The sequence below is a fragment of the Notolepis coatsorum genome (assembly GCF_963971535.1).
Source record: "Notolepis coatsorum genome assembly, chromosome: 5".
Taxonomy (NCBI): domain Eukaryota; kingdom Metazoa; phylum Chordata; class Actinopteri; order Aulopiformes; family Paralepididae; genus Notolepis; species Notolepis coatsorum.
The window spans coordinates 132,500,394-132,572,482 of NC_140169.1; the positions used below are offsets into that span (position 1 = coordinate 132,500,394).

General features: G+C 44.3%; 1 protein-coding gene across 1 annotated transcript; it reads right to left on the minus strand.

The window, feature by feature from the left end:
- Positions 1-13,059: 13,059 nt before the first annotated feature.
- On the minus strand, positions 13,060-36,093 carry slc35f6 (solute carrier family 35 member F6). Its single transcript, XM_084314440.1, has 6 exons — positions 35,932-36,093; positions 32,567-32,639; positions 32,259-32,430; positions 26,893-27,108; positions 25,757-25,867; positions 13,060-14,769 (listed from the first exon to the last, which is right to left on the minus strand). Exons 1-6 carry the CDS (start codon positions 36,006-36,008, stop codon positions 14,288-14,290), a joined length of 1,131 nt encoding a protein of 376 aa, XP_084170566.1. The 5' UTR covers positions 36,009-36,093; the 3' UTR covers positions 13,060-14,287.
- Between the last annotated feature and the right edge of the window lie 35,996 nt (positions 36,094-72,089).

Sequence of the window (72,089 nt, forward strand, 5' to 3'; positions counted from 1 at the left end):
GTGTTATTAATATTGAAATGGCCTATTATGAACACTCCACGAAACGATCCTCCTAACCAACGCCCGCAGCGCGAACGACGGCTCCCTAAGTACTTAGAGGCTTACGCTGTCAGTCAACAACCTAGTCTTCTACTAACAGTAAACGCGGTAAAACTAGAAAGTAAAAGTATGTCTAACCCCAACGCCCAGACTACCCCGACCATAGAGGCCCCTACGGGCTCTAATGTAACTGACCAAGTTCACGGTGGGGACCAGTGGGAACCAGACATGACTTCACACCCCGCCAGTACTGAAGAAGTAGTCCCCGATGAGTCCCGGGAGGAATACAACGCTACCGAGAGAGAACTCGGCACGGAAGAAGACGGGGAGAGCACCGTGGAGATAGAGCTCCAAGGCTCCGCAAGGAGTACCCCGAGGGAAGGCCCCCCTATACAACCGCCTTCTCCCAGCGAGGCAGAGAGGACCCTACAGCAGGCCTTCCTCATCAGCCTGAACGCCGCTGCTGAACGCGACCGACTGCAGATCCAGCAGCGGAGCGAAGAAGAGCAGATACGTCTAGAAATAAGACGCATTCAGATGGAAGAGAATGTGGCCCGAGAACGAGCCGGTGCTCAACGGGACGCAGAGCGCGACAGACAGCAAGCGCAACTAATAGAACAGCTGATCAGACGGACAACACCCTCTCCCTCCGCCAGAGGCTCCAGGAACTCGTCTAGACACACCTCCAGGGCGGCATCCCCTAGCCGAGTAAACAACCCTGAACTTGACCAACAGACGAGGTCTATACCCCCCACAGACCACCTCCCCCCACCGGTCCAAGCGAGACCTAGCAACCGGGAAGGAGCAGCATATCCTGTGGAGAGGCTAAACCAGAGACTACAAGCACTGGATGACCTAACTGAAGATGAAGAGGAAGAGGAGGAGAACCGCGCCCGAAGACAGCACAGTACTCTACCGGACCAGGAGGTCCGGTACAGCCCAGGCTATACTCCCGCGGAGCTGCGCTACAGACCCCCGACTCTATACACGGGTGAGCAAGACGCACGACCCGCACCGAGGAACAGCACCTGGACAAGCGGGCCATGGTACACTGCCGGTACCAGCCCATACCAAGGAGCGGGAGGAGACTCGCCTAGGAGGCCTCTCCCCCAACGCTCGCCGATGTATCCACAGTCAGCGTCATACATTGGCACGCCTATGGTACCCGACTTCACCCAAGAGAACCGGGCCCAGTATACAGAACTCCGCATGTGTCTGGAGACCATGTTGGTGGATGTATTGGATGAACGCCACAAATACGCCATCCTACTGCAGCACTTAAAGGTGCCCCGCGCACATAATATAGCGCTCGCCTACGCGACTTCCACCACCCCATACACAGCAGCGCTGGTAGCATTGGACCAGAGGTATGGGCGCATATGGGATTACGTGATCCAGGAGATCCGACACATCGACCGCTTACCCCCAGCAATAGACAATCGAGCACTGGACGACCTGTCCATCAGAGTGCAGTCCCTGGTAGGGATGTTGGGAGCGCAAAGAGAGAAGGGGAGGCATGAACTTTACGCCAACTCAAATGTGGAAAGGATCCTGGAGAAGCTGCCGCCCGCTCGTCAGGAGCGCTTTAGGCGGCAGAGGGACCACAGAGACCCGAATGGCCCCGAACCGAACCTCCTCGATCTAGCAGACTTCCTGGCGAGAGAAGTCAGCAGCCTACGGCTAGATACATTCGGACGGAGCACCCCTGGCTCCAGAGAAGGAACCAGACGACTAAATGATGGAAGAAGATCGGTGACTGTGATGCACCAATCGGAGTCAGTACCGAGCAGCAGGAGCCACAGTACCCCCTCCAGAACGGAGAAGTGGAAGATAGTGTGCCCCTACTGTGAGAAAGAACACTGGCTAGCGCAATGTGACTCCTTCCCCAAGCTGAACGCGGAGGAAGCAGGTCAATGGATAAAGTCCAACAAGCGCTGTTTTCGCTGTGCGCGCTCACACATGGCAGCCGAATGCCGCTTAAAGAAAAGGTGCACCAAGTGCGATGGAGCCCATCTGGACATACTTCACGACAGTAACAGACGGCGCCCTTCACCCGCACCATCCAGCCGCAAAGCGAGCGTCATGTACATCGATCCCGCCAGCAGCAGTGGAGCCCGAGTACTCCTAAAAGTAGTGCGTGTGACACTAAGCTACCAGAATAAAGTCCTGGACACTTACGCCGTCCTCGATGACGGGTCAGAGAAGACCCTGCTGCTCGCCTCCGCTGCGGCCCAGCTAGGGCTGCGGGGAAGCGAAACCCAAATGACAATTCGGACAATAAGACGAGATTTGAAGACGATAAAGGGCGAGAATGTCTCATTCTCTATCGCAGCAAGCGGCCAGCCTGAGCGACGGTACCAGATTACAGACGCTTTCACCAGCCAAGAAATAGGACTGTCGCGGTACACATACCCCGTCGCCAAGCTGATGGAGAAATATGCACATCTGCGCAAGTTACCGATCCCGCTCATAGACAATGCTATGCCGACCCTGTTGATAGGCTCCGACCATGCAGACCTCATTGTCCCGATAGACCGGGTTCATACCGGACCCCGAGGCTGTCCTGCAGCAGTCGAGACCTGTTTGGGATGGACTCTCCAAGGCCCGCTCGCCAAATCTCTCAACCGAAGTACAGCCACTAGATGTCTCCACTCCCGAGTCAAAGAGGGAGAAACCGCACTCCTGCAACACGTAGAGCGGCTATGGACCTTGGAACAAATGCCCTTTAAGAACGGAAAGAAAGACATTCGCTCTAAAGATGACATTTACGCCATTCACCTCCTCGAGACAGGGACCAAAAGAGAGTCCCGGTCAACGGCGTGTTGAGATACGCCACGCCACTCCTGCGGCGAGAAGGAATGCCTACTTTCCACGCCAAGACAGACGCCACAGAACGGTACCTGCTGAACACGGAGCGGCGCTTAGCCAAGAACCCCGCCCAAGAGAGTGTATACCGCGCTGAGATTGAGAAGCTCATCACAGCGGGACACGTCACAAAGATGGACATTAAAGAGGCTGACCAGACCACTGAATCGTGGTACGTGCCCCACCACAAGGTCCATCACAACGGTAAAGACCGCATAGTATTTAACTGCAGCTACCAGATCGGATCCCAAAATCTAAATAAAGAGTTACTGCCCGGTCCCACACTCGGCCCCTCCCTACTCGGCGTTCTACTCCGCTTCCGCCAGGAAAAGGTGGCCATCAGCGGGGACATTAAAGGAATGTTCCTGCAGGTGAGATTAGTAGAGGCGGACAAGCCCCTGTTACGGTTCCTATGGAGAGAGAAGCCAGGAGATGAGCACCCAGCCATCTACCAATGGGAAGTCCTCCCCTTCGGAACGACGTGCAGCCCCTGCTGTGCGACATTTGCACTACAGAAACATGTAGCAGAGGACCCAGCAGCGGACGAAGAGGTCCGACACAGCGTAAAGAACAGCTTCTACGTAGACAACTGTCTACAAAGCCTTTCAACCCAGGAAGAAGCCGAGGCTCTCCTGATTAAACTCCGCGCCTCATTGATCAAAGGCGGCTTTGATCTCAGGCAGTGGGCCAGCAGCGATCCGCAAGTACTGCGCAGCCTCTCCTCCGAGGACAAGGCAGCCAGCAGCGAGACCTGGATGGCTACAATCCCGGGAGAAGCCCAGGAGATGACCCTGGGATTGGTGTGGCGATTCAAAACAGATTCGCTTCACTACAGACACAAGCCCCTGACTACGGAGCAGGGAAGGCCGGCGGCGGCGCCGACCACCAGACGGAGTGTGTACACAACACTCGCCCGACAATATGACCCGCTAGGATGTATTCTACCGTACACCACCAGGGCAAAAATGATTGTACGAGCATTGTGGGACAAGGACCAGGGCTGGGACGACCCCATTCCCGCACACCTTGCATCCACCTGGAGAGAGTGGGAGATGGAGCTCCACTCACTCCCAGGCGTTAATATGCGCCGAAGCTACTTCCCACCCACGGTGAGGCCAGAGACATGTAAAATGGACTTACACGTCTTCAGTGACGCCTCAGAGGTCGCATACGGATCAGTAGCCTACTTGCGGGCCCAAGACCAGGGGGGAGAGATCTACACAGCATTTGTCCTCGCCCGCTCGAGAATAGCCCCACGCAAGCAACAATCTATCCCACGTCTAGAGCTCTGCGCAGCCCTAGCCGGAGCGCACCTAGCCACGCTCATCCAACGTGAGCTCACCATACCGGTGTCTAGAACAATCCTGTGGTCAGATTCCACGACGGTACTCGCCTGGATCAAATCGGACTCATGCAAGTACAAAGTCTTCGTGGGAGTCAGAGTCACCGAGATTCAAGACTTAACCGAAGAGTTAACCGGAGAAACAGAGTGGCGCTACGTTGATACAAAACAGAACCCAGCTGACGTCATCACCCGGGGGATGCCCCTGGATGACCTCACCCGTCGCAATGTCTACAGTGACGGCCCCGCATTCCTAAGACTCCCGGAAGGACAGTGGCCCATGCCTATCCCGAGGGAAGCAAGTCCAGAGGAGGTGGAAAATAAGAAGTCTGTGTTCTGTGGATTGAGCACCGTAGCCTCCACCGACCCTAACATAGACGATTGCACGTCCATAGAGAGTGCACAACAAAGAACATTCCTGCGGTACCACCCGGAGTGCAAGTCCCCCGCTGATATGTCAGCAGCTAACTACGAGGAAGCAGAATTGCTTCTACTGCAGCGAGCCCAGAGAGACTCGTTCCCCGATGAATTGGCCTGTCTACAGGGAGGAAAGCCCGTCCCATCCGACAGCAGATTAATTCACCTGGCCCCCGAGAGCGACGCTCATACCCTCATCAGAGTGGGTGGTCGCCTACGCAGAGCCCCCAATCTACCGGATGACATTAAATACCCGATCGTATTGAACAGCCGACACAAGGTCACAGAGCTGATTATAAAGAAATACGATGAGGATGTACATCACGCAGGAGCAGAAAGAGTCTTCGCGGAAATCAGACGTCGTTACTGGATCCTACAAGGAAGAGAGGCGGTACGACGCTTCCAGCGAACATGTCTAGACTGCCGCAAGTGGCGCGCGCAGCCCAGCATACCAAGGATGGCTGACCTTCCTCCATGTCGCCTCCGAATCGGTGACAAGCCATTCCACTCAACGGGTATGGACTGCTTTGGCCCGCTGCACATAAAGAAAGGAAGAGGAACCGAGAAGCGGTGGGGTATTGTATTCAAATGCATGACCACCAGAGCGATACACATCGAGCTTCTCCCGACCATGAGCACAGACTCATTCCTTATGGCCTTCCGAAGATTCACATCACGGAAAGGAAGACCGTCTACCCTATTGTCCGATCATGGGACAAACTTCAAAGGCGGCGAAAGAGAGCTGAGAGAGAGCTTCCAAGCTATGGGCCCAGAACTTAAGACCCACCTCGCTCCAGCACAGGTTGATTTCCAATTCAACCCCCCAAACGCACCCCACTTCGGTGGCACTTGGGAACGAGAAGTGCGCTCCATAAAGACAGCCCTGTACGCAGTACTTGGGGCCCAGACTGTGGCGGAAGAAGTCCTAATGACAGTCCTCACGGAGATTGAGGGAGTACTTAACTCGAAGCCCCTCGGATATGTCTCCAGTGATGTGGCGGATATCGACCCAGTTACCCCCAACACACTCCTGATGGGGCGGCTAGATCCTGCATTACCCCAGACAATGTACCGGCCTGAAGAAGCGAACGGCCGACGAATGTGGAGGTACAGCCAAGTATTAGCCGACAAGTTTTGGAACAGTTTCCTACTGCACTACCTACCGTCTCTACAGACCCGCCAGAAGTGGGTAAAGGAGAGAGACAATTTGACAGAAGGAACAGTCGTCATGATTATTGATCAATCACTGCCCAGAGCTATGTGGCCGGCCGGCCGCGTAAGCAAAGTGATCACCGGTGCCGACGGCAAGGTCCGAGCAGCTGAAGTGCTCGTCCAGGGTCGCACTTACACCCGTCCCGTGGCAAGGCTCATAGAACTGCCTCGACTCCCAGACACAATCGATGATGACCATGACCCTACAACCCTATGACTTTGTGAAGTTGACTGACCCCTACAGCAAACCTTTATGTGTAAATAGACAACGCGATTAATCTGTCTCTGTTTAACTGATTAGGTCTGGGACCTATTCAGGGGGTGGCTGTTGTGAAGGGCCAGATTAAACCGAATATATATATTTATTTATATATATATATTTAATTGTATTTGTATATTCTCTAATATTCCCTGATATCCCTTGTATATTCCTTGTACAATATGCATTGAATATCCATTCTAGCCTACTGAACATCCCATAATAGTCTCCATTCTACTATTGGTCGAGACCTTGGTGCCAGGCTGCCATACCCCTCAGACCCAGTTCAAACGTACCGCTCGACATGTACGAACAAGTCCTAGTTCCGCGTAGGAATTTGGCTACCGCACCACTAATGGGACTATTTGTTCATAGTGCGTATATATACTGCGCTACTAAAGTAGGACTTTCTTTTCAGTCCAGTTTCTTACCCTCCAATAGAGTCACAGACGTAAAGCCTCCCCGCGATGCCACGTGTGGGAGTAAGGCCAAGTTCGCCTACCATCGGTATTGAGACATCGTGTATATTAATATTTGAATAGTCATATTTGGCACTATATCGTCGAGTTGGACGTAGTCTATTAAGCTAATAATAGTCTGTTAATATATAGTGCTTCGTGCGGTGAGAATACTACCGTAGTCAGTACCCCATCGTTTCGGGCAGAGAACTGGCTGCTTACCCAGGGTGGTTGACCCTATGTGAAGCTGCACCCGAGGAGCCCCAGAGCCGACGAGCGAGTGGACCTGTATACCGGATTATTCTACCGACGACAGCCCGCCTTCCCAGGCACGGATTATGCTTTGGATACTTTGATTATTCTATGGATAAAGACCCCCGACACTACCGTGTGTTGGAACCCCCCCCCCCCTGGAGAGGACACAAGGTGAGGAGACGCTCTGCAAGACGAGGTCTCTCCACATCTCTCCCCCGTGGACCGGAGAGAGCCGGCCCACAAAGAGTCCACCTGCTTTCATCTGTGGTCCAAGGATCGCCGGCGCATTGAACGGCACTACAGTGGGTTCTCCTGGGATACCCTTGGCCGGACGAGGCAGCTGGATTCTACCCCCCCCCCCCTCCTACTCCTGTCGGCTTACAAGCGACCGGATTAACCCCCTCTAGTGTATCCAGCCTATAATCATTAAAGTATCATTGCTGTTATTCCTTAACTATTCCAGGTCGTATATTTACCACCTGCGCCTTCAGAGATTGGACATTATCTATTGATATACCGACGAATACTCCTTGCCATAAAAGTGCATACTATTTCAATTCATAAATGTAATTAAGTGATTAAGTGTTTAGTCTACACACCATCGCTGTGTAGGCAATAAAGACCTGTTTCTAATTTGTACATTTGTGTTGGATCCGTTTCATCTACGTGAGAGTGTTCATGATAATATATTTATGCCGTGTACTGGGTGGCCGAATATTAAGTACAAAGGTAGTGGTAGTAAGTATCATATCTAGTAATACAGTCAGGGAATTGTACCCCTCAGTTACAACTAGGCTTGCTTAAATTGTGATGAAACAAAGGAAAATATGAATTATGATTTTTCTTTGCATCTTTGACAGTGAATAATAATGACCAAACATTAACACTTTCAGAGCCCAAGCTTAATTCCTTTTTACCTCCTTGAATGCCCAGCACCACTTCAATGTTAACGTTAATATCGCCTAATCTATGTTTTAAATTATGGCTATGTGTCTAATCTGCCCGTCGCTTATCAAAGACTCATTTTCCAGTCAACATTGTCGTAGCAAATTGTTTTTTTATCGCTTCATTTCCGTTTTCTAGCATTTTGAAAAGCACTCGTTTTCACGGAAAAAATAAGACATTCCATGATAATCGCCCTTTACTGGAATATTCTAGAACGTTGTAATTTTTCGGCCTATTTATGAATTGTTTTCAAATAAACGCTAGATTATCGATAGTATATGTGTATGCATGCACGCTCTGGCCGCGAGCTGAAAATCGATTCTCCTATTTCCTGACCGCTCGCACAGTCAATCAGCCATATCACATAATCACATAAAAGCTTATATCTCTGTGAAAACGAGTCTGATTATCCTAAGACTGGTAACATAGATTCCTTACCTGAGATCAGATGGTATCCATGGATAATTCCAATTCCTGATCGCCATTCGAAAAAATCGATCCTTTTATTGATCCACCGTGTATACTGTAAAAACACATAATCCCCGCTGCTCTGAGGCTCCAGAGTGGAGCTGATCGACCCCGGCTGCGTGAGTGAGAAGTAAAATGTGGAGTCCGGGATTTTTCACTTTCGCTTTTTTCACATCTGAGCGCCTGGAGTGGCTGAATTTCCAATGGTAGACTCAGTTGATGAAATATGATTTCAGATCGCTAATAAAAAAAAAAAAGAGAAAATACGAGAATTCTCGTGAGTGGGCATTCAACCCGCGGGAGGTAAACCCGAGAACTTGGGTTGGGCAATCAAAGTGTTAAAAACTGCCACTGATCTCGTTCAGTACCTTCTTGAGATCATGTGTACAAAACATCTAAGGAAATGAATAAAGGGAAGATGATTAAACAGAAGGTTCTGTAGATACAGTACTGAATTCTCCCATCCGGACCAATGCCATTTGAAATATTATTATAGAATAGGAGGCTTATAAATTACCTTATTATAGCCAATTCGCACATTTATATATATACATATATTATCTTTCAAATGCCCGAGTTCAATTTGGATTTAGTATCACCAGCAGTGGCGGCTCGCCACTGGTGGCGCTATGGGCGCCGACCCACCTGTTAAATGAGAGAAGAAGAAAAAAAAAAAGTTTTTGTTTTTTGTTTTATAGCCCTATAAATAATATAAACATGTTTAAAATGAATAATATTTACTCGCTTTAAGTATGTTTGTATTTCCAATGCACAATATAACGTTATTATCTAAATTAAAAAAACAGCGTTTTATTTTTTCGTATTTCTCGCCCGGGCAAGAAGCGATAGCGCTCTGACTGCGCGTCACAGTTTGATCGCTGTCTCCGTCACAGCCAATCAGTGCATACGGCGTTGTGCGTTGAAATATGACTATTATGTTGGAATCCGAGCGCTATTTGAAGCGGTCTAGCCCAGCCGCGTGAACTTCCGTGAAGAATTTTCCATAGCCGCATTTCGTGGAGACGCTCTCTGATTGGCCGACGCAATGCCAGTTTTTTTCCATAGCCGCATTTCTCGGGTTGGCTTACAGAGAGCAGTTCAGTTGACTCGTCAACAACAACAGCAAGTAACTACACCGAGGCTAAGCTTAGGCACTCTTTCAAAGTTGGTTAAGGTTAGAGTTTGTCTTAGAGCATGGCGATAGAACGCCAGGTAGTTTGCAGGCTGTTCGAGGCGGACATGGACAAAGGCACAGCTCTTCACTCACACAGCTTGCAAGCTATAATATGGATGCAGTCATGGAGGGAGATGTATGGACAATGGATGGACATCAACACAGGCTGGATGGACAATGCCATGGAGTGGATATACTTTATCAACAACAACAAGCCAACAACAAGGTAGATTAGCGATCTTAACTCTAGTTTAATACATGATACGTTGTCTACTGATGCCGCATAACGTAACGTTACAGTACTGCTAGCTGTTAGCTCCGTTAGCCGGCCACTTTTATAATTCCTGCATGGAAACGGAGTAACGTTAACGTTTAAACGTTATGTCGAGGTCATACAATACTACAGCCGACATAAGGTTAACGTTACCCCGTTTCCATGAAGTGTTTAAATAGCAGCAATCTTGTTGAAAATGTAACTTTACTAGTAAAATGCTCTCGCTCTCTCTCTCTCTCTCTCTCTCTAATTTCGCTGCATGTGGGACATAACCACTCAGACAATGAATGGTAACTTGTTTAAAATAACGAGCTTTACAAATGTGTTTATTATTGAATGGTTCTGACATCATCTGAGAGAGAGTGAGAGAGAGAGAGAGCGAGAGAGAGAGAGAGAGCGAGAGAGAGAGCGAGAGAGAGAGAGAGCTGTGCGTGTTTGTGTTGCTGCTGATGCATAATGAATGAATGGTGAGTTGTTTAAAATGACAACATACATTTAAACGTTATGTCGAGGTCATACAATACTACAGTCGACATAAGGTTAACGTTACCCCGTTTCCATGAAGTGTTTAAATAGCAGCAATCTTGTTGAAAATGTAACTACTAAAATGCTCTCTGATGCTGCTGATGCATAATGAATGAATGGTGAGTTGTTTAAAATGACAACATACATGTGTTAATTATTTGATTTGATTGATCCGAGAGACAGAGAGATCGTCTATGTTTGAATGAATGAATGAGAACTTTATTAACAGATTGCAGAATGGGTACAATACAGTACGGCTCAATACACACAATTGTTAAGGGGATGCAGACCAGAGAAAGACGTTTGTCTTGTTTACATCAGGGTCCCAGATTTTCGATTCATATCGATAGTTTAATAGCTAGCCTTGGCTCGTTTAACAATATGCAAAATATGTGTACAGCCCTGTACTCATACTGAAGTTATTCTTGGTATATAATAGGTCTGATTGTGTAACGAATCGATTCCACGTCGCGCTGTGTGTGAGAGAGAGAAGGAGAGAGGGAGAGATCTGCCTGTGTTTGTAGACGGGCGAGTTTTGTTTCTAACTTTTCTATTTATATATTGTGTTTCAAGTTGTGAATTAGAGTCTAGACTATACTTTATTTGACTGGTTGTGTGTTGTTGTAGTAACAGCTGAGCGACTCGTTCATAAGAGCCGATTCATTGCCGTGAGCGTGAGTCGAATCACGAGTGTTGCGTGGTACTGTACTGTACTGTACAAAATATTTGGTATAGCGCCCCTAGTGGCGAAAACCCACCGGCCGCCACTGATCACCAGGCGTGCATGAGAACAGATAATGAAATCTACTGTAAATATTTGTAAATTTTTGATTAGGGTGCAACTGTTTTGAAACTAATTTCAGATCTAATTGTTGCTATATGCTAACAATAGGAAGAGAAACTAACTATCAATCAATATTTGTCATAAACGTTACCTTTTGTGGTAGAATTATCCCGAATAATAGCAGTTATTGAAATAATTCATACAGAACTCTGAACCTTGAATACGTTTGAAATTAAAATCGCTAGTTTTATAGAACAGTCTTATGACCATTATGTCATTTGCGATCCGCCGACGGACTGCACGGGTGGAAGAGTTAAGAGCCATACGGATAATACATCATGGTAGATATTTAGATCACACAAAGTCAGTTTGTAAAGAGTCAAACATAAAAATTCATGGACTTAATCAAATAAAAAATCTGCACAAATGATGTTTCTGGCAATAAAAACAAATTACCAAGCAACATTGAAAAAAAATTCATGGCTAGAGAGTGTTTATAATTTTAGAGGGACATTAGCTTTAAAACAACCTACTGTAGTACAACTCTTAAAAGCATGTGCATTGCAGTTTGTGTGGGGTATCACTCTGGAATGGTCTGGATGTGAGTATAAAATTAAGCAATAATATCAACCAATTTAAAGGCAACAAGCACTTATGGACAAATATAAGAGGAGCTTGAGCAGTAATGTGTCTGCCTAATATTTTTTTTCTCATTTGGATTTGTATATATAAAAAACTGTATTTTTATTTAGTTTTTCATTATTTGTTATATAATATTTATTTGTATTATAATGTAAAATATTGTAAGGAATGGGCAGGGCTTGATACGTTTTTTCCCCCTTTTTTACTCCCCCGTTCCCTCTCGAACTGTATGGAAATAGTTTTTGACTATTTACCCTTTTTTTTTTTTTTTTATTAAACTTGTTTTGTTTTTAAGTTCGAGACAAATAAAAAATCGAATCAAATCAAATTAAGTTACTTAGGATAAAAGCGTGAGACTAAATGTAAATGTGAACTTGTTGCTTCCTTGTAATAATCAAGGTATTTCAAAAACACTCTTCAAATATAACTCAACTGCATGAAAACATACCTCTAACTCTTTGGAGATCCAAACACAATGTTGTGGAGGGTCAGATCTGGGCAGCCCTGGGCTAGAACAGGTAGCCGTTGAGGAGCTGCTCTAAAAATAACACGCCAACATTTTGGGAAATTAGCTTATCGTCTTCTCCAGAGAGAGACAAGAAGATAGATACCAGTTTCCTCTCTGTGCGTTCAGTAGAAAACTATCTGGCTGCACGTTAGCCTAGCTTAGCACAACGAATGGAAGCAGACAGTGCCGGTTAGCCTTCGGGAGAGGTGTTAGTTGGACAATGCCTATGGCTAACCGGCTTCTCTGGAGAAGACGATAAGCGAATTTCCCAAAATGTTGCCGTGTTCCTTTAACTTTAATTGTGGGAAACATGAAACAGAGACTTTTCAGATTCATTCAGAAATGTATTATTGAAAAAACCCCAAAAGGACATCTTTGTCCTCATGGAGAGACTCCATTATACTCATTCAGTGTTGTTCACGATGGCACAATACAACATCAAAGTCATTATGTCTCAATGAAATAGGCGCGGCTCTCAAAACAACAGTTCCCTTTTTAATCTAATTGAAGGCATGTTACAGCGAATTGCTCGGCTAACCAATTGCTCGGCTAATAGGACAGGCAAATGTCACAATATTAAAGGAACACGACAACATTTTGGGACATTAGCTTATCGTCTTCTCCAGAGAGAGACAAGAAGATAGATACCAGTTTCCTCTCTGTGCGTTCAGTAGAAAGCTATCTGGCTGCACATTAGCCTAGCTTAGCACAATGAATGGAAGCGGACATGACCGGTTAGCCTTCGGGAGATGTTCTAGTTGGACAATGCCTAGGCTAACCGGTCATGTCCGCTTCCATTCATTGTGCTAAGCTAGGCTAACACGCAGCCAGATAGCTTTCTACTGAACGCACAGAGAGGAAACTGGTATCTATCTTCTTGTCTCTCTCTGGAAAAGACAGTAAGCTAATTTCCCAAAATGTTGGCGTGTTCCTTTAGGCACAAATCATTCAATTGTATCATATGTACTGTTGAGCTCAGCCTCTTGGAACATGTCAACCAGCAGAAGTGGAAAACAACTCATTACATTCACTCTGGATTAAAACGGACTATCCTGCACCTATCATGCATAAAATCCTCATTCGAAAGTAACTTAATACTTTCGTTTTTTTTGTGTGTATTTCTTTTAAGTATTCTTACTCGAGTACAATCTTACAGAAGTAACAGTATTTCTACTTGAGTGATGTATTTCAGTGCTCTTTCCACCTGTTGACTGTAGCTATATAGTCAATAATTATATAAAGCACTGACAAACTCGAGCTCAAACGTACAGAAATAAAGTTCTTCAAAATCTATTTTACAGCATGTACAGTTGGTTATGTCTCTAACCAAACTAAAAGTAACAAAATGGCCTTACGATTCCAAAATCAAGATTACATACAAAACGTACCAAGCTGAAAACATTGATCAATCGACACACTGGCCTTGACATGTCAGTGTGTTGGCATTCCATATGATTTCCACACTGTCAGTCATTCTGCAAAATCTACGTAAAAAACAACAACTGACAAACTATAAACCACAAATTATAAAACTACAAATTATAAACCATTTCAATAGTGCACATTGATAAAAACAACAGTTATTGTTTTTAAAACACATTAAGTCATTTTGGCATACATCTTTTTTTCTTTTCATAAAACTAAAAGGTGTCCATGGTGGGCTGAACACCAGTTCATATACAAAGGTTAATCAGTCCAAGTCCTATTCTTTCATTATGAAACAGTAGGGAAAAAAAACAATTTCTGACTACTATGATATGACAGATAAAACATTTCATCTCTGAAATGAACCGAGCCTTTGGTAAACCTGTACGTAAAAGAAACTCGGCAAGGCATCCTCTCTACCAACAGTTTCATAATGAAAGTAAAACATTGGCCCACATATTGCAACAAGGTGTGGTAGGCTTGTCCTAAAGTAAGAACAAGTCATTTAAAATCTGAGGTGTGGAACAACGTGATTTCGAAGAGAGAGATTGTCAGTGGCAACAATTTGAAGAGGTGTGTCATCTATACAAACAGCAGAAACTACAACTCACACTCTCGCTGTGGCCTATTAGCCAGGATAGCGCAGAGAGGGCTACGGTCAGGGGTGACGAATAGGTCCGTTCTTTTCTAAAAGGTCAATTCCCGTCATTGACCTGGACACTGCCATCGGGCAGCAGTCTCTCCCTCTCTGTTCCGCTGCTCTCCTCCTCCACGACGTCCACCATCCCTGGACAGCATCTGGCCAGCAGGGGGCGGTGTAGTCCGTTGTAGAGCGCCGTGCCCAGCAGCAGGATGATGAAGCCCAGCACCTGCAGGCCGTGGAACTTCTCCCAGCCCAGGGCCAGGCTCACCACCCAGATCACCAGCGTGCGCAGGCTGTCCAGCACCATGCGCGTGGTGGCGCTGATCTCCTTGGTGACACTAATGCCGGCGAAGTTGAAGAAGGCGATGCTGACGGTGTTGCCCAGCAGCGCCAGGAGGATGAGAGGCTTGAAGCCGATCTGGCAGAAGGCGTCCAGCGCGTCCTCCAGGACCCCCCTGGGGTTGTCGGTGGTTCCCATGTGGATGAAGTACATGGGGATGAGGAGCAGTGACAAGACGAAGAACCCAAAGAACCCTGGGAACACAAACGACAAACAAAAAACACCTTGAGATTGGCAGGTCCCGTACAAGTTATTTGTTAGGCGTAGATATTGTATTACATTTAATGAGAATAAAGTAGTTGTTTTTGAGATGACTGACAATGATTTTGGCTATGTATTAGCTATGTTGGTTTGTATGTTACGGTACGTGTGGAATTGACCTCAAACTCTCTGTCCTCTTTTCCTTCAATTCTCATCCAATCACAACTGTTGCTTTCCTCTGACAAACCTTGTGGCAGAGTTTGAGATGAGTCAATTGCCCCTACAGTGCTGTACACAGTGTGTGGTGTGCGATTGTGGGGGTACAATTTAGCTGTCTGGGTGCTCAAGAAAGCGTCATCTATTAGAGCAGACAGCTCTCACCCCCTAAATCTGCAATATCAATTATTGCCTTCCAGCCAACGTTTAGAGACCCCTGCAGCTAAAAACAATAGGTAATAGGTATAAATGATCATTTATACCTACCTCCATTCGTGCCATCAATAAAGGAAGGAGGAGGTAGCTTTGAGGTGGGTGGGTGGGGGGATGGTTGTAGTTGCTTATTTAACTGTTATCATTATCTGATCTTGTGACCATGTACATGTCTGTCTATGTTCTTCTTGTTTATTTCGTTTTTTGGAGTTCTTATCATCTGCTGTAACATGAATTGCCCAGTTTGGGACATGCTAATAAACCTGACCTTGACATCGAGGACCGCATTGGAAATATAGTATTCTTAACACTTTAACACTTTGTTTGCCGTTCACGTGGAACGCCCTACCCAAAGCTGTAAAGGAATGTGAATCCCTACCCACATTCAAAACCGCTCTAAAAGAGCACCTACGGGAGGCTGCAATTCGAAACTGGCCACCGTAAATGTCCAAACCCCCCCACCCCCTCCTAATAGACAGTCTCCTCCCCACCGTATGTATATATTCTCTCCCCACCGTATGTATATTTCTCTCACACCCACCCACCCCCTCCTAATCTACAGTCTCCTCCCCACCGTATGTATATATTCTCTCCCCACCGTATGTATATTTCTCTCCCACCCACCCACCCCCTCCTAATGTACAGTCTCCTCCCCACCGTATGTATATATTCTCTCCCCACCGTATGTATATTTCTCTCACACCCGCCCACCCCCTCCTAATGTACAGTCTCCTCCCCATCATATGTATATACTCTCTGTCAGGATCTATGGGTAACAGTACTGTATATTTGCATATCATATATGTCACAAATGTAACAGTACTATATACCTGTAAATGTCACTATGAATTGAAAATGGGGGACCCTGATGTAAACAAGACAAACGTCTTTCTCTGGTCTGCATCCCCTTAACAATTGTGTGTATTGAGCCGTACTGTATTGTACCCATTCTGCAATCTGTTAAATAAAGTTTTCATTCATTCATTCACGTAGATTTACGTTTCTGTGGCCCGACCGCCTGTACGTTAATGCCAAGCAAGCAGTGCAAAAATGCTTCCGCATTCGTCACCGCACGCTAGTGCGGTAAAGCGCCCTTCTTTTCAGACAAATGCTACCGTGCGTGCACCGGCGGCGGCGTGCTCGCTCAGGTGCGTGCGTGCGCCGGCGTGCTCGCGCGAGGTGCCCGCGCATGCGCCCCTTGGTTCGACACGAGCGGAGCTCAATATATATAAGTCACCGCCCCTTATTCAGTATCTAGCAAATAGCTCAATTGGCAAGGACACATGGCTGTGGATCCTATGGCTTGTTTGCTGGCGAGTTCGAATCCCATCGAAAATATTTTTTAACGTGATTTTTTTTTAACGTGTATTCTTTCGCCGGTTAAGGTTAGGCATGGTTAAGGTTAAGGTTAAGGTTAGGCATTGTTTCGGAGTTGGTTAAGGTTAGAACGGTTAAGTTTAGGCGCTGTTAAGGAGCTGGTTAAGGTTAGAGTTTGTCAAAGAGAATGGCAATATAATTTCTATGGTTAAGGTTAGGCATGGTTAAGGTTAAGGTTAAGGTTAGGCATTGTTTCGGAGTTGGTTAAGGTTAGAACGGTTAAGTTTAGGCGTTGTTAAGGAGCTGGTTAAGGTTAGAGTTTGTCAAAGAGAATGGCAATAGACAGCCTATTTCCGCGCGACCTGGGCGCTGGGCGGCGGAAAATGAAAGGCGCATTACTGCATGCCACTACGGTAAATTTTTGCACTGCTTGCTTGGCATAAAGCTACACGCGGCCCGACCGCTGAGTGCCGGAAACGTAGATCTACGTTTCTGTTTCGTTATTTCTTTTGTTCGCTATTGTCGTTCATAATCCATCGAGGCACCTTGTGCATGCTGTACTGAATGTGTCTGAGATCGCAGACAGTCAATACCGCCGCCTAACGCCTTGCGGCCGCTATTGCAATCCATTTGAAACAATGTAGTTTGTTTTCTCTACCGAGCTGCGGCGTGGGGGCGGGTTCTAAAGACTCCGGCAAGACAAGCGGTCACCACGGTTGCCTCGACGAGTTCATCCGCCCGCCTGTCCCTCTGCAATGCTGGATAACGTGGGACAGATTACCGCGACCAGTATCTGGAATGGCGATCAGATAATTGGATTATTCTTTTCGCAGTACATTTACAAGGTAAGGACTCAATATTATCAATATTGCGTTGATCCGATAATTTCTTTCCCGCGATTGCAGCCTGTGTGTGTGTGTGTGCCGTTGGCTGCGATAGACGCACAGGGGGCCGGTTTTCGTGCATGCACGAGGAAACATAATACCAATAATCTAGCGTTGATTTCAGGATGATTCGATAATTAGGCGAAAAAAGGCAACGTTGACCGGAAGAAACCCACTGACAATCGACGGCGTTATTAGATCCATAGCTATAATATAAAATATAGGTTTAGCTCTACAAACAAGGTGAGCGCTTACAAGGGGTTAATGGGTGGCAAGGCCAGATGCACTTCCTGAAAGGGGTGTGGCACTCAATGTGTTAATGTGTTATCCTTAGAAAAGACACTTCATACTTTAATGCTGTTTTAAAACGTTCCTCAGTGAGGCTTGTTGAGTTAATGGGACGACAGTGGCTCAGGAGGTAGAGCAGTTGTCTGGTAATCCGGAGGTTCCCGGTTCAATTCCTGCTCCTCCTGGGCAGCATGTCGAAGTGTCCTTGAGCAAGACACTTAACCCCTAATTGCTCTCGATGAGCAGGTTGGCACCTTGCATGGTTGCCTCTGCCGTGAATGTGTGAGTGAATGGATAAAATGTGAGGAACAAATTGTAAAGCGCTTTGAATAAAAGCGCTATATAAATGCACCATTTACCAATTACCATTAATGATGATCTAGAGCAGCGGTTCTTAAATTACAGGTTGCGGCCCAAAGTGGGGTCGTTGGTAGGTGACAGTGGGGTCACACATTGGCAAGTACATTTATTTTTTTGTTTAATGTTCTGGCAACATATTTTGGCTATAAAATGGGGTTGTGGTATAAGTATAGACCCAATATGAGAAGAGCGATCGAGTGGTACACATTGTCAGTGTACAAAAGGCAGCTGAAATAACTACTGTAACTGTAATAACTGTAAAAGCATTGTAATGACTGAGGCCATTTGCCTCAACAAAAGAGAGCACCGGGCCCTTATTGGAGACATCTATTCTACTGAAGTGAAAGATACCTTCTCATCCTGCGTTCTAGTCCTGCGTTCCCACAACACGCCTCGTCCTTGGTCTTACAACATTGTACTTGACAAAACGTTGCTCCAGTTGAAATGTACTGGCCCTAAGGCTATACTGACTTGTACATAATACCAACGACTGCAGAACGTATAGGGCTGGCCATGGCCCTACCAGAATGCAGGTAGTTATTGACATAAAACAGCCTATTCTTTGCTTGCCTGCAATTTAAATCAGTGTTGTTTCCACCCCCTAGATAGGATGAGGCATAAAAACCAATCCAAGGGTGGATTTTGTTTTCGGCATGACACAGTGTTCCCAAGCGCGCGTGTGATCACATCCTGGGGATAGGTGAGCCAGGCAGAGCTTGGAAAAGGGTTGAACACTGGACTAGAGAGAGAGAGAGAGAGAGAGAGAGAGAGAGAGAGAGAGAGAGAGAGAGAGAGAGAGAGAGAGAGAGAGAGAGAGAGAGAGAGAGAGAGAGAGAGAGAGAGAGAGAGAGAGAGAGAGAGAGAGAGAGTATTACTGAAAGTCGGGAGGCTTTTTGTCAACATAATGCTGTAGTGCAATGAAAATAACTGCTTTCAGAGCAGCAATTTGGACAGGGTATTAAACAGCTGTCACAAGTGTTAAAACCAGGGCAGTGCACGAAAGAAATGTGGCTGAAGTTTGAATGGCAGGAGGGAAATGCTAGCGTGGAAAACGGAAATGCTAAAATGGTACATGGTGCATTTATATAGTGCTTTTATCCAAAGCGCTTTACAATTTGTTCCTCACATTCACCCATTCACCCACACATTCACACACCGACGGCGGGGGCAACCATGCAAGGTGCCGACCTACTCATCGGGAGAAATGAGGGGTTAAGTGTCTTAAGGACACTTCGACACGCTGCCAGGTGAAGCGGGAATTGAACTGGGAACCGTCTGATTACTGTTCTACCTCCTGAACCACTGTCACTGTCGCTCCCACGTAATTCCTTTGTATGTATAGCAGCGTAATCAAATCCTTCTCTCTGTTCTGAAAATCCATGTAAAAATGTCTTAATCCTTTCATTCCCTTTTGCAGTAATTTATGGATAGAATCAGGTACAGCTGGTATCTGCCTGATCTCTGCCTGATCTCTGCCAACGACGAGAGGGCCTACCTGGAAGAGGTCAAGGTCCTGGCGGGATGGTGCCAGGAAAACAACCTCTCCCTGAACGTCAGCAAAACAAAGGAGATGATTGTGGACTTCAGGAGGTCGGGGGTCAAGGACTACAGCCCCCTCAGCATCGACGGGGCACCGGTTGAGAGAGTCAACAGCTTTAAGTACCTCGGAGCCTACATATCCGAGGACTTGACATGGACCACACACATTGACAGTGTTGTGAAGAAGGCACGACAACGCCTCTACTTCCTCAGGCGCCTAAGGAAGTTCCAAGTTAGTCAGAAGATCCTTAAGAACTTCTACTCATGTACAATAGAGAGCATCTTGACCGGCAACATCACCTCCTGGTTTGGGAATAGCACTGCACAAGACCGAAGCAGACTACAAAGAGTGACACGTTCAGCCGAACGCACAATTGGAGGGGGGCTCCCCACCCTCCAGAACATTTACAACAAGCGTTGCAGGGGCAAGGCTAAGAGAATCATTAAAGACTCCAGTCACCCGAACAACTGCCTCTTTGAACTGCTGCGGTCAGGCAAGCGATACCGGAGTCTCAAGGCGAGCACAGAAAGACTCAGAAGAAGCTTCTATCCCCAGGCCATCAGGCTGCTAAACGAACAATGAATGAACACTACACAACAACAACCACCAAACGCACATAGCACACACATCCACACGCACACACTCACTTTAAACAAACACACTGTAGCACTCACTCCACACACTTTATAGCACACACCCACTTTAAACAAATACACTGTAGCACCCACTCCCCACACTTTATATTTATTGATGAAGGATTGCACTACAACTCGTACACCTTACTGTAAATTGTACCTAAAATTGTACCTCATCCCATTTCTGCTTTGCACTAGATAGTACTGTACATTAGTACACTGCATAGTATTGTATATTATATGGTAACTCAGAACATTGTACATATGTCTATACCGAACACTGTGACCTCATTTTTCTTCTTCTAAATTACATGCTATATTATGTTATTTGATACTATCTTGTCTAGCACAGTCTCTGGAGCGTAACAGTAAGAAGCATTTTGTATGAAAGTATTCTGTACTTCTGTATGACAACTATTAAAGAACTTGAACTATAAAAAAAAGAAAAAGCAGTCAAATAAAGTGAGGCTCTCAACTAAAATGAAAAGGAGCAGAAAAAGGAATAGTCTTAACCCTTTCACTACCACACGACAAAGGGTTAACCCTTTCACAACCACACTACAGAAGGCTAACCCTTTCACTACCACACTACAGACGTCTGTAGTGTGGTAGTGAAAGGTTAACCTTATGTAGTGTGGTAGTGAAAGGGTTAATATCGACTATAGGCTTCTAATGCAACAGAGCAGTCTGCCTTTAGCGTATTAATTATTGATTTAAATATTTGGGGTGGGGGGGTGAAAACAAAATGGTACTCACCACTTTGAATCACCATCCATGGTGCATACACAATACAATAAGATTAAAACGTTTACCAAGGTCTGGGCAAAACGCGTGGCTTACTGGAAAGGCACGACAAGACGTCCAATCCAAATACGATGCAATTTCTTTTGGTTGCAAAATGTATCCTGTAGCCAACTGCGGTGTAAACGATCTACAGGAACTATTGGCATCTTCCTTTAAGACTGGTAAACTGTGTTGATAATATCCTAATATTAGCTAAAGCTTTTGATATGGTAACCAGGGGTTAGGTATGGTAGGCTAGCCACAGTAGGGCACCAGACAGAAATGGTATTACTAGACATGCATTATCTTTTCTGATGATCAAGTTAATAAAAGTTTCTGATCGCCGTGAAATGTATTCCATTGTTGTTTTATAAGGTTAGTCTATAGCCTACCAACCAATGCACAATTAATAATTAGGTAAAACCCTGGCTTATGGACAACCTAGAAACATAGGAAAGCTTATTAGAAACACAATGTCAATACAGTGTTGTATTTAGTTTTGGATGATTCGGTTATTATTGAGTTATATTGGTTTGTTCATTGTTGAATGCTGCCTAGCCATATGGACTTACATCCCCTTTGCTGTCATCAAGGACCACAGTGGAGATAAGTGACACTTTATTGTGGTATTCTGAGATGTAGTCTTGTGACTGTCGTACTTTTTATTGTCAAATAAACTCAACTAAAGAGATGGTTCATAAATGTTTCATGTAAATGCTTGTTCCCATAAAATTGTGTTACATAATCTGTCAATCATCGTCAAGCAGCCTGCTGCAGTTATGACAAAGTCTGGTGGTACCAAAGTGACAGGGAGAGAGAAGGAAGGAAGAATACAGATTTTGTTCACAATATTTAATTATCATATAGACTCAATATTTTCAACTATACTGGCAACTTCTTTTTTTTTTTTTATTTGCCATGTTGAGCATTTTTATTTTACCCACCATGAGCCCTTTAAATTAGGCTTATAATCATCTATGATATTGTTAAGATACCAAGAGCAAGGAAACTATAGCACTCTGACGTAGTAAGCAAGTAGCCGTTAGACCACTCCTGTTGTCTATTATGACTAGTCTCTAACTATGTAGCCTATATGACTAGTGTCTAACTATGTTGTCTATATGACTAGTCTCTAACTATGTAGCCTATATGACTAGTCTCTAACTATGTTGTCTATATGACTAGTCTCTAACTATGTAGCCTATATGACTAGTCTCTAACTATGTAGCCTATATGACTAGTCTCTAACTATGTTGTCTATATGACTAGTTTCTAACTATGTAGCCTGTATGACTAGTCTCTAACCATGTAGTCTATATGACTAGTCTCTAACTATGTAGCCTGTATGACTAGTCTCTAACCATGTAGCCTGTATGACTAGTCTCTAACTATGTAGTCTATATTATGACTAGTTTCTAACCATGTAGTCTATATGACTAGTCTCTAACTATGTAGTCTATATTATGACTAGTTTCTAACCATGTAGTCTATATGACTAGTCTCTAACTATGTAGCCTATATGACTAGTCTCTAACTATGTAGTCTATATGACTAGTCTCTAACTATGTAGTCTATATTATGAGTAGTTTCTAACTATGTTGTCTATATGACTAGTCTCTAACTATGTTGTCTATATGACTAGTCTCTAACCATGTAGCATGTATGACTAGTCTCTAACTATGTAGCCTATATGACTAGTCTCTAACTATGTGACCTCGACAATGACCTCGTAGCTATTAGGGCTGACCCCTATTAGTCAATTAGTCGACTAATCGGTCAAAAGGAGCCGTAGTCGACTGCCAACCTCTTAGTCGAATACAAAAAATATATATATATATTTAAAAAAATATTATTTAAATTTTTATTTCTTTTTATCATTCTTTCCAACAGAAAAGAGGCCTAGAAGCGTGGCTAACGCTAATGGCACGCATACCAGAGGATAACTGCCTAAGAAAACAGGCACAGAGGCACTGAAAGAGGATTTCACCCATCTAATGAACACACTAGACTAGACAAATATCAAGATGTATCCATCAGTGGACCAATTGCATGCTTTTGCAGAGGACGAGAAGCCTTCAGTCGACTCCTTCAGACATTAACACTTTGAGCGCCACTCACAGCTTTTCTCGGGTTTACGACCCGACCGTTGAATGCCACGTCACGGCTTTTCTCTGGTATTTTTTATTTATTTTTTTATTAGCGATCTGAAATCATATTGCATCACGCGAGCCTACCGTTGGAGATCCAGGGACCGCCGGCGATGAGATGTGAAAAAAGCGCCCCCTATCGTCTCCCAGATGGTAAATCACCCTTTTTGGAATGGACTCAATGAAAGTGAATGGGAGAACGGATTTCTGACTCCACATTTTACTTCTCACTGATGCAGCCGGGGTCTACCAGAGTTCATTCTGGAGCCTCTGAGCCACGGCAAATATGGGTTATACTGTACACACGATGGATCAATACATTTATCGATTTTTTCGAATGGCGATCGGAAATTGGAATAAACCATTTGGATACCATCTGACCTCAGGTAAGGAATCTATGTTATCAGTGTTAGGATAATCAGACTCGTTTTCACAGAGATATAAGCGTTTATGTGATATGTGATATAGCTGTTTTGACTGTAAAAGCCATGAGGAAATAACAGCAGCGATTATCAGCGCACGGCACGAGCGTGCGTGCGCACACATATACTATCGATCATCTAGCGTTTATTTGAAAACGATTCATAAATAGGCCGACAAATGACAACGTTCTGGAATATTCCAGTAAAAGGCGATTATCATAGAATGGGTTGTTTTCCCCCGGAAAACGGGTGATTTTCAAAATGCTATCAAACGGAAATGAAGCGATAAAAATACAATCTGCCTTGCCAATGTTGACTGGAAAATGAGTCTTTGATAAGCGACGGGCAGATTAGACACATAGCCATAATTTAAAACATAGATTAGGCGATATTAACGTTAACATTGGCCGTGGACCGTGGCATTCAAGGGGGTAAAAAGGAAAACACGACCGGCGCTCAAAGTGTTAAGCACCCCTGCAGCCCAAATGGAATGATACATTTTTTTTTATTATTATTAATCAAAATAAAATATTATACTTTTTTTTTGCCAATCATAGTCGACTATCCAAATCCTTAGTCGGGGACAGCCCTAGTAGCTATACATTATCCCGGACCCTTACATAACTTCCCCTTGTTTATTTACGCAGTCCATAACGAATGATCATTGTCTGAGATGAGGTGGTGTGATGTTGAATTGATTCATTTGTAGATGGTTTCTTTTCTTTGTCCACACGAGGACACTGAAAGGGCTGACCTGTGTGGACTTGACCATGGAAGCTTCTCGTCCTCGGCTCACATGACACCCTGATGAAGACAGCTTAGCCCGTTGAAACTTCGCTCGAATAGATTATTTGCATCCCTATGTTTTGATACATTCTTTTTGGCAAGCATCTCACTAATCCAGGTGTGTTTCCCTACTACTGTACCTTCAGTATTCACTGTGTGTTTCCCTACTACTGTACCTTCAGTACCCAGAGTGTGTTTCCCTACTACTGTACCTTCAGTATTCACAGAGTGTGTTTCTTCTACTACTGTACCTTCAGTAACCAGTGTGTTTCCCTACTACTGTACCTTCAGTACCCAGCGTGTGTTTCCCTACTACTGTACCTTCAGTAACCAGTGTGTTTCCCTACTACTGTACCTTCAGTACCCAGAGTGTGTTTCTTCTACTACTGTACCTTCAGTATTCACAGAGTGTGTTTCCCTACTACTGTACCTTCAGTAACCAGTGTTTCCCTACTACTGTACCTTCAGTATTCACAGAGTGTTTCCCTACTACTGTACCTTCAGTACCCACAGAGTGTGTTTCCCTACTACTGTACCTTCAGTATTCAGTGTGTTTCCCTACTACTGTACCTTCAGTATCCACAGAGTGTTTCCTCTACTACTGTACCTTCAGTATTCAGTGTGTTTCCCTACTACTGTACCTTCAGTACCCAGTGTGTTTCCTTACTACTGTACCTTCAGTATTAACAGAGTGTGTTTCCCTACTACTGTACCTTCAGTATTCAGTGTGTTTCCCTACTACTGTACCTTCAGTACCCAGTGTGTTTCCTTACTACTGTACCTTCAGTATTAACAGAGTGTGTTTCCTCTACTACTGTACCTTCAGTATTCAGTGTTTCCCTACTACTGTACCTTCAGTATCCACAGAGTGTTTCCTCTACTACTGTACCTTCAGTATTCAGTGTTTCCCTACTACTGTACCTTCAGAACCCAGTGTGTTTCCTTACTACTGTACCTTCAGTATTAACAGAGTGTGTTTCCCTACTACTGTACCTTCAGTATTCAGTGTTTCCCTACTACTGTACCTTCAGTATCCAGTGTTTCCCTACTACTGTACCTTCAGTATCCACAGTGTTTCCCTACTACTGTACCTTCAGTATTCAGTGTGTTTCCCTACTACTGTACCTTCAGTATTCACAGTGTGTTTCCCTACTACTGTACCTTCAGTATTCAGTGTGTTTCCCTACTACTGTACCTTCAGTATTCACAGTGTGTTTCCCTACTACTGTACCTTCAGTATTCAGTGTGTTTCCCTACTACTGTACATTCAGTATTCAGTGTGTTTCCCTACTACTGTACATTCAGTACCCACAGCCCAGAGAGTGTGCTTCCCTACTACTGTACATTCTGTACCCACAGCCCAGAGAGTGTGCTTCCCTACTACATTACCTTCAGTACCCACAGCCCGCAGAGGGTGAACATCATGTTTGGAGACAAACTTCTCCTCCAGGACCATCTGTACAGAAACAATGACCTGAGCCATGATGATCAGAAGGTCACCTGAAGACAGAAAGAGAGAGGTTGCATGTTAAGCTGCTGAAGTAAAACACCCCCCCCCCCCAAAGAAACTACCTCAGTGTTTCCCATACATAGATTTATTTGTTAGCAGTCCACCACAAATAAGATTCCCCAAAACTGACACAATACAAACAAACAGTGCTTCTTGTGAGGTATGAACAAGTGTATCTTAACTCATCCCGGCCAGCCAACAGCACAAATAACTTTACAACCAGCGGGAAACACTTTGATACAATGATGTCATTCTCCTTGACTTATCCCAAACAATTGACCCATATAAGAACCCTGCCCCTTTTTTCTTGATCCCCTAGTCACAAATTGGAGGAGGGCAGGGTTTGAGATAGGTCAATTGTCCAATTCTACCCTGGCCTCTCACCTAAATGAATGAATGGTCATTGCATTTATATAGCACTTTTCTAGACACTCAAGGCTCTTTAGAATGTAGCGTGGACATTGCCTCCTTCACCACTGTGTAGCACCCAACCTCGGGCTACGCAGGCTCAATGGCTGCCATTCACACTACACAATGGCTGAAAGGCTCAGGAGACAGGGATTGGTATCAGCCAATTAAAGGGAAGGGATAATTAGGTAGCCTTGTTGTCAGAGACCTGATTGAAAATTTGGCCAGGAACGTCTGGGTTCTTTAATTCAGTCGGGCGTTGGTTTTAACATTTCATCCGAAGGACGGCACTCGCAACTGTATGGTGTCCCTGTGACAGGGGGCATTGTAACTGCCAGGTCCAGAGGACAGAGTGCTCCCTGCTGGACGACAACACCATCAGGTCCAGAGGACAGAGTGCTCCCTGCTGGACAACAACACCATCGGGTCCAGAGGACAGAGTGCTCCCTGCTGGACAACAACACCATCGGGTCCAGCGGACAGAGTGCTCCGTGCTGGACAACAACACCACTTTGACCGGAGCTCTACCCATGTAGCCACGCTGCCGGACAAATGTGAACCACAGAATTCAGAGAAGATCTGAGTGGAGGCTCACTCACTCCCTTACCAGTGATGACATCGCTGAGTTTGCGCCCGTCGTCCCTTTGCCCATTGAAAAAGTCGGCCATGCCTACGATCACTAGACCCAGGATGGTTGTCAGGATGCCAATCCACTGGCTGGGCATCAGGCGGCGTCTCAGGAAAGCCACAGACAGCAGGCCGGTGAAGATGATCACCGCCCCACGCAGCATCTGGAAGCTGGAGGCACTCGTCATGTTCAGGGCTGGAAAGAGAAACCATTCAATAATACAATATGAATATATTCACAGGTCTCATCTCACACCTCGAAGGTTACACCAAATACAATTCAGAGATAAACCATTTAGCAACTTTTGTCCAAACAATACCATTGGTACTTTTATTCATATGGTTTGGTGTGGTATGTTTAATATTATTGAGAGAGCCATTCCCCAAAGTGTCGGCTATTACTTAATGACTCTTTGGAGCCAACTACAAATGACTTGCTAGCTCAGGGGTGGCCAACCCGCGGCTCGCGAGCCGCATGCGGCTCTTTGCCCGTCAATGTGCGGCTCTTCCATCCATAATTTTTCTTTTTACTTTTTTTTTTTTTATGTCACTCATTCCATAAGGACGTAGAATAAACATTTTAAAAAAAATGTAAGTGGTCCATTTGCATGTTCTTGGTATCTGAATCTAGGGACATATATGGATCAGTGTCAGAAATAGTGTGTCTGTTACTAGGCTTGAGTAAATTGTAATGAACCAAAGGAGAATATCAATTCTATTTAAAAAAAAAATTATCTTTGACTGTAAATAACACCATGCTAAAATTGACCAGACCTGAAAAATCTAAGCAAATGAATAAAGGGAAGATGATTAAACAGAAGGTTTTGTAGATACAGTACTGAATTCTGCCATCTTTTTTATAATGTAAATTTCTCCACCATTCTTCATCATATTGCAACACCGTTTTTTGCAAGACGTTCACAGCAAGGTAGAGAAACTAACTGCGTTCTGTTTTATGGCAATAACGTTCAGGTTTGTGGGAGATAATCCCAAAAAATAAGAGAAATTAAAAAGTAAATCCAGAAGTCAGATGATTGACAGGGGCTGGTGTGAGCTGGGTAGGGTAGTTTTTCGAAATTTGAAAGCCCTGAGTCTCTTCCTTCAAAAGACTACACTCACTTTTGGCTGTGCCACTTCCTCCTGTCAATATGCACCGGTTTCCGACTCAATGCCCTGAGATTTCTATAATCTTATATTTCACTAATAACAGTTAAAATAATTGGTAAACAAACATAATGCTGAAAATATACACTTTTACTGTATATCTCGGGCTTAAGAGGTTAACCCTGTGAGGCCCAAATTAAAAAGAAATTAGCAACTTCAGAGGCCAGAGGGTGGGACATATAAACACATTTACTATCAAATAGCATTGTGAGGCTGAACAACAGGACCAATTGACTATACATGTGCTTAAAGGGGAACTATCTTATAAATGGCTTTTTTCAGTGTTTACCGTTGTTTCTTAGCTATGTGGACTTATATTAATAGGATATATGTCTCTAATTCTCATATTGGCGAATTCTTCCAATTCTCCTCTCACAATATTCACCCTCACTGAACTGAGTCATCTGAAAATGTGCATATCTGTGATGTCAGAGATTTATCAGCTGCATAATAATGTGGCAGTTGATGTGGCAGTTGGCACCAGGCCACACAGTGGTTGGAGCCCAGCCTCAAAACGGCTTAAGATCTTGAGGTAGAAAAATGCGGTTTTTAGTACTTGATTAGAAATACAAAACAATGCATTTTTTTTGAAAAAAACCTAGGTGTTCCATAGACTCACAGGAATTGTGTAAAAGTGCCCAAATAGTGAAAGAAATAGTAAAATAGTTCCCCTTTAACATTTTTTAAATAAACATTATTTTTTTAAATGGCTAAAAGTGATTTTGTAATTTTGCAACCGTGGGTCTCACAGGGTACTTTTAACCCTGTGAGGCCCAAATAAAAAAGACATTAGCAACTTCAGAGGCCAGAGGGCGAGACCTATAAACACATGAAGGGTGCCGTGACTGAAAAAAAAGGTTGAGAAACGCTGGTATATGGTGTGGCTCTTTGTGGTACCACAGTAATTTTTTTGTGGCTCTTAGTCTCTGACTGGTTGGCCACCCCTGTGCTAGCTGGTCTCACAGCTGCTAAAAGAATGGTAGCTTGTCGCTGGAAACCACTACATGCACCGCCGGTGAGGGAATGGCTCTCTTCTTACTGGGATATTGCACAGCTGGAGCTCTCTACAGCACATTTACATTATGCCCAAACACAAAATAGAATAGAATAGAATAGATCTTTATTGTCATTGTTACAGTTGTTACAACGAAATTTAAAAATGCAACCCTAGGTGCTAGTAAAAAAAATAAAAACAGTCCTAAACACAGTATTAAATATAAAACAGGGGTGGGGCATAAATAACATTAATAAAACAGGGGGGTATAAAATATAATTGCACTATCCCTTAATGTTGTGTGTGTGTGCGTGTGCATGGGGGGGGGGGGTGCAAGGAGACTGTTGTTTTAAAATTTAGCTGAGTTTAGTGCACATATGGCCCTGGGATAAAAACTAAACTTGATCTGTGGTTAACTGTCTCTCTTTTCCTGTTTTTGCTTGCTTGCTTGTTTAGAGTGTTGTCCGTCCCTTGGTTACTTCATATGCATATCTTGTAAACCTGCGCACACAGATAACCAGAGACATGAACATCAATGTGATGCCGGCCCCCCGAGATGGAGCGAGATTGTGAGCTGTGAGGAAGGCAAAGACAGCTTCAGCTCCAGGACCAAATTAAGTTCCAGATGTCCTGAGGTTCCTGTGGAAGAAAGGTGGCGTGGAAAGAAGCAAAACATCCCAAATGCATGGCCAAGAGCAGGGGGAGTACTAATCCCTAAGGAAAAGAATGCCTCAAACATCGACTAATTCCGGAAAATCTATCTCCTGAAATGAAGGGAAGATCTTCTTTAGCATCATTGCTCAAGGGATGACAACTTACCTGAAACGTAAACAACTTGATTGAGAAGTCGGTACAGAAAGCTCAGGTATATCAAGCTTTTCAGGATGCTTAGAACACACAAGCATGATATGGCATCAGATTTTATCTGCAAAAAAGGAAAGAAGAGATCTGCACGTCTTATCCCTGGACTTAGCCAATGTTCCGTCCCACCTATTCTCCTTTGGACAGCCATTGAGTTGTGGCATCAACCATCACAAATCTGGTCAGAAACTACTTCCAAGATCTGCAGTTCTGCCTCGCAACATCAGAGTACACCACATCATGACAATCTTTGGAAGTAGGAATAATGGCAGGGTGTACCATCTCCCCTCTAGCCTTCGCCATGGCAATGGACTTGATCATCAGAGCATCCAGGTGTAGATGGAATTGAGCCTCCTAACAGTACCATGGGAGGCTGCAGTTGCTGAAGCGTATGAATGCAAGCTGAGGTAGTTCAACAGGGTTGGAGAACGCAGGTACTCCTGGTGGAAGTCGGGTGCAGAGGCTTTGTGGCCACATCAACCACCAGGATGCTGAAAGGGATGGGAGTCTGAGGACAGGCCCTCCGACAAGCTGTCAGGTCGCTGTTGGAGGCTGCTGAGCAAAGCAGCAACTGGCTTTGGCTGAAAAGAATGGATCCCAACTGGGCTGCAAGATGACCATCAATGAAGCGATATATATAAAACTAAAAGAAGAATACCTTCAAAAGAAGGGGCCGCACACTCCTCAGGACTGGTTTTGCTTTTTTATTGCACAACGCGTTTCGCTTCTGCTTCCTCAGGTGCTAGCAGAAGCTAAACGCGTTGTGCAATAAAAAAGCAAAACCAGTCCTGAGGAGTGTGCGGCCCCTTCTTTTGAAGGTATTCTTCTTGTAGTTTTATACATCTCTCTTGCGCTGACCTGCACCTCCAGTCGGGGTCCAACTAGATGTGCACGAGTCTTATTTAGTTTAATTGTTCACACACATATATATTGTGTTACTTCATATGCATATCTCTTATGTTACTTCATATGCATATCTCTTGTTACTTTATATGCATATATATTGTGTTACTTCATATGCATATATCTTGTGTTACTTCATATACATATATCTTGTGTTACTTCATAGTTCATATGCATATATATTGTGTTTGGGCTGTTTCTGTGGATGTCATCATGGATGAGGGAGGGAAGTAGCCAATGTTCCCTCTAATTTTTTTCGGTCTGAGCAAACACTCAAACCTCCTGAGCAGACATCAGCAACTACTGAGCAACATACGTCACCTGCCGATTAACCGGTTAGTTGATAAGCGGCGGTTTGTAAAAAATCTGAGAATCTTAATTTCCCTCAATGTCTAACATAAGAATATATACATTTTGCTGATACACAGAGAAATAATACAAAAAGGCATATTATATTCCTTAATCAAATATTTATTTGACCACTAATTGACGATACAGAGCAAAGTCCTTACTTTGGTGTGAGTCGTGTCACTAACTTTTGTCTTTTTAGGAGGCTGACTCGTCATTATTTTATTAAGTGAATTATAATGCGACTTCAAGGGTGACCATATTGTGATTTTTTTTTAAAGAGGACACTCTGCCTTCAGCCTCAAGATACTTAATGATACTCAAAGTTTACTCAAAGATGCCTTATCATTATAATATATTTAAAGTATGCCTCCTCTGTATTGATATAAAATTATTGTTTATATAATTTTATAATACAAAATAATATCTCTCTATAACCAAAGTTACTCAACATGCTGTATTATGCCTAAAGTAATCTATCTGACAAATCAAGAAAATAACAAAATCAACCTATGACAAAATAATATATATTTTCAAGTCTTACTGGACAAAATAAATAACAAGAAAAATATGAAGTAATGTTCTAAATAATACCTCTTCTGTATTAGAAAATCCATCTTTAAAAAATATATCTTTGTATCTTTTCAATGTAATGTATATTATAAAACAGTAATCTCACAAAGATACTAATTTAAAAGTGCACTATGCAGTTTCAGATTTGTTGCAATTAGTGTACTAAACTAATTTATTACACACATAATCCTTAGAATGATTGTATCATAAGCATCTTATCAAACCAAAACATCATTTTGAGGTATCAAAATAGTTTTCAATTATTTTCTTTTTCTCTCTGTATAGCTGCATACTTCAATCAATTCAGTCAACTTTGCCATCAAACTCTCGCCTCGCACTGCTTTGTTTGTAATGTTGTAAAGGCTAAACATTGTTGTTGTTGCTGTTTTTTGTTGCCTTATACAGTGCCCTCCCTCCCTCCCTCCTTTTTTACATGGAGAATTATCCGCCCACTGGGAAAAGAATTGTCAGCCAAGTGGAAGGTAAAAGTTAAGGTCACTTACCAACATACATGATGGAGGTAGCGGTCATATCACACATGGCAGGGGCGAAGAAGATAAGAGGGTTGAAACTCCGGCCAGGGTTTATCTTGGGTTCAGGTCGACGCTTATCGTGGCAAAGTAAGATGTAGAAAACTGCCAGACAACAGAACTCCCCCATAAACATCCCTACTGCCTGAGAAGCGAACACAGAGGATGGAGCAGTGGGGTAGACGGACAGAAAGGGAGAAATATATCAGAATAGCACACAGATACAATTATCTAATACAAGACTTTTTGTGTTTTCTTTGGATATTACGTCAGTAACGTACCTGTACAAATGGGTGACTGAATTGGTGTACGTCAGTCCCATGGCAACCCTTTGCCGAGAACATGTCAGCCCATCTGATGCACAAGAAGACTAGATTACAATGCGATTATGGGTACTGTATGTTACAAAATCAGACAAGTCCAAGCATTCACAATAGACCTCGAGTAGAACTAGGGTTGGGTGATCATTTATTATTATTGTTAATTGTATCGGGATCATATTGTGATTATGTTATTGTGATATTGTTGCTCACACAATTCTGTGACCACCTGTATGAATGATAACAACCTACATATACATTTTGCAGTTCCATGCGATGATGAACAGTAATTTGATTCTATTTATCTTGTGATTTTGTGAATGTGTGAACAGATATCTTAATGTATCTTTTCATTCATTCATTCAATCTTTATTTAATCTTGAAGGATCATTGAGAGCAAGCTCTCATTTACAATGATGTTGAGAAATATAACACATAATACATTTAAAAAAAGAAAATAATATAGAAACAGAAAGTTAATCAATTAAACATTTAAAATAATTAACAACAACTGCAGACTGTGCTGGAGTGGTTTGCTATTAAAACTGATCAATCATATTTAAACTGACCAATAGATACTAATGAATTGAGTTTTAAAGTGCATTGCAAAACATTCCATGTTTCTGGGGCACAGAAGCTAAGCAGATTTTCCTAATTCAGTGCAAACTCTGGGCACCTTAAATGTAAGCCAGTCACCAGACCAGAGTGTGTATGAGTCCAGTAATGAAGTGATGTAGGGTGGAAGATCATCAATAATGATGCCAGTGCAAGTCACTCTTTACCAGGGAGGACCACCCAACCTTATCATAATAGGATACAATGATTGGGTACCATAACGGTCACCAGTGATAAATCTAAGGGCAGAATGATATACAAAGTCGAGAGGCTTTAGAGTGGAAGAGGCCGCATGTCTATAAACTACTACTACATAATGAGACAGAAAAACTACCTTCCTTCTAGTAAACATAGGAAAACTGGTTTTGTTTCTGTACAAAAGGCCAATCTTCTGACGCAGTATACTTGCAAGTTTATCCTGAATCAGTATCGGAAAACATTCCAGGTGATTATCGATTATTGTATAGAACACTGACTGTACTGACAGGTAGCCTATAGGTTAGAGTAGGGCTGGGGGTATGAAATGGATCGAAAAATGCTGTGGCAACGAAATTTGGTATCAAATGACACTGTGTCGACTCGATACCTAAGTCAGTTGAGCCAATAAGCAAGTTTGTTCCAAGACAGAACATTTCTTCTCTTTAACCACAATCCAAAATCATCCAAAATGTAACAAAGCCTTCAATTGGCTCACACAGCACATAAATAGTTTTGGTATAGAATCCCAGGTATTGACACACTGGTATTGAACCATTTGAAACATTACCCAGCCCTATTAATGAGTGTCGAAGTCAGCCTGCACACCCTTTGACGTTTATAGCAGATCAGAAAAGGCATGACTGGCACGTGAGTGTTTCCCGTCGGAGCTCGATATGCAAGTCAAGAGAATCTGTAGTGATGACACAGCTCTTCTCTCACACGCAGCAGCGTTTTGGGCTCAGTGATCATTCTGAAAGAGGTGATTGGGCTTGTGGATTGATCTAAGTACCCGGGGGTTGTCGCATATTTGGACTATGTTTTGGTCAGATAGCCTAATATGACTATGACATGGGAAGTTCTTCTTATCTTATAACGCTTGGTTTGTAACAACAACAACAACAACTTGTTTGGATGAAATGTGTCCTGGTCATATATCTATAGCCGAGGTCTAAATGATGTAACACCAGACCTCTGTTTTATTCTCATGAAGCAGCACAGTGGACTGGTTGGTTTCAAGTTACAATGATGGTGTCCCAGGCTGAGTGAAACCTTACCTGCGTTTTGCTACAATTTCTCATTTAATGAAAGCTAACGTTACATGACAAGCTGTGTATCGTCAGCAACACAGTTAGGCTAGGCCTTTATGTTTTATTTATTGTTAGTGAATCATACTTATAGGCGCTGGATACTGTCCTTTCGTGGACATACAGTACATAGCACTAAAGCAGACAGCAGCAGAAGTACAACTAGAAAAAACGTTTGTCCTTGGCATGCAATAGAGAAGTTGAAGTGATACAATAGGCTTATTAGGCTATATAAGTTTCGCTGAAATGGCAAGTTGCCAGTACCACCCCCACCCCCCACCCCCATCCCATTGTCATGACACATTGCAAGACCAGTTAGGCGGTGTAAGTGGAATTCCGTTGCTAGGGAAGTTTGGACCCCGATGTATTTTCTGTCTATATGCATTAAATGGTAAATGGCTGCATTTATATAGCAGCTTTTATCCAAAAAGCGCTTTACAATTTGTTCCTAACATTTTACCCATTCACTCACACATTCACACACCGATGGCGGAGGCAACCATGCAAGGAGCCAACCTGCTCATCGAGAGCAATTAGGGGTTTAGTGTCTTGCTCAAGGACACTTCGACACACTGCACGGGAGGAGCGGGAATCGAACCGGGAACCTCTGGATTACCAGATGACTGCTCTATACCTCCTGAGCCTCCACTGTTGCCCCCCACATTAGACAGTGTATTAGCACCATGTATAGATTATGAAAGATTCCCTTGGAGGCTGGGGGAGACGATATTTAAACTTGCACTGGATAGACCATGGCTTATTACAGTACTATAACCTAACTGTAACACTGCTCATTCAGGAATATATACATATAGATATGTCAGTAAATCTGGCTAGCTAGCTAACATTAACTATTGGGCTCAATGGTGGCCATCAATAGGTCAACACAACTAGGCAATCAATCCAACAAGGTTGCTTGAAACTTGAAAGCAACAGGTGCAGTTTAGACCATCAACAATCTGGGTAGATGAGGCTGTGCTGCCAAAACGATACAGTGGACAAAAAAAATAACAAAGGAACTGACGTCACAGACACGCACAGTGTTGGTGCTGGTAGAAATAAATCGTTTATTTAAATGAATGAATGAATGACACGTATTTATTTCTGGTATTCATTGTTACCACCAGCACCAACACTTCACTCTACTGCTGTTATCAGACGGCTAACGTTAGCTTAGCTCTGCTAGCCAACTAACGTTAGTCAGACATTATCCAATGAACAGGGCAATGTTGTAGGTTCTAAAGTAAAAACAGAGTGTCCCACTAAAGAACGTCAATGATATATATACTGTACATTGGATTAGGAGAGAATGTGTCCCAAATCGAAATGGTTAACGGTTACATCAATGCTAGCATGTCGTGAAGATGACTTTACGAAGACATGACAAAGAAATGTGAAGATGAACAAAGCAAAGCATTATTAACTTACTTTGCCGACAACGTGTTGAGAGAGCCAGTGGTGAGCATGAGCCCCGCCAGGAACAGTTGGTAGTTTGTCCAAGCCATGCTGGACGTGATATGTGTAATAATACGCTATAACAACCTTTACTTGGGTTTTTGTTTACTGAGGGCTCGGCTCCCGTCCTGGTTGTTTTCCTCACTCACACTGGGATCCACTCCTAACCCCCAGAACAAGAAAGACCACATGACACTTTTGCGTCAGCTGGTTTCTGGTTTAGTCATGCGCTTGAATGCCATGTGTTCCGTAAAGACGAATGCGATGTACACACAGCTTCTGTGTAATTATTATTATTATTATTATTATTATGACAACACCAGTAATATATTGTCATAAAAATAACAATAGGCTTTTATAGGCAGTTTCAAAGTGATAACATTCTAAACGGACCCACGTGTATTATTTCCTGTTGCAATGTTTGCTAATGCAATAGTTGACAGGAAATACATTTGGGTCCAAAACTGTTACCTATAGCAACATAATACCACTGTGAAACAGTTTATAATAAACGTTTGCCCTCTGAAACCCTGGAGTAATTTTAGTGTCTGGGGCTCGACCCCTTGAAATTATGCAATAAAATAATGGAAAATGCATAGAGAGCTACATTATATATCACAATAAAATGTTTATTAGTTGAGGGGCAGCAGGCCTAAATGTTGGAGCTGGCTTGTGACTGGATTGCAGAGCGGGGGGAGAGCTCACGGTGGCAGTCCTGACTCCTGCACACTGTGGGGAAAAGAGCATAGGCCTGAATGGACCCTGCAGTGAATAAGTGGGCTTTTGTTTACTGAGAATAAAGAGGCCTAAGATGTTATATCCTAATATGGAAAAAATATGTGATTTAATGTTCTATGCCTTATCTTGACTTTGTCTATTTAGCTGCTGTCTATGTTATGCTCATTTTATGCTTATATGCCTAGTTTTTTGTCCCTGATGGCATGGAGCTAGCAAGGCTCCTCCTCTCCGCCACCACCGCTAGAGAGTCCAGCTCCACCCTTACCACGTTACTGGCCTTCCTGACCAGCTTATCCAGCCTGTTCACTTTGAATCTTGCCCATTTTCCACTGCATGGTACCTACTCGACTCTACTCTACTCTACTCGGCCTTTTCGGTTTTCCATTGCCGAAATTTGCGTTTGGTACCTGGTACCGGTACTTTTTTAGTACCTGTTTTCTCGAGGTTCCAAGCAGGGTATAAAGTGGTACCAAAAAAGTGACGTGAAACAATGCAGACCACTGATTGGTCATAAGAGAGAAGCGTCACACGTTGGAGCGTCCTGAACAAAAACAGAAATCTGCCATCTTACACTTTAAGTGCCAGCGACGTCATATCTTGTTTTATTAGCCCCCCCATTGAGTACCGACGACGACAATTAGCGTTTTATTTTTTTAATTGAATTAACTGAATTCATATTTCATCAACCGAGTCTCCCGTTGGTACAGCAGCTCCTCCAGGAGCTCAGATGGGAAAAAAGCGCCCCCTATCGTCTATCCCTGTGTAACTGCAGGTCAGTCCATTAGACTGACCTGGGATCTGTAGATCTGTAGAGGTGGAGCCAACTGGCTCCATTGTGCTGGCGAGACGTCTGATCAAGAGGGATCTGATCGCGAGACGGAAATCAGCCTGGAATATATATTTACAGCAGCCAATAATCAATCAATAAGCGTGATCGATATTTGGAATGGCGATCAGGAATTGGAATAATCTTTTTGGATAACATCTGATCTCAGGTAAGGAATCTATTTTACCAGTCTTAGGATAATCAGGACCTGTTTTCACAGAGATTTCAGCGTTTGCCCTATGTGTGATGTGGCTGTTTGGCTGTGATTGCTGATGAGGAAATAAGATAATAGATTTTTCAGATTGCCTCTATAGCGTGCATACGTACACATATACTATCGATAATCTAGCATTTATTTGAAAACGATTCATAAATAGGCCGAAAAATGACAACGTTTTTGTGTATTCTAGAATATTCCAGTAAATGTCTTTTATCACGGAGTCTTTATATTTTCCTTGAAAACGAGGGCTTTTCAAAAAGCTATAAAACGAAAATGAACCGATAAAAAAACTATCCGTTTCGACAATGTTGACTGCAAACGAGTCATTGATAAGCGACGGGCAGATTAGACACATAGCCATAATTTAAAACATAGATTAGGCGTTTTTAACGCTAACATTGAAGTGGGTGGCGGCATTCAAGGAGGTTCCGGGGCACCGAGCTCCGGCACGGAAAGTGTTAAACTACCTCGCGTAGCATTTATTATTTGTTTGCAGCAGGAACAAAGTGCATTTATTGATGAAACAAAACCAACATGAACACAATTTACCACCAAGAGCGGATACTTTAGTCTCACAAAAAGATCGCTGAGTTTGTTAGCTTATACGTGCTAATGTGGTTGGGATTTACCATTATAATAGTTAGCATTGCGGCCAGCGTACATAGCGTGTAAAGAACGCTGATTTATAGCAGTCTGGTTAATGTTGTTATATCGTTTGTTCTAGTAACGTTAACGTTAGCAGAATAGACACAACGAGAGTCTGGTTAATGTTGTTATTGATTGATTGAAAACTTTATTAACAGATTGCAGAATGTAGACCAGAAAAAGACTAATAGGTCTAATATCTGGACGATACGTTTCGAACAAAAGTTTGTTACAATCATTTCATATAACGCTACTTAGCTACCGAACATTACAAGATGTTATTTGTAACAAACTGATTGTTCATGCGTTGCTGATTAAATATATAAGCTAGCTACCGTATTTTAGTTTAACAGCTTAATGTTAGAAAAATCTTTGTGGACGTTTCATCGGGCACCTTTCATGTTATAAGCTCCGTTCCATTCCGACAGCAGCAAACCATTAATCTTTTCGTCAATAAAAGGAGTCCTTTTAAAAACAATTCAATTTTTTTATTCCTCCAAATCTCCACTTGTGTTTACTCTGGCTGGCTTGCTCCAATCCCTCACGGACATAGCTATGCTCACAGAGCTCTCATGCTGTACGCCAGCGGCCCCCGCCTCCCCACACGGAGACAAACGGAGTACTATCTGCAGTGGAAAACGAACGAAGTGGTACCAAAAGCGAGTAGAGTAGAATAGAGTAGAGTCGAGTAGGTACTATGCAATGGAAAAGAGGCAAAAGTGAACCAACAAGGTAGTGGGAGGGCAGGAACAGCCAAACAGATAATTTCTGGGTTCAGACAGGGTTCCAGCGATCCAGTCTTTCTCTTGTGACCAGTGGCGGCTGGTGCTACATATAGTAGGAAGGGCGCGGGGGGTGGGCGGGTGGGTGAAGGGGGGGGTCTCTCCCCTTTGTAGATAAAAAAAAATCAGTTGTGCAATAGTCAATTTTGGTGAGTTTGCGCCGTACGTACTGCGTTGTGTGAGAGAGAGAGAGATGGAGAGAGAGAGAGAGAGAGAGAGTGTATGTGACAAATAAACCTCTTGAATCTTGCCATATTCAATCAGTTTCAGTAACTACAGAACAGTACATATTGTAATAGACTCACTTGTTGTTGTTTTGTGGTCCGGGCTTGAACTTTCCATGATAAATGTAACTGAGGGGTACAATTCCCTGACTGTATTGTTAGATATGATACTTACTACCACTACCTCTTGTACTTTAGACTCTGGCCACCCAGTACTAGGTATAAATAATTATGATAAACACTCCCACCTGATGAAACGGATCCAACACAAATGTACCAAGTCGAAAGTCTGCGTTTAATAATAATACATAGCAAAAGGTATGTACAACGATCACTTAATTACATTTATGATTTGAAATAGTATGCACTTTTATGGCAAATGAGTATTCGTAGGTAGATCAATATCGAATGTCCAATCTCTGATTGCGCAGGAAGCAAATATACAACCTGGAATATTTAGGGAACAATAGCAATGATACTTGAATGATTATATAGCTGGATACACTAGGGGAAGGTTCCGACTGCTTGTAGGACAGCTGGAGGGGGGGGGGGTAGAGTCTGGCTGTATCCCGTCTGGCCGAGGGTATCCTGGGAGAGCCCACAGTCGTGCGACCCGGTGCCCAGCGATCCTCGATCCACAGATGAAAGCAGTTGGACTCTCTGTGGCCGGCGTCCTCCGGTCCACGATGGAGAGACGTGAGGCGACCTCGTCGTGTAGAGCGTCTTCTCACCTGTCGTCCTCTCCGGGGGGGGTATTCCAACACACCGCAGTGTTGGCCTTTATCCATAGAATAATCAAAGTACTCAAAGCATAATCCAAGCCGGGGAAGGCTAGCCGTCGTCGGTAGAATAATCCAATATACAAGTCCACTCGCTCTTTGGCCTGGAGCTCCTCGGGTGCAGCTTCACGTGGGGTCAACCACCCTGGATAAGCGTCCAGCTGATGCCCGAAACGATGGGGGTGCTGATTACTATAGAACTCTTACCGCACGAGGCACTACATATGAATAGACTATTATTAGCTTAATAGAATACGTCCAACTCGACGATATAGTGCCAAATATGACTATTCAAATATTAATATACACGATGTCTCAATGCCGATACTGGGCCGAATTGGCCTTACTGCCCACACGTGGTTCGCGGGGAGGCTTTTGCGTCTGTCACTCTGTTGGAGGGTAAGGAACTGGACTAAAAGAAAGCTCTACTTTAGTAGCGCAGTATATATACGCACTATGAACAAATAGTACCATTAGTGGTGCGGTAGACATATTCCTACGCGGAACTAGGACTTGTCCATACATGTTGAGCGGTACGATTGAACTTGGTCTGAGGGGTATGGCGACCTGGCACCAAGGTCTCGTCCAATGGTAGAATGGAGACTATTATGGGATGTTCAGTAGACTAGAAGGGATATTCAATGCATATTGTACAAGGAATATACAAGGGATATCAGGGGATATACAAATACAATTAAATATATATATATAAATAAATGTATATATTCGGTTTAATCTGATCCTTCAGAACAATAAAGATTGTCCATATAAATCCATTTTGTTAGATCCAACACTGCTAGCACAAGCTAAGCTAACTCACAATCTGAAAATACTCCTGGCTCCTCCTCCAAGCATTATTTTCTGACGACTGAGTACAGTGGCGCACTGAGCTTGCTTCGAGCGCTAGAAAACGCCCCCCCCCCCCCCCCCCCCCCACCCAGACATCATATTTGAAGACCCTAATAGACTATACATTTATTTGCTTGATCCATTTACATTGGCTGCGACGATACATTGGCTGCAGTGACGCCCACCACTGTGCGCATTAAGTGTATGCGCCCAGGCTTGGAGGTAGATGTCACGTCATCAGGAGAGAGTGACGTGAATCACGCACAAAACAATGATTTATATTTGATATATTAACGTTATTGTGCATTTTAAACACAAACATACTTAAAATGAGTAATTATTATTTTAGTTTATTGTATTTTTAGAGTCCAAAATCTAAATCCAAACAAATAAATGTCCTCCTTCGCCCAAGCGCCCTCTATGTACGAGCCGCCACTGCTTGTGACATGTTACTGTATATAGTATCACACTATATTTTTACTTTTCAAAGGTTGTAGTACCCCTCCCCCCATCCCCGGCCCAAAACTACACTGTACAGCTTTAAAATATGTTTTTACAGAAGTACAATTTCAGCTTCACATGTGGAGGTGAACTGAAAATGAAATTTTTTTATTGAAGTCATGAAAGGTGCAAAGAGGGCTTTATAGCCAGACAAGAGCATTAACATCTGTATGAACAATAGGGGGCGTCAAAGACCAATGTGTTGTTTCTCCAATTCTCTGACACTCTAGTCTAGTCTGTCTAGTTTTTTTTAAAGTTTTTTAGTTTAACTATTTTCCTTTTCAAATAGCGATCTCAACTCTCAGAATATTGTCCCCACATAATCGAGCCAATTCATGAATCCGGATGGATCGGTGAAAGATACATCACCATGATAAGTCATCATTAACTAAATGTATACAATGTCTGTGTTGTAATTGGTTTAGTGGGGCCTGGCTGCCTTGGGACTGATGCCTGCTGTGTCTTTTACAGACCATCCTAAAAGAGAACTAAATAGATTCTGACAAGTTCCCAGCCAGAAAACCTAATAATAATAATAATAATAATAATAATAATAATAATAATAATAATAATAATAATAATAATAATAATAATAATAATAATAATAATAATAATAATAATAATAATAATAATAATAATAATAATAATAATAATAAATAATAATAATAACAATAATAATAATAATAATAATGATAATAATAATAATAATAATAATAATAATAATAATAATAATAATAATAATAATAATAATAATAATAATAATAATAATAAACTTTATTTGTATAGCACTTTACATACATAAATTGCTGTTCAAAGTGCTTCACAGCAGTAAAAAATACAGGCATAAGCGAGCATAAAAAAAAGATAGAGAGGAGAGAGGTAGCAAGGTAAGGTAAATCACAGTTTTTTACATTAGGATCTAACATCCCAATAGGCCTCTCTGTTTACGGTTTCATTCAGTAATAAAATTATAAAGTAGAATAGACAGAGTAAAAAAAATGGGAATGGGAAATCCTTAGCTCTGTCTCTCAAACCCGATGTCTCTCCCCTCCTTGCAGACTGCAGTCTGACTATTCACTCCAATTAAAACTCTCCTCAAGTGAACTCACACAGGCCGTCTGAAAGTGGATTTATGTAGATCTGTTTTGAGGCAGACCGTTTCATCTTAACATCCCCCCCCCCCAATAATAATCTGAGTAAACAGAGCATTTTAAAATGATAGTTGTGATTTTTGGAACCCTAGCCCAATTTTCTATACTTACCAATGATGTTCTCAACTGGATCTGAGTGGTTCTCCTGCCCCCTGGGGATAGTGACCTTGGGCCATCATCATATTCTATCATACCAGTATGCTTTATTGCTCCTATTTCTATTTATTATTTAAACTTGATTTTGTCTTTTAACACTTTAGTATTTAAGACAAATTATACATATACATACCAATGTTTTGCTTCTATCAGCCATAGCAACACATATATCACCGACACCCTGATGGGGGATCCCCATTGAATTCCCCATTGAGGTTTCTTCCTTTTTTTTTTTTATTATTATCTTTTATTCGCTTTTTGTGGTCGCGCAGGACCGACACCATTTTCTTGGCCACGCAGGACCGACAGAGGAGAGAGGGAGAAACGGGAGGAGGAGAGGGGAAGACATGCGGCATATGGCCACCGGGTCTGGGAAACGAACCCGGGGCAACCGCTTCGCGACTCAGCGTGCTATGTGGTGTGCTACTGGAGCGCCCGAGGTTTCTTCCTTTAAAAAAAAAAATAAAAGTGTATTGCTATATTTCAGGGAGTTGTTCCTTATCTTCATTGGGGAAAGTCTGGGGGGTGTTGTAAAACTGTGGATTTTATGGTGTTTTTTATTGTGGATCTATGTTACTTGTTGGTCTGTGAAGCCCGGCGTCGAGGCAACTTGTTGTGATTTTGGGCTATACAAATACATTTGACTTGACTTGACTTGTTAGAATCCTTTCCCAGCACAGTCCATGCTCATAATTAGCTCTGGCTAGTTAGTCACAAACTAATGCAAAGTCATTGGCGTCAAGCTCCTGTCTGTACAAACTGACCGAGGACCACTGAAACTTACTCCATAGTGCAGCACAACGTAGATTTCAGTGAGTTTGTGGCCAACTATCCAGAGCTAGTATGAGGAACAGCATGGACTGTGCTGGGAAAGGAACCTATAAGCTTGCTCAAAGTGAACAGGATTTAACACTATAATACATTTGCAAAGGGAGTTGATGTCACCTACGGTAAAAAGAGCAAAGGCATCTTGAGGCAGCGATACGATAAATAAGATACATTTGAAAACATAAATTCCCACCTAACTCACCTAAAATAGGGATTGTAACTCACGAATCTGGCAATAACATGGTGGCCGTCATTTAATAATAAATAACGTGTGTATGTTTATACTGTAGGCTACATAATAAACTAACTACACGCACACAGTGAAGCTGCTCCTTTACATGTGCCCTTGAAGAGCTACAACACGGAAGGCATGAAAAAAATATGAGTGGCCAGAAGCCGTTTGAGTTCATACCAATGGCCTGGGAACATTTGATTGACAGCTTCCTCCAGTAATGTGAAGGAAAGGAATGAATGCGTTGGAAAAAATGTACAGCATGTTTGATATGAGAGGATGGAAAGGTTATTTTCATACTGGTCCAACCAAGTCCTATTAAGGATACAGTGTGGATTCTGTTCACCTTTCAGTATATACTGAATAATCCAAACAGAATAGTTCAGAGAATTATTCATGGCCCGGTGCGAAGCATGCATGGCTCAGCTATGCATATGATAGAAATCACCAGTGATTATATGAGCTATTGCCTAATGTTGCTGAACTGAGTTATGTGTTAATGGTCTATATATAGGTCAGTAGTTAGGTGTGAACAACAACATTTAAAGGTGCTATATATAACATTCCACCACTAGATAGATAGATAAATAGATAGATAGATAGATAGATAGATAGATAGATAGATAGATAGATAGATAGATAGATAGATAGATAGATAGATAGATAGATAGATAGATAGATAGATAGATAGATAGATAGATAGATAGATAGATAGATAGATAGATAGATAGATAGATAGATAGATAGATAGATAGATAGATAGATAGATAGATAGATAGATAGATAGATAGATAGATAGATAGATAGATAGATAGATAGATAGATAGATAGATAGATAGATAGATAGATAGATAGATAGATAGATAGATAGATAGATAGATAGATAGATAGATAGATAGATAGATAGATAGATAGATAGATAGATAGATAGATAGATAGATAGATAGATAGATAGATAGATAGATAGATAGATAGATAGATAGATAGATAGATAGATAGATAGATAGATAGATAGATAGATAGATAGATAGATAGATAGATAGATAGATAGATAGATAGATAGATAGATAGATAGATAGATAGATAGATAGATAGATAGATAGATAGATAGATAGATAGATAGATAGATAGATAGATAGATAGATAGATAGATAGATAGATAGATAGATAGATAGATAGATAGATAGATAGATAGATAGATAGATAGATAGATAGATAGATAGATAGATAGATAGATAGATAGATAGATAGATAGATAGATAGATAGATAGATAGATAGATAGATAGATAGATAGATAGATAGATAGATAGATAGATAGATAGATAGATAGATAGATAGATAGATAGATAGATAGATAGATAGATAGATAGATAGATAGATAGATAGATAGATAGATAGATAGATAGATAGATAGATAGATAGATAGATAGATAGATAGATAGATAGATAGATAGATAGATAGATAGATAGATAGATAGATAGATAGATAGATAGATAGATAGATAGATAGATAGATAGATAGATAGATAGATAGATAGATAGATAGATAGATAGATAGATAGATAGATAGATAGATAGATAGATAGATAGATAGATAGATAGATAGATAGATAGATAGATAGATAGATAGATAGATAGATAGATAGATAGATAGATAGATAGATAGATAGATAGATAGATAGATAGATAGATAGATAGATAGATAGATAGATAGATAGATAGATAGATAGATAGATAGATAGATAGATAGATAGATAGATAGATAGATAGATAGATAGATAGATAGATAGATAGATAGATAGATAGATAGATAGATAGATAGATAGATAGATAGATAGATAGATAGATAGATAGATAGATAGATAGATAGATAGATAGATAGATAGATAGATAGATAGATAGATAGATAGATAGATAGATAGATAGATAGATAGATAGATAGATAGATAGATAGATAGATAGATAGATAGATAGATAGATAGATAGATAGATAGATAGATAGATAGATAGATAGATAGATAGATAGATAGATAGATAGATAGATAGATAGATAGATAGATAGATAGATAGATAGATAGATAGATAGATAGATAGATAGATAGATAGATAGATAGATAGATAGATAGATAGATAGATAGATAGATAGATAGATAGATAGATAGTGAGGAAATGGGAAGTAGGGAGGGGATACATGCACACAACATGTAAACAATAACATTCATTTTGGACCAACTACTTTTACATTTATGAATTAATTAATCAATAATTATCTGGGGCGATACACAATCATTATTTTTATTCCATACCTTTCTAAAAGCTCTGACTCTACATAAAATGTTTTGCTTTAAAAAAATGTATGTATCTCTGATGAACAAATTATAGTGTTTGTTTGATTGTGAGATAAAATACTGGATATTTTGCTTCGTAGCCTAATATCCATTAAATAGCTGTGATGGGGAATCAACGAGAGGCAGAGTTTCAGTTACCAACATACCAACTTTTAACTCAAAAAGTACCTGCACAAAAGTGTAACACAAACCTCACGGTACTCACTGAGCAGTCCGTGAACCGACTGTAAACTCAAAAAGAAACCCTAATTGAAGGGGAATGAAACAACCTCCCCTTTGATGAGGTCACCAGGGACACCTCCTCTTTGAAGAGGTCACCAGGGACACCTCTTCTTTTATGAGGTGATGCCTGCCAATTGATGAGACAAGTGGCTCTCTCTCACTAGCTATGTAGGCAATATGAGTTCAAGTGGAATAAACAAGATACTTTAAAGGTACTGTAAAGGTTTCTTTTAACCTTATATCCTGTAACGTCCATTGGATAAACTTTTTCAGATTGAGAGTTTTTTTTATTTGCCATTTGGAAGTAATATAAATCATACAGTTCTCATACAAACACATAAATCCAGTTCCCCATGGGCAAAAAGGAGCAGGAAGGAGAACATTACCTGCCCCCATCGTTCAATATGTGAACTAGAATAAATGTTTTCATGTATATGTTCGCGTGTTATACCGTGGTGAATATAAGTATAGTTTCAGAGTGATCTGGTTAATTCCAGAAAACGGCGCTATGGAGCAAAACGTGAATTTTACTAAAAGCGTTGGTGTTGCTCGCCTGGACATGCTACTATTTCCAAATCAAATGTATATAATAGGTATTATGTTTCATCATGAATGCATGAAAGGGGGGGGGGGTTGTTTTTTGATGCTTTGATCGTCACCAACGGCATACGTTCTGGAGTACGTTACACATGGTCGTTGCAATCGATGGAAGGATTGATGTCATATAGTCCTTACCATCACTAGGAGGTACCCCAAAAAGAATATTCCAATTGTCTGATCGCGATTTCCAGTATTGGTGTCCATCGTGTCGCCAACATAATCCACCACAACACATACATCAAGGGCATTGGACGCGTTTCAATGTCATTGAGTGAACCACTAGACTCGCCTGACCAAAAAAACTGGGCCCGGAGTGAATTAAACGTAACACCGGGTGTGGAAAAAAAGGTTTCGAAGGGTGGGCGATACTGCCACATACCCGGATGCGGCCGGTATTGCACTCTAGCGATCTCAGAGTGGTTCCCTATCGTAACCCCGAGGTCCGTGTGAGAGAAATGAATAAAAATATCGAATAAAAGAAATAACGATGAAAACCCGACTATACTTGGGTCTGGCGCTGAACGGTTGGCGAGTTAACCCGACTATCCTCGGGTCTGGCACTGATTGAGTTAAACAACCAACGTTTCGACAAACACACCCTCATCAGGGTCAATGAAGATGAGGAGAACATAAACAGCAACAACAGGTGAATATCAGTTTGTATTTGTAGTATTTTGTGCTTGTAAAAGTTATTATTATTCAAGTTATTTATTTAATCTTATTATAATTTTTTTTTTGTAAACTAACTTTTTCTGTATTTTTGCTCCCATCCCAATTTAGTCGTTATGCCAATTCCCATCCTGGTCGTTGCGTGCATTGCCCCACTGTCGGCCTAGGGAGGGTGTAGAACGAAAGGTTATCCTATAACCTAGTTATATGAATACTGGCTGAGAGTCTCGCTCTTCGCCATTATGAGATATCTCTTATCTCCTAGCACATAATGTGCTCACGAACAAACAAATGCACTCACATGCACGTGACCAGGCCACGCCCCCGCGTCCCACTATATGACGCCGGACATGGTCACACTCTACCTTCCTCAGAAAGATTTCCAACACTGAAAACCCAACCAAGGGACCTCAGGGCGCTAAGAGCAAGACGCTCAGCCAGTATTCATATAACTAGGTTATAGGATAACCTTTCGTTATATTATCATACTGGCCAATCGCGTCTCGCTCTTCGCCATTATGAGATATGGGGCAGAGCAGACCCGTGGCCAGACAAGTGTACCCCCTGAGGGCCCGTAAGCCCCAACCAGGGAGGAGGGGAGTCCCGTCCACCCGCCCATCCTAACGAAGGGGGGGAGGCCGTCAACTCCACCAAAGTGCAAAAAAAGGGGGAACCAGACACCCCTGAAAAACGCACAGCACAGGCGGGACCACATGTGACACAGCACCCCGTGGCACACACCCACACACCCCTGCTAGCCCACCAAATGGCGGGATGCAGGAGAGGTCCCAGACCTCAGAACCGCCTGGGAGACAGAACCCCCAGTCATGTCCACGAGGTAAAACTTAACGAAGGGACCCGGGGAGGACCAGGAGGCCGCAGCACAGATGTCCTCCACCGAGGCCCCCCCTAACAGGGCGAGTGGAGTGCGCCCTGACACCCCCAGGGGGGACCTGTTCAGCCAACGTGTAGCAAAGGGCAATGCCCTCGCATAACCAATGTGACAGGCGCTGCTTGGACAGTGCCTTACCTGCGCGAGGGCCACCGTAACAAACAAACAGTTGATCGGAAGCCCTGAGATCCTGCGTCCGACTGAGGTAAACCCCCAGTGCACGGACAGGACACGACAGATGAAGGCTTGCCTCTAACTCACTAGCGCGAGGAGGCGGATGAAACGCCTGAACCACAATATCCCTGGAGCGAAAAGAGCTCCGGATATTCTTTGGCACGAAGACTGGATTAGGCCTCAGAGTCGCACCGCTATTGGCCCGAATAGACAGGCACTCAGGCCCCACCGAGAGAGCACACAGCTCACCCACTGGCTTAGCTGCGGTGTATACCCTCACCGTCGAGGCCGACAGTCTACCCAGGATAGACTGGAGGAAGGAAAGAACAGCGTCCAGTGGGCAGGACACCGGATCCCGGCCCCAAACCTTACACCACTCTTGAAAAGCACGCCACTTACCCGCGTAAACCGCGATAGTGGACGGAGCGCGCGCGTTCCGGATGGTGTCGACCACAGTAGGGTCAAGACCCATCCACTCCAGACTCACCCTCTCATCTTGACTATTGCTCTGCGATGTGGTCATCTGCTGCCAGTGGTGACCTCAGGAAGCTCCAGGTGGTCCAGAACAGGGCAGCACGGTTGGTACTGGGCTGCTCACTAAGGTCTAATGTGAGCCGTATGCATGCCCGCCTCTCTTGGCTTAACGTTGAAAATAGATTGTCTTTTAATATACTTGTGCTGTTCAAGTTGGTCATGAGCAGTAAGACTCCTGTTTTTATACATAATCAGATTGTTTTTAGTAATACTGTGCACAAGCATTACACTAGAGGTTCCAGTAGTGGGCAGCTTGAATTGCCAGGTCCTAGAACCAGCGCTCTGGGGAGATCTTTTATTTTTAGAGCATTAACTCTGTGGAATGGCCTGCCTCGGAACCTCTGCTGCATTTACAGTAGATTCACTTTTAAAAAGAATCTTAAATTGTTTTTAAATTGTTTTTAACACTGTAAAGTAATTTTTAGTTTTTGTTTTACACTAATGTAATTTTAGCTATATTAATTGTTACAGTAGGTTCATTATGCATTGTGTGTACTGACTTTTAATAATTTAGTTTTTTGCAATAGTGATTGTTTTTGTGTGTTTTTTTTGTGTGTGGACCCCAGGAATACTAGCTGGTTGCTATCGCACCAGCTAATGGGGATCCCTAATAAAATCAAATCAAATCAAAATCAAATCAGCAGCCAAACCTTCAGTGGCTGCCCCAGAACAGGGAACAGACACAGAGATCCGTGTGCCTGAGAGAGGGCCCGCGGCAACCAAGGAACAGGCCACGGCAGGGCTACCAAGAGCTGGATCAGGACCGGGAACCACACAGCCATGCCCCGGTCTGGCGTGATCAGGATCAAAGTCCTGCGCTCCCGACGTACCCGATCCAACAGCTGAGCTATCAGGTGTATGGGGGGGAACGCGTACAGAATCCCGGGCGGCCATGGATACATCGAGAAGGCATCCACCCCCAGGGGAGGATTGTCCCCCCCGACTGATCGAGAACCATAAGGGGCACTGGTGAGACTGTCTGCTCGCAAACAGATCCACCGTGGCCTCCCCGAATCGGTCCCAGACCTGTCTGACTATGTCTGGACGTAGTCCCCACTCGTCTGGATGAGGACCGCCCCGCGACATCACATCCGCGCCCACATTCTCCTTGCCAGGGATGTGGAGCGCCCTCAGGCTGCGCAGATTGAGAGACGCCCATAGCCAGAGCTCGACCGCCGCCCGGTGCAGACGGATGGAGCGTACTCCTCCCTGTCTGTTGATATACGACGCTGTCATCGTGTTGTCCATCCTGATCAACACGTGCTCGCCCACCACCAGGTGGCCGAACTGAACTGCTTGAGGACCAGAAGGACCGCCTTCAATTCCAACACATTGATATGCAGTGCAGACCGGGTAGCATGGCACGTCCAGCTGCCCCCTACTGCGTTGGTCCGACACGTCCCCCCCCATCCCGTGAGGGAGGCGTCGGTGAAGACAGCCTGCAGCCCATGGAGATCCCGCTGGTGAGGGTACCAGTCCTCCCCCAGTGGTCGAGATCCCCCAGTATTGACACGGGAACTTTCAGTCGTTTTCCACTTGCCTATCACCAGGTCTATTTTCATACTGGAAAACCACCTCTGAACCCTCCTCATAAATAGGAGGCCAAGAGGGACCACATAGTGAGCAGATGCCATCATACCGAGCAGGCGCATCACGGACAGCGCCGTAACCGTCCTGCCAGGACAGAGCCCCCTGAGCGCGCCGAGAATATCCACTCGCCGTCGCTCTGAAAGGGTTGCCCTCATGGGCCTTGAGCTTAGAACCCAAGTACTCCACCTGTTGACTGGGAAGAGGAGTACTCTTCTTCCAGTTCACAGCAAAATCCAGACTGGTGAGGAATTCCACCACCAGCCTTGTATGAGACCTGGCGACCTCCTCCGACCGGCTGAGGAGCAGAATGTCATCAAGATAGAAAATAACTCGTATCCCCTGATGACGTAGAGGCTCCAGCGCGGTCTCTATGCACTTGCTGAATGTGCGAGGGGCCAGAGAATAGCCGAACGGCAGCCTCTGGTATTCGTACGCTACACCCTGAAAAAGGAAGCGAAGGAATTTCCTGTGAGGAGGGAAGATCGGGATGTGAAAGTACGCATCCTTCAGGTCTATGGAGGTGAACCAGTCTCCCACTCTGACAGAGCTTATCAGGTGTTTGACGGTCAACATCCTGAACCGCCTCACCACAATCAGCCGATTGAACGCAGACAGATCCAGAATAGGTCTGACACCTCACGATTTCTTGGGCACCAGAAAATACCGGGAGTAAACGCCACGCATCGCGTCCTCCTTTGGGACAACGACGATCGATTGCTTCGCTGACAGAGATTGGATCTCGTCAGCCAGAGCTGTCACTGCTGCTGACCCTGACAGGGTCTGTACCAAACCTGAAAACGGAGGGTGGGGTTGTGCAAACTGCAACACAAGTCCCCGCCTCAGCGTTCTTTCCATCCACCTCGACATATGGCACTGCTGTAGCCATATGTGATGATAATCCCAAAGCGCACCCGCCGCCACTTGGCGCTGGTCCGCCAGGAACCGTAGATAGGTGGCCCGGTCCCACCCGCTGTGCGTTGCCAACCCTGGACTCGCCAACTGCGCGAGCAGGGCGTCTCGCGGAGCCGGGATATCGCACCCTGACACTACCAACGAGGCAATCGCACCCAAGGGGGGACCCTGACAGAAAGGGCTGGTTTGATACGGGGGAAGCTGACAAAAGCTCCCCCACTGAACACCTCCCCGGCATGGATTGCTGAGGATCTGTTCTACAGCTGGACATGCAAGGCGTGTGGTCCCCACACTGCCCGACAGGGTGAGTTCCTACACACCGTAGCCCTGCAGTGATATTACTACCACCCAAATCACGCGTGCCTGACTGACCACCGCCGGTCTTCCGGCCGTAGGAGGCACTAACGTGATACCTGGCCTGGCGAGGGTGGGGCTGGGGGAACTCATGCTGCGACCCCCTGGGCCTCGAGTTCCCCCCCTGACAACCTTTGTTGTTGACAGACACAACACCAGGCTCACCAAACACAGACGCAGAACGTGTGGCGTGGGAGCCGCTTGACAGCACAGCATTCTCATAGGCAGACCCAGGCCTAGCCAGCAACTGGGTGTCAGCCCCTGTCCCCATGAGAAGCGAAACGTGGGGCCGCTTGCGCCTCGTTGAAGGCATGCGGCCCGCAGCCAAAGGGGACAAATCAGAGCCCGTATCCCGCTGGTGTTGGGGGGGGGGAGTGACTGGAGAGCGAGCTAGACACAGCTAGACGGCGACGTTTTTTTAGGGCGTGCTCATCTAATGTAGCCAATCCCTCGGCTGCCAAGGCTGTCGGCCTTGTGATCACCTGTTGTCTTTGTGTCCAGGGTACCTCAGGCGGGGGAAACATGGCTGCTGGTCGGGGGCCTCGCCACAGTCGCTGGCGAGGCTGCGCCCTCACCTCTGGCTGCGTGGTGCGAGGCGGTGTGGGGCCTAGGTCAAATACCGCCCGCGCTCCTGCGGAAAGACCAAAGAGTCCCTCTGCGGAGAGGGGAGCCCTGAGGAGGAGAAGCCTTTTCTCCTCCTCAAAGGAAGACTGCTCCAACCAAAGATGTCTGTGAACAAGCGTTGACAGCATCCTAGCCCTCCCTGCGGTTATAGCTTGCGACTGAGTTAAAAGCTGTATAACCCCAAAAACTCGTGCAATGTTTTCGACGTTGGCTGGCCCTAAGGCCCCACTACCCGACACCATTGTGGACAAAAAAGCAGTCAACTGAGCAATGACACTGGTCGCCGCTAAATTCCGTCCTGCGGTGGTATAAACTTTATCAGCCCATACAGCCACCTGCCGGGCCGACTCGCCCTCTGGCGTCGGCTTCCGGGTGGGACACCGTTCAACCATGCCAGGGCAAAGGGCCGATGCTACCTGGCCCTCAAGCCACGGCACACCTGCCTTGTGCCCTGTTGTCAGCCCATACACCCGTATAAAGGGTAATAAGCCTCAGCAAAACCCCCCACATTAGACACCGATTGACCTTCAGCAATGAAACGGTTAAGAGGAGGGAAGAGTGGCGACAGCCCACGGCGGGGAACAAAGGAGCCGCGTCCCAGCATCGTAGCATTAGCATTAGCCGCACACTCCAGGATAGCTGGGAAAACATCCAAAACAGAGTCATGACGACCATGTTTACCCAAATATCCTGCCCCTTGCGCCAATACATAACTCGATCGGCTGTCTCACGGGACAACGAGCAGTATCACTCATGCTAGTATCAATGCCTGTGCACGACGTAGCTTGACTGCTAACCGTCGCGCGACGTCCCTCGATCCGCTGTCACGAGATGTGGAAACCCCAGGACAGGCCCGATGCGCTGTTAGGATGTGCCGAGAAGATTCCAGGGGCTGGTGAACCTCTGGCGAAAACCCAACATTGTGTAATTTCTCCCTGCGTTTCATAACAGCTAGTTCACGGAGTGCACTGCTACGTCCGTGTTGGAAACAAAAAAGAGGAAGGTAGAGTGTGACCATGTCCGGCGTCATATAGTGGGATGCAGGGGCGTGGCCTGGTCACGTGCATGTGAGTGCATTTGTTTGTTCGTGAGCACATTATGTGCTAGGAGATAAGAGATATCTCATAATGGCGAAGAGCGAGACGCGATTGGCCAGTATGATAATATAACTACCACATGCCTCCTCCGATATGTGAAGTCAGCCAGCCGCTTCTTCTCACCTGACAGCGAGGACTCTCACTGGGGGAATGTAACGTGTGCGGACGTTCACGCTATTTCTCCCCGATCCCCTCCCTGCTGAACAGGCGCCCCGACCGACCAGTAGGAACCGCAGTTTACAACGACCAAGACACATACCCTGCCGGCTTCCCACCTGCTAACACTGCCAATTGTGTTAGTAGGGACGACTGACAGAGCCGGAGGTACCGCTGACAGCTGGATTTGATCCCAGAGTCTCTGCGGTGGTAGGCAAGTGCATTCTCCACTGCGCTACCCAGCCGCTCTATAATTTTTCTTTTTTACATTTGTAGTGTAACTACATTTGCCATCTATAAATCAAATGTGAACACACCCTGTTTATATGGTCCAAAATGTAGGCTTTAATCTTGTCTGTTGCTATGATACAACTCTCGAGACCTGTTTGATGACTTTTCCATTGCTTTCCTCTTATGTATTTACTTCTGTCTCAAGAGATTACTGTCTAGGCAAGGATGTAGTGAAGGGTTAAACCCACCTAAACTCAGTTTACCCATCTCTTTTTATTGGTGAAATAGAATTGACCCTCCTTTTATAATAGAATATGAATAGAATAGAATATAAGTACTTTATTGATCCAAAGGGAAATTCAGCACTATAGAGCACTCACAATAAACATTTAGTTAGTCAAAAACCACAAATAGAAATACAGTCAAGAATATACATTCTAAAATATGCATATATGTTACACTCCCAGACCAGCTCAAGTCTGGGAGAATCAATGCCCCAGACAAAGAGTTGACAGTGGTGTCATAACGCCATCTAGCGGTCACCTGCAGATGATGCAGTCAACATTGATCCTGCTTGGTCATATTAATAACATACTGTTGTGGTATTCTGGTATTGTTGATTATTGTATTAGTTCTAGTGCCTTCTTCCCCCAGCTGTTTTCCATTATTAATCAGTGTTAATTAGTGTCAGTATTTATTGCTTGTGGTTTGTTTGGATTGTTGTCCCCGCGTTGTTCCCGTATCGTGCCTGTGTGCCTATGTCCTGTCAAGTGAGTTTGTTGTCCTGTCAAGTGAGTTTGTTCCTCAGTATGTTATGTTAGCAATGTTTGGTGCTCTTTGTTTTTCGTTATCAGTCCGTGTTTGTCCCAGAGCCAGCCCTGCTGTGCCTTTCTTTTGTTTTGTATTTTGGTTGTGAGTTAGTAAATATCCCATAAGCATCACCCTTTGTCTCTGCCTCCATTCCTTCTTCCTTGTCTGCATACTGTGTTCTCACCTTCATCATCACCCCCAATCGTTACATATATACATTCTAAAATATACAGCCAAAATATACAGTAATATACAGTAAAAATGTACAGTAAAACATTAAACAATTTAAAATGTCGATGTAAAAAGTAAAAAGTCCAGGAAGATATGCAAGAGTTTGGACTGTTACTCTGTGCTCAGTGAGGCACAGTGAGGTGTTAAAACCAATTAATAATTTTAACGCTTTTAACACAAATTAAGTTACATGAAAATAGGGTAGTTACATGAACATATATATCTGTGATTATTGTCATTGCTTTGATCATCAACTGGAGCTCACTGTTAACCCACCATTTACTGTACCCCTCCATTAATGTGTGTCCACTGCAAAACCTAATTACACAGGATTGCTATTATGGTAACAACATGCTGACCAATACATTTGTGGTTTGTGATGATCTTATAGCTCCAGAGTGGATTTGGGTTAAGCTATCAAATGATAGTAATGGAAAAAGGTGGTGGCTGGGTGGGTGGGTGGTAGGTGGGGGGTGCTGGAGGGTGGTGGGTGGTGGCTGGGGTACTTGTCTATATTGTCCTATGTGTGAGTAGGTTATCTCTTGCTGGGCTCGAACGTCCCTTGAGCCTTTTGTCACCAGCTGTTGAGCCATTGGGAAGAGCGTGCTGCAGATTTGAGAGCCATTTTCTGACCTACAGGCAAAGCCCACACTTGCGCATACATGCACAAACACACACACACACACACACACACACACACACACACACGCACGCACGCACGCACGCACGCACGCACGCACGCACGCACGCACGCACGCACGCACGCACGCACGCAAACTTCCGATTACCAGACGACAACTCTACCTCCTGAGCCACTGGGCTAATTTCCAGGACTCGTGACTCGACTTGGACTTGAGCACTGATGAATCGGACTTGGACTTGCATTCGGACTCGGAAGGTGCAGACGAGGACTTGGACTTGTTAATTGGTAAATAGTTATTTAAAAAAAATATTGTAATAGGTCCTAATTATCATTATCATATGGCTAGTGCATTTGTTTGGCTATTGTGTCACAAAGTAAATAAACTCCCTCTGAAACGGTGACCGGTGTGTCATTTATGTTTAATGTAGACCTTTTTGAATGTCATGCTACTGTATTTGACTGCCAGAGTGGAGTGGACTCAACCTTGATGACTTGGACTCGGACTAGGGTAATGGGGATTCCACGCAGGTGATTGATTGAATGAAAATTGTATTAACAGATTGCAGAATGGGTACAATACAATATGGCTCAATACACACAATTGTTAAGGGGATGCAGACCAGAGAAAGACTTTCATCTTGTTTACATCAGGGTCTCCCATTTTCAATTCATAATTAATTGTAAGTAAGGGTGCAATTAGCACCATGCAATCCATTCTTTGTGGAGACTAGCCCAGTACTTTGACGCAGGAGCGTATTCTCCATAAACACTGTTGGAATAAATACCTTGCCTTTGCCAGGAGCCTGTGGGGAGGAAATACAATTCACCAGTGCACTAATGGCACAATCAGCATAGCATTCATATCACATCAACACGTAACCACATAACTGCTTGTGTCTCGCTCATCCTCCCAGTGGTAATTCACCCGGCCTAACAAAGAAATACTTTCTCATTATCTCACTGTATGGAAGGCCGAATGGGGATACGGAGATAATTATATCTTCAGATGATAGATGAAGCACATGCATATGAAAGACATGTGTAGTCCTTGTGTAAGTTGCCCAAAATGTATTAAAGGGGACATGTACTATAAATGTCATTTTTCAGTCTCTAGCATTGTATTATAGTAATAGGAGTTCGTATCAATGTGTTTTAGTGTCTAAATACCATATTGGCGGATTGCTCTGATTCAGCTCAGATCATTTCCTTCTCCAGTAAATTAGGCCATCCTGATTTGAAGGCCTGGATGACGTCACTCAGGCTCTGGGTAGCAGACAGTGATGTGATTGGCTCTGTGGTTGTAGCTAATGCCCGCCCACAATCTACATAGACAAGTCAAGTCAAGTCAAGTCAAGAGTTTTATTTGTCACGGCATACAAGTATACAATGAAATGCGGGTGGTCTTGCCCGCAACGATGTGCAATACAGTGGTACAACATATAATAGAATCCAATAAAAACAACATTGTGCAATAACAGGTAACAGGTAACATGGTGTGACATCTCGGTATCTGTACATAGTTATTTACAGAGCATATAGGACATGCTAGGTAGCTTTGGTAGTGCAATACACTGTTACTGTTGCTATACTAATTTAAAGTGGCCTTTCCTTTTGGCAATAAGTGTGGGTGAGTGCGGCATGAGTGTGTGCCCGCTCATGTTAAAGTGTTAAAGTGGCTGCTAGTGCACAGCGTGCGTGTCGTGTGTGTGCTCATGTGTGCTTGTGTGTGGATAGTTCAGTGTTCTGTGGCACTCAATGTTCATTGTTCAAGGCTCTGATGGCCTGGGGGAAGAAGCTGAGCCTAAGCCTCTCTGTCCTAGTAGCTGGGGTTCGCAGGCGTCTGCCTGACCTCAGCAGCTGGAACAGGCTGTTATTGGGGTGGTGGGGGTCTTTCATTATTCTGCAGGCTCTGGATTTGCACCTCTTGTTGTATAGAACCTGCAGGGGAGGTAGTGCAATACCCGTGGTACGCTCGGCTGAGCGCACCACTCTCTGTAGGGCCTTCTTGTCCTGTGCCGTGCTGTTTCCATACCAGGCAGTGATGTTTCCGGTCAAGATGCTCTCTACAGCTCCTGAGTAGAAGGACTGGAGTATCTTCCCAGATACTCTGAACTTCCTTAACTGTCTCAGGTGGTAGAGGCGCTGCTTTGCCTTCTTTACTACTGTGTCTATGTGTGTTGACCATGTCAGATCCTCTGAGATGTGGACCCCCAGGTACTTAAAGCTGCTCACCCTGTCCACGGTAGCCCCGTTAATCCTCAGTGGTGTGTGTGTCTCCTGCTGTCCTCTCCTATAATCCACGATCAGCTCCTTGGTTTTACCAATGTTCAGGAGCAGGCTGTTGTCCTGACACCAGCGTTCCAGTACCTCAACCTCTAGACTGACTGTACACAGCGAGTGGAAAACCACTTCCTCATACTCTGCGTGCACTCTGGAGGGAGAGAGAGAGAGAGAGATAGAGAGCATTCAGGAGCACTTGGGGGTGTGGGGGGGGGGGGGGGGGGGGGGGGACCTGCCGCGCCACACACACCTCCGAACGGGAGAGTGATGGAAAGAAAAAAAAGGAAGAGAGAGGGAGGAAGGGAGGGCCCCCCCACACAAGCTGCCGCGCAGCACGAGAGGCAGAGAAAAAAAGAACGGCCTGTTTTTTTCTTTCTCTCTCTCTCTCTCTCTCTCTCTCTCTCTCTCTCTCTCTCTCTCTCTCTCTCTCTCTCTCTCTCTCTCTCTCTCTCTCTCTCTCTCTCTCTCTCTCTCTCTCTCTCTCTCTCTATCTCTCTCTCTCTCTCTATCTCTCTCTGTCTACCAGTCGCAGACTGTGTGGACTGACTGTCACTCAAAGTGCTTATGGGCGGAGCCAGGCCATAACAGCCTGAAATCTTGAAGCTGAAAAATGATGGTTTTGAGTACTTGATTAGAAATATAAAACAATGCATTTAAAAAAAAAAAAAAACTTACAGATGTCTTCAATACACAGGAATTGTGTAAAGTTGCCCAAATAGTGCTAGGAATAGCAGTACATGTCCCCTTTAAAGAAATGACGTTGAAAGTTGAAATGTTGCCTGTTTGTTCTCATGGTTAATATTCTTTTTTAATGGGGAGAAAAACATGTCCATCTTTCATACGACTGTCAGGTCCACAAATTGATCTGACAGTTATGGAGTCGCAAGTAAGGTCAGAAGCACTTGTCCATATTTAGCCATGATGATACAGGCCCAGAATCCTCAGGGTGAGATCACCTCATTGCGCTGGGTTGTAAATCTGCCAAAATATATACTTGATGTCTTCAAAGCTCAGCGCTGGATAGATATTAATGGCGTTTTAAGCACCAGCGACCAGTGTGTCTGAGTAACAGCTGCTTGAGACTATAAAGAGATCAGAGACGGAGCATGGGTGTTTTTATCTTGTTATCTACACACTTAATAATATTATTCTGCTTTAACTGACCTCATTGAAAATCCAGAAGTTGGTCCTGCTTGTCCAGGGACGTAGATACAGTGGGTTCAAAAGCCAGACCCGTTTGTAGGCCTCTTATGCCAGGACCAGACTACACAATATTTCAGTCTTTCACGATGGTCACCATGCCAGATTAGCATCATAAGATAAGATAAGATATTTCTTTATTGATCCCCATGGGGAAATTCAGGCATCATAGCAGCATGGGGGGGGGGGGGGGGGGGGTACAGGCATGGGCACGGTAATAGTAGAAGACATAAATACAGGCAATACAATTATAGTACAGTAGAAATTAAGTAAAAAAACTAAATAGGCAGTGTAAACATATAACTAACTCTGAATATACACATATGAGCAAGTAGGCAGTGTAATCAAAGGTGCAGTTGAGGGTCTATATTAGTGGTGCAGCTATCGATTATTTCAGTTATCAATTGATCGACAGACTTTCGATTTGATTAATTGATTAATCGGATACAAAAATATTAAATACAAAATAAACAATTTTTTTTTTTTTACTTTATTATTATTTCTTTTACCTTTTGACCTTGTGACCAAAGGCTGGATGCATTAAAGAAATTTGCATGGACCTGGGACTTGATTTACTACACAGAACATGCTGAACATTCTTAACAGTATTAATTGTTGAAAAGAGTAACTAATAAGACTGATACATTGCAATGCATCTAGTATGCAGTATCTATTGCAAATTAAATAAACAAAAGAATTGTTTTTAACAAAAGAATGCTTCACTTTCAGAATTTAGGCATAACTAACCAGCGTTTACTGTGTTCTTGGAACATACACTTCAAGTAACTTAACCTCACCTATATTTGGTATCTTATTTTTTGGAAATCAGATGTAGGTTGTACCCTACACAGGGCCGAGCATCCAGTGAGGTCTGAGCTGCAGGAACGTGCAAGGCTCCACCAGACCAAATGTCATTGCATCAAAACAAGTTTAAATTAAACTAAAATAAACTGTAGCAACAGCCCAACATTCTATGCATGAGGTAGGGGAGATATAGAATATCACTAGAGGGGTATGGGGAGAGGGATGGAGAAAGAGAAGGATGGAGAGTCAGATAGGGGCAGAGAGAAATGGAGAGAGGCATAAAAAGAGAGGGGCAGAGAGAAATGGAGAGAGGCATAAAGAGAGAGGGGCAGAGAGAAATGGAGAGAGGCATAAAGAGAGAGGGGCAGAGAGAAATGGAGAGAGGCATGAAGAGAGAGGGGCAGAGAGAGGCACAGAGGCAGGGAAAGAAATGGGCAGAGAGATGGAGAGAAAGGGGCAGAGAGAAATAGAGAGAGAGGGGCAGAAAGAAATTGAGAGAGGCATGAAGAGAGAGGGAGGCAGGGAGAGGGATAAAGAGAAGGAGAGAGGGATGGAGGGAGACAGAGGGAGATGGAGAGAGGCAGGGAGAGATGGGGAGAGGCTATAGTTCAGGAGGACAAGGTGAAGCACAACATTGTTTACTGAAAGAGATTAAATAATTATTAGCATTACTGTGAGGAGAGTAGTCCACTCTGAGACATTTATGAGACAGTGCCAACAGACACTCTCTTAATTGACTTAGTCCTCACTCATCCTTCCATGGGCTAGCTAGCCAGTAGACAGTTAGACAGTTTCTCTCTCTCTCTCTCTCTCTCTCTCTCTCTCTCTCTCTCTCTCTCTCTCTCTCTCTCTCTCTCTCTCTCTCTCTCTCTCTCTCTCTCTCTCTCTCTCTCTCTCTCTCTCTCTCTCTCTCTCTCTCTCTCTCTCTGTCACCATTCAGTTCAGCTAGAACGAAGGCTATGATGACGTTTAGCTTTTAATGCAATTTGATTGGTCTGAAGCCAAATCTCAGCTGCTTTGATGTGCACTGGCGGGGCGGAGGCATTGGTGGAGAAACGTACAAATTAAATTAAAATGCCTCGCGGGCATGATGTGGGACACTCTCATTGATGAGTACTTCTATTTGGGTTATTTTTTTTTTATTTCTTAATTCTTATATTGTTTGTTATTTTATGTTTGTAAGAGATTTTGTTTATGTATGATATTGTGAGAAAGGGGCAGGACTCCTTCTCGAACTCATTTGTTTATCATTTAATGAAGAATATAAGATTTCATTGTAAATTAGTTTCTTTAGTTTATAATTTTTATTGTGTTTTTATATGGTTGATTGTTCGAGATAAAATAAACTCAACTCAACTCAACGTTGAGTGGGCGTGCCACACAAGTTTGTTTTGGTGCTGAAAAGATAGAGAGAGAGAGACACACACACAGACAGGGAGACGCAGAAGACCCTCGACCTACAATTAACATTACAAAAACATGTGTTGTGGTGCCATGCCAGCTCAACTTTACAATACAAACACAATACGCCGTCTTCTTTGACGTTTAATCTAAAGTGGTTCCACACCTCCGACTGTTTCTGTATTTTTCTTCTTGTGACGTTACTTGTTACTCATTGCAGGAATGATCACACACTAGAAGAAAAAAGGCAGATCATTCGAACATGCTTTTCGCCGGGGTGTCGTTGGTCAAAGATTATGTCACACTAAACGGGGTAGAGACGCCTGTTCCCGACATTCATAATCAGGCCACTGGAAATGTGTCGACCATGACTAAATTGTGCCAAAATATGGCTGAATTTGTGTAGTCTGATCTTTGCATCAAACCTTTCAAATCAGGGATTCAGGATTTAGTTTTTCTTGTCATTGTTGAAAGATCCAATACAATGCAAATCGTGTTTATTCAATCTCATTGCATTTTTTTTACAGAAGGTATGTTGATGTAACATTACCCAAAATGTTAGAACTGTTGTTTTGTACTCAAACAAAACAACTGTTTTGAAAATGATGTGTAAAGCCCTTTGGTAAATGGAGTGTCTTGCTCAAGGACACTTCCACACGCTGACAGGAGGAGCCAGATTCGAACCAGGAACCTTCTGATTACCAGGCGACTGCTCTACCTCCTGGTCCTTAACAATCAAGCAGCTATAGTCCAGTGATCAGAAGGCCACGCCCCCTCAGCCCGAGTTGTCTGTGCTCATAGAAGCTGCACTAAAACACTTCAAATGATGAACACGTCAAATCAAATCATACATCTCTGAAGCTGAAAAAACGATACTTGTGACATCAACACCCCACAATAAGCAATTTAGGACTGAATTAACAAATCATTGTACTGGATATTTGAAACCAGTTGTGTAGGGGGTCCAAAGAGAGGCCCCTCCCAAGATTAAATAATGTGCACACACACTATGAATATGGCCTGTTTCCCTGTTAACTCTGCTTATTTGCTGTACCATTCGTTTCTCACCTCAGCACCATCCTGGTTGGGGGGGGGGGGGTCTCTTTAAGTGCCATCCTGAAGTTTCTTACATAATATCTTTTTCATGTTTTTCATGTTAAGATTTGTAGTAGTTCTTCCTTATCTTTACTGAGGATCAAGGTCAGGTGCTGCTGTTCCACTGATATGGGCCTGTGAAAATCATTGAGGCATGTAACTGTGATAATGGGCTATTCTAAGAAACTTGACTTGACTCATTGGGGAGGGGTTTATTGTTTGTATGGGATTGGCTGCTTTACTTTTTGCGCCTCCCCCCCCTCTCCTCCTTCTGCTGTGTCCCTGGGCATTCCTATAGGAGAATGATGATCATGGGCCTGCGTTTGGAGTTAAAACCAGGAAGGAGACATGGAATGTTAGACTGGTTCCTACAAGGAAGTCTCACGCTACATGGATGACTCTTCTGAGTCTTCTCTTTACATCATCAATCTTCAGTCAACACCAGCTTTCTCCAGCCCAACCACTACAGAGCAGAAACCAGCTCAATGTCTTGGCTTGGGAATCACCTCTACTACACCCAGCAAGCTAGGGAGCTTCTTTTCTGCTCACATGTTGGTGTTGGATATTGAACTGTGAACGAATGCGCCACTCATCCAGTTCTCCCTTGACAGGTATATATTCCATGCACGACTGGAGAAGATTGGTTCCTGGCTTTTTCCCCCATGCACACACTCTCCCCCTCATACGACTACGATAGCCAGTTTTCTTGTGGGCTAGCTCTGGTCGTTTTGCCTTTAGGCCATTTTAACTGACCTGGGGTCAGCCTGTTAATCTGTTAAATTCCTTTTTTTGTAGATGGTCCCTTCCGTTGTTTGTCCCTTCGCCATCAGCGGTGTCCTTTCTATCGATAGCGTATAAGGCAACCTTCCCCTGTGTGTGTTCCCTTGTTTCTCGTCAGGACAGTTTAGGGGAGCCCTTCTGACCATTAGCAGTAGCCTCCCTAGCGTAACGTTGTTGTCTTATTGCATACCTTTTTCTGTAACATTGTAGAATAAGCAAATGTGGTTGCGAGCCCAGCTCAGTGTTGTAGCAATAGAACAGCTTCCCCGGAGCTAGTATATTGTGCTGTTTTTAAAACCAGGAACTGTTTGTAAAATACAGGTGGATGGAGAAAAACTTGAACAAGTGAAGGAGTACATGTACCTTGGAAGCTGGATCAGTGAAGGTGGAAGAGCTAACATGGACATTAAGAGAAGAACCGGAATTGCAAAGAACGCATTCTGGAACCATAAAGAATTATTGAGACAAGAATCAAGAATCAAGAATCAAGAGGTTTATTTGTCACATACAGTACATACCAGGGCATACAGTGAAATGCAGGTGGTCATGCCCGCATCGATTGTGCAAAATACAATAATACAAATAGGCATAGAAAAAAAGAAAATAGGTAAGACACAAGATATGCATGATAAAAAAAGACATGCTAAGTTCCTGAGAAACTGGTTCCTATGTACACTACTATACAATATAAAATTTTTACTCTTAATGTATCTAAACGATACTATACAATACCTCCTTCCTTTAAAGTGACTTTTCCATTATTTAAAGTGACATTTTGTTTAAGGTGATTGTTTTAGCGGTTGCCGCATGAGTGTTGTGTGTGTGTGTGTCTGTGTGTGCTCATGTGTACTTGTGAGTGGAGAGTTCAGTGTTCATTGTTCTGATGGCCTGGGGGAAGAAGCTGAGCCGGAGTCTCTCTGTTCTCGCAGCGTGTGTACGTAGGCGCTTGCCTGACCGCAGCAGCTTGAACAGGCTGTTGTTGGGGTGGTGGGGGTCTTTCATTATTTTGCAGGCTCTGGATTTGCACCTCCTGTTATATAAGTCCTGCAGGGGTGGTAGTGCAATACCCATAGTACGGCACTGGGCGGGGCCCCAGAGCTGACTGTACTGGTGACAACCCTGGAACTAGCTGTGCTGACGATGATGCATTTGGTGGAGACGAAACATAAGTTGGAAAACGAAGACCAGGATTTTGGAAACGTATGTTATGTCAGTCTTTTCATACGGAGCAGAAGCATGGACGCTGAATGAAGAGGCAAAGAGGATGATAGACTCTTTTGAAATCTGGAGGCTGAGGAAGAATGAGGAGGTACTGAGAAGAGCGGGTATGCAAGGAGGACAGCTGCTGGAGAGGTTGGAAAAGAGAAAGATGGAGTTGTGCGGGCACGTTCTGAGAGGATCCAGCGGGGAGATGTTCAAGAAGGTGGTGATGGGAAAGGTGGATGGAAAGAGAGGAAGTGGAAGACCAAGAAGAGAGACGACGTCTGTGATTGGAGCGGAGTGAGAGGCGGAGTCACGGAGTTGGAGAGAAGAAGTGGGGACAGAATGGGTTGGAGAGTGAATCGGCAACCTTCGGAACGAAGAAGCCACCTGATGATGATGAGAAGTGTGGCCTACTGTGTTTTAGCATGTAGCATAGTACCTAGTAAGTATTTGCATAGAGTGTTTTGCCTCAAGGTTTTACTCGCTGGTGCTAAACGTCACACCATTACCATTTAATTTTTATACCTTTATTTAAACTCGAAAGGCAACTGATGTTTCCCTCATTTACAGTCATGCCGAGTGTACATACTTTTTAGATGCTTTATTTATGCTTATTTCTATTCTATATTATAGAAATAAGCATAAATAAAGCATCTAAAAATCACAGCATATCAACATAACTACTAACCCATGCAGCCAAGCTACAGGAGTGCTAGGTTTGGCCAGGGAATACAGCCCCCTCACACTACCGCCGACGGAACCTCCTATTTGGCGGGGGAGGCCATTGACTGTCTCCCTGGCTGTGCTGTGCTGACGACGGCACTGGGCGAAGCCCCAGAGCTGACTGAGCTGACAACGGCACTGGGCGAGGCCCCAGAGCTGACAACAGCACTGGGCGAGGCCCCAGAGCTGACAACGGCACGGGGCGGGGCCCCAGAGCTGACAACGGCACGGGGCGGGGCCCCAGAGCTGACAACGGCACTGGGCGGGGCCCCAGAGCTGACTGAGCTGACAACGGCACTGGGTGGGGCCCCAGAGCTGGCTGTACTGGTGACAACCCTGGAACTAGCTGTGCTGACGGTGATGCATTTGGTGGAGCGGGCACCATGTAGGACCTGGAGTCGGGGTCTGCCATCTCGGAGCTGTAGTTGGCTGAAACCCCATCGCTGCTAGCTGCTGGAGTGCAGAGGCTGGGCACTCTCTCCGCTAGCTGCTGGAGCGCAGAGGCTGGGCACTCTCTCCCTGCTGCTTCTGGGGACTGGTGGCACGGCTGTTGGAGCACAGAGGCCTCTGCACGCCACTTCCGTGTCTGGCTCTCCTCCCCCCAGCCAGGATGCCAATCCTCCTTCCAGTCAACCATACCCCAGTCACCGACCTCTGCCAGCCGCCGATACTCCTCCTCCTATAATGCTGACACTAAGCCAACATAACAAAACAAAAAAAAGTGTTTGCAAAAACGGAAAACTCTTAATTGCTCTCCTCATATGGGCCACCAATGTGATGGGATTCAGATGGGAGGCAGATGCAGGAAATAACCAGCACGGTCCTTCCAGCCAGCAAACAAACATACTCACAAAATGCAGAAATGTGCAACACAAAACGTACCTCGACCTCGACAAGTACTCAACTGAAACAAACCAAAAAACCTAAAGAAATCCCAAACCCATAGAGCACACCTGGCATACCTTCTCTTGATGAGGGGCCCCAGGTGTGGCCAATGCCTCATTAACTCACTTGGCATTAACAACTAGCTGGATGCCAGTTAACACTTTGAGCGCCACGCCTGGTTTTCCGTTTTACCGGCTGAATGCCACCATCGGCGCCAATGTTAACGTTAATATCGCCTAATCTTTTTAAATTATGGCTATGTGTCTAATCTGCCCATCGCATTATCAAAGACTATTTTCCAGTCAGTGCTGTCAAGGCAGATTGTTTTTTTATCGCGTCGTTTCCGTTTCAGAGCAGTTAGAAAAGCCCCCGTTTTGATATAAAAAACAGCTCATTCTGGAGCATTCTATGAAAATCGTCTTTTAGTGGAATATTCCACAACGTTGATATTCGTCGGCCTTTTTATGAATCGTTTTCAAATAAACGCTAGATTATCAATATTATACGTGCACGCAAGCACATTACGGCCGCGCACGGATAATCGCTCCGTTCATTTCCTCACAGAGTTTTACAGTGAAACCGAAAGAAGACATTTCACAAAACAGCTTATAACTTCATCAAACTTACTCTGATTATCCTAACACTGATAACATAGAGTCCTTACCTGACATCAGATGGTATCCAACTGGTATATTCCAATTCCTGATCACCATTCGAAAAAATCGATACGTGTATGGATCCAACGCGATACTGTAGATCTCCATGATCAGCGGGGATCTGAGGTTCCAGAAGGAACTGTGGTAACCCCGGCTGGATCAGTGAACTGGAAAATGTGGAGTACCGGATTTTTTTCCCCATTCATTTTCATTGAGTCCATTCCAAAATCACTTATGTCATCTGGGAGATGACAGGGGGCGCTTTTTTCCACAGTGATCGCCGGCGCCGCTCGGCTATACTCGGGTAGGCTCGGGTGATGCAATAATTTTTCAACCACCTATAAAAAAAACCGAGAAATCTCGTGAGTGGCACTCAAAGTGTTAACAAGACAAGTGGCTCTCTATTGGCTCTCCCACAGTCCTCTACAAAATAGAATATAACTTTATTATTCCGAAAATAAAATAAACGGCACTCTTGTTAAAAGCAATTGTTAGTATAAATTAGATATATAGACTATAGATTGTTCTTCTCTCAGGGGGGTTCAAGGGTCATTCAGGGGGGGTCATTCACTGTTGTTGTTTTGTTGTTGTTGTTGTTGTTGTTGTTGTTGTTGTTGTTGTTGTTCGGCCCATACATTCGTTTACAAATATATTTTAGGTTTAAATTTGGTTCACAGTGCCTCAAAAGGATTTGGTTTTGATATAAATAGATAGAATAATATAAAGGACATACGTTTTGCAAACTAATTGCTCTGCAAATGTACACAAATGTAGGCAAAGGCCCCTCCCCCGAAACAACGCAGTGCACCTTTAAATGTCAATCATTCAGTTCCAATACATTAACTCATTCCCCGCCAACAACGAGTTTACTCGTTATTGGGTGCCAATCATTGAACGCCAACAACAAGTATACTGATTATTTGATCGTTATTTCTTTTATTCGATATTTCTATTCATTACAGGCACATGGACTCGGGGTTAACTTGGGGAATCATCCTGAGAATGCCAAAGTGCAATACCGGCCGCATCCAGCTAGATGCCGGTATCGAGCACCCTTTGTAACCTTGTATCTTGGCCTGTGGAATGGCCAAATGTCTCAGGTTTAATTTTTCCTTGTTGGGCGAGGCGAACGGTTCTCCCGGTTGCATTGAAGCGCGTCAAATATTCCCGATCCATATGTTGTGGTGTATTATGCCGTGGACCAAATGGACATTGGATGTACCAGATGGCGATCAAACAATTGGAATATTATTTTTGGAATACTCCCGATCACAGGTAAGCACGATCTGACATAAATCTTAGCTTGATCCTGCAATGCTTTTCTACCGATCGGGCTGATAAGCGTTTTTAGTGTTCAATACGAATGCCGTTACTGACAATCAAATAATCAGAAACGACCCCCCCCCCCTTTCATTCATTCATGATGGAACATAATACCTATGATATAGATTTGATTTCGGAATAATAGCGTGTACAGGCAAGAAACGGCAATGTTTCATCAGTGACGTCACGTCTCGTTGTCGTCAGGGGAAAAAGCTTTGTTGATGACCATATTTAGTAGGGGTGTAACGATGCATCGATTAATAAAAATGCATCGATTCTAATGTGACGATTCAACTGCATCGATTTGAAAATGTTAGAATCGATTATAATCTAAATGAATCGAAATGAAAAAAATTCAAAAAGATTTGTGTATTGTTTTTATTGACCTATAGTCCATTCATGCTGAGTGAATCGGTTCCCCCAGCCACATTTGTGTATTCAATATTTTTTTGGGAATTAACTGAAAATGTATCGAATCGAATCGAATCGTGGTCAAATGAAGAGATTTCATGATGCATTGAATCGTTGTCTGAATAATCGTAATCAAAATTAATCGTTGTGAGGTCGCATCGTTACACCCCTAATATTTAGTCATCATTTTCGTTGACAAAATTAACACTGGCTGCAGCTATAGGCAAATTAATGGACTATTAATAGTCCGTGGTAAAGGCAGGCTGTGGTCCCGTGAAAAAAGCCTTCTAATATACATTCCTCTCTCTGATAAGGCAGTGGATTTTTTTTTATTTTAAGCAACGGTTTAAAAAAAGGAAAAATGTATAGCCAAAACGAGTTCTGTTAGTAATGGTAACGCTCGGCATCACTACTGCACAGTACCTCGCTCATGCACGCGAACTGAATAAAGATTCCACAAGTGTACCTTTATATCCCAATATTCGTCTGACCACACCCCTATCAGCTTACCTACATAAGCAGGGGTGGGGCCACATACTCGCCTCCTTCCCAAGCTTTCACCACAAGGTGAGATCAAGGGCAGCAGCGGCGTCTGATGCCGAGCGTCACCATTACTAACAGAACTTGGTTATAGTCATAACCTATCATTCTGTATCGTAATGGGCTCCGCTCGGCATCACTACTGCACAAGGGAGGCCGAGCGAGAGCCCTCGGCCAACAAATACACCCCGCTGAGGCCCCCCACAACCATCAGATCAGGGAGGACCGAGCCCCCCCGACCCCCCCTAATGGAGGGCACCCCCCCTATTGGAGGTTCCCGGGAGGGCGACGGACCCGACCGTGCGAAGAGGCACTCAAGCAACTCAACGCATAGGGTGAGCAGGCCTGACCCCACGACTACACACACGCACAACCCGCATGCCACCCGGGAACGAACGGAGGGAACAACCTCGTTACTGCCCCCAGAAATCACGGGGTCAAGAGCAAACCCAACCCCGTGACAAGGCCGTAGCAGCGGAGCGCGAAGGAAGACCCAGACCCACTAAAGGGACCGGATCCCCTGGAAAACGGGGGCCCGGAGAGGTCAATGACTCCAGGCATCAAGACCCCACCAGGCGGTCACTTAGTGACACCGCCCCCCACATCGCCAGCGTATTCGGATAAGGCCCCTCCAAGAGCGGGCCCTTTTCCCCCAATAGCACACCGCCTGGCACACTGACCCTGCAGAACAGGCAGTCAGCATGGCCGTAAGCACACAAAAAAGGTTAACCAACGGAAGCAGGCAGCGCACCGGGGAAAACCAGGCAACAGGCTGTAACCTGAGCCTGGAGCACTGTGGACGAGACAGGCGCCAAAGGAGTTAGCTGAGAACAGCCCCCCCGGTGGAAGGGGCGTATGCTGGCGTTGTTGCATGACCAAGCCTCCATTTAAAAAAAACCCACCCAGAGGGGTTGAGGCAGAGAAGGCTGACATGATTGGCAGACGTCATGAACGTGCAGGGGCACCCTCAACCGGGTAACCCGGGAGTTGACACTGCTCCAACACACCAGGGAATCAACCACCTTGTCGTTACCCAATGCGGTGGTTGTTCCTATAACCCCTCAAGAAAAAACTCCAAAACACACCTGCGGGTACACACTGGCTATACCGCAGTACAAGTGTTTCAGTTTTCAAAAAAGGGTTATCCTAGGCCTACGGGTCGACGAAACATTACTTCGGACCGGGCCCGGCGATACGGGAAGCACAGGGTCACCAGAGGAGGTCAAAGACCACCCCAACAGGCCCCTCTTCGCCATGCGTGAGAGAGGAGCGAAAAGAATGGAGAACCAGCCCCAAGCACACCGTACTTGGTATTCCCAGGCGGTCTCCCAACCAAGTACTAAATAGGACCAACCTGCGTAGCGGCCGAGATCTGACGAGATCGAGCGTGTACAGGTTGGCATGGCCGTAAGCCATTACGACAGTGCAGAGTACAAAATGTACCCAACCAGGGTCTCCATAGCGCTTAACCCTGTGACACCCGGACCGACCTGGCATTTTTCCCCCTGAAAAAAGCCCAAGTCCCTCAGAGTACCAGAACAGCAGATCTGCATCCCCGGCGGACAACGGGTTTAACTGATCCGGACCAGCGTGACCAGAACCAGTCCCGTGCCCTAACCACGCCGACATGCCTACTCCAGGAGAAGGGGCAGATATGCGTGTTGATCTTAAACATGAAAAGAAGGCGCCACCAGACGTTTGGTGCGAACCGCGCCCGGTGGCCCACCCCCAGGGCGTAAGACCCCTCTACATATGTTCAGATCCATTCCATCATCATCCCCCAGATATGAACGAGAATCCGTCGACAACCAACACAGGTCGTCGGAAGAGGAAAAACCTCCATCCCAGTTGCTTTATAAAAACGCTGTTTTAACCTCAAGCAACCAAGGCGTGCCAGTCATTCGCCTGATCTTCAACAGAACACCCCGAGCTAGCACTATGCGTGCATCGGGACTCGGGACACAACCACATCAATGAACAGGCTATTTAGACCTGTCATTGAATCCCCAAGGCGCCCAGGGGAACGACAAGAGGGGTGTGATGCTTCCTAACTCCAACTCTTTTTAATAGAAAAGAAGGAAGCACCAACAACATGTATCCCAGTCTACACAGCCGGGGGTACATTTTTTTTACATTTTTACATCCCACCACCCTCCCATAGGGAGGAGACGGAAATCCCCAGAGAGACTTCCCACGCGAGCTGTACAGATTGAAAAGAATATATTGCAACCTTGAGCCATGTAAAATTTTGGTTTTAGGGCCCTCCGGGGAGGAAGCACTGAACCCATACACACTCAATAATCGAATTGAATCGAATACACACACAATAGAGCAGGACTCCTTTTTGAAGTTCTACTCACCTTGACAATATGAGGAGGAGGCTCCCTCTCATGGAAGGAGAGTCCTAACTCACAGAAGGCCCGAATAGGAGCTTCGTGAGGAGGAGCCCTGACCACTCCCCGAAACAGATCCATCATATGGACCCGAACAGCTCACGGAAGTCCTACCAACAGAGACGCGCACAGTGACGTACTCTATGGCGGGGGAATTTCTGCGGTGCACACGCCCAATATTCCAGGGCGTGGGACCAGGAAACTCCCTCCCCCCCAACCCCCCCTCTTACCCTGTAACGTGCCGAACAGCAACGTGACAGGAACCTTGAAGGACAGGAGGTTTTAACCCCTGCCCATCAAAGAAGGGGAGAAAAGGATTACCAGTTCACCCCTTTACGACCCCACACCCATGATACGATGTAAATGACAAAAAAGAGTATGACACAGTCATAGTCAGCTCCATGAAGCATCTAACAGC

Coding starts and splice junctions, on each gene's coding strand:
- slc35f6 (XM_084314440.1), bottom strand. CDS start 36,008: ATGGCTTGGACAAACTACCAACTGTTCCTGGCGGGGCTCATGCTCACC. Junction 32,431..32,566: donor TCAGTCACCCATTTGTACAG/GTACGTTACTGA, acceptor TTCGCTTCTCAG/GCAGTAGGGATGTTTATGGG. Junction 25,868..26,892: donor ACTCAGCGATGTCATCACTG/GTAAGGGAGTGA, acceptor TTCTGTCTTCAG/GTGACCTTCTGATCATCATG.